At 44.7% G+C, this 70,984-nt stretch overlaps 6 protein-coding genes across 7 annotated transcripts in view; 4 read left to right on the top strand and 2 right to left on the bottom strand.

Annotated features, from left to right (window-relative positions):
• Window positions 1-8,734: 8,734 nt before the first annotated feature.
• LOC133899103 (uncharacterized) lies at window positions 8,735-11,694 on the bottom strand. 2 transcript variants are annotated; one of them, XR_009906316.1, is made up of 2 exons: window positions 11,033-11,694; window positions 8,735-9,324 (listed from the first exon to the last, which is right to left on the bottom strand). XR_009906316.1 is itself a non-coding variant. In XM_062340041.1 (1 exon), the coding sequence occupies exon 1, from the start codon at window positions 11,575-11,577 to the stop codon at window positions 11,086-11,088; it is 492 nt and encodes a 163-aa protein (XP_062196025.1). In that variant the 5' UTR covers window positions 11,578-11,694; the 3' UTR covers window positions 10,754-11,085. The 2 variants fall into 2 exon arrangements, 1 of the variants encoding a protein (XP_062196025.1); XM_062340041.1 differs by lacking the exon at window positions 8,735-9,324 and having other exon boundaries at window positions 10,754-11,694.
• Window positions 11,695-31,632: 19,938 nt separating this feature from the next.
• On the top strand, window positions 31,633-33,821 carry LOC133899620 (4-coumarate--CoA ligase 5-like). The gene is given in 8 exon segments (XM_062340632.1): window positions 31,633-32,101; window positions 32,103-32,601; window positions 32,604-32,621; window positions 32,717-32,915; window positions 33,012-33,025; window positions 33,027-33,205; window positions 33,312-33,414; window positions 33,512-33,821. Coding segments are annotated over 8 exon segments (1,566 nt in total). The 5' UTR covers window positions 31,633-31,679; the 3' UTR covers window positions 33,644-33,821.
• Window positions 33,822-34,144: 323 nt separating this feature from the next.
• Window positions 34,145-36,903, bottom strand: LOC133899391 (cyclase-associated protein 1-like). The gene is made up of 10 exons (XM_062340382.1): window positions 36,625-36,903; window positions 36,324-36,492; window positions 36,130-36,194; window positions 35,484-35,757; window positions 35,225-35,372; window positions 35,004-35,113; window positions 34,845-34,900; window positions 34,710-34,766; window positions 34,469-34,612; window positions 34,145-34,231 (listed from the first exon to the last, which is right to left on the bottom strand). The coding sequence occupies exons 1-10, from the start codon at window positions 36,901-36,903 to the stop codon at window positions 34,145-34,147; spliced, it is 1,389 nt and encodes a 462-aa protein (XP_062196366.1).
• A 6,523-nt stretch (window positions 36,904-43,426) lies between these two features.
• Window positions 43,427-48,401, top strand: LOC133898788 (uncharacterized). The gene is made up of 3 exons (XM_062339523.1): window positions 43,427-43,879; window positions 45,391-47,498; window positions 48,057-48,401. Exons 1-3 carry the CDS (start codon window positions 43,550-43,552, stop codon window positions 48,259-48,261), a joined length of 2,643 nt encoding a protein of 880 aa, XP_062195507.1. The 5' UTR covers window positions 43,427-43,549; the 3' UTR covers window positions 48,262-48,401.
• Window positions 48,402-53,773: 5,372 nt separating this feature from the next.
• LOC133898821 (uncharacterized) lies at window positions 53,774-60,980 on the top strand. The gene is made up of 11 exons (XM_062339577.1): window positions 53,774-54,385; window positions 54,493-54,560; window positions 57,704-57,774; window positions 58,045-58,287; window positions 58,635-58,798; window positions 58,952-59,007; window positions 59,103-59,155; window positions 59,247-59,355; window positions 59,778-59,875; window positions 60,608-60,673; window positions 60,776-60,980. Exons 1-11 carry the CDS (start codon window positions 54,027-54,029, stop codon window positions 60,800-60,802), a joined length of 1,314 nt encoding a protein of 437 aa, XP_062195561.1. The 5' UTR covers window positions 53,774-54,026; the 3' UTR covers window positions 60,803-60,980.
• A 6,681-nt stretch (window positions 60,981-67,661) lies between these two features.
• The window catches only part of LOC133899025 (protein ecdysoneless homolog), a 17,272-nt gene continuing 13,949 nt past the window's right edge, over window positions 67,662-70,984 (top strand). The window contains exons 1-3 of the mRNA XM_062339915.1: window positions 67,662-69,038; window positions 69,398-69,730; window positions 70,766-70,905. Coding sequence (XP_062195899.1) covers window positions 67,864-69,038; window positions 69,398-69,730; window positions 70,766-70,905 — 1,648 coding nt within the window. The 5' untranslated portion in view covers window positions 67,662-67,863. The remainder of the gene's footprint in view (window positions 69,039-69,397; window positions 69,731-70,765; window positions 70,906-70,984) is intronic.

Below are 70,984 nucleotides of genomic sequence, written 5' to 3'. Positions count from 1 at the left end.
ACTCGGACTCGAGGCTAAGCTCTAGACGTGGTTGTGGACGAAGTCGTGGTCGTGGTTGGGTCTAAGGACAACACGTCAGTAAAGCGAGCATAACTCTCGTATACGGAGTCCAATTGAGGCGTTCTTAAACTTGCTGGAAAGCTTACGATGAACCATTCCTAATGGATTTATGCTCGACCAAATATTCATTATAGTGTAGTCAAAGTCAAAAGAATAAGGTGTTGCGTCACCGTTTTAGATCCTGTTAGATCTTATAATCGTGTCGGGGTTAGAGTTCAAGTTGTGCATGTCTTTTTTCACGGGTGCACAACCCTAGGTCGACCTCCTCACGTCCCTCATATATATACGCAGTAACCGTTATAGTTTAGGCTTGAGTTTAGCTTAGATTATTCTGTTGTAGATATTTTCAACGTTTATCAGTTTGTTGAACCCCAACTCGAGTGCTTCATTGGTAATTAGTAATATCCAGATTGCATCTACTTGTTATTGCTTGTGTTGTCGATTCGTTTGTAGGAAAAACCTTTTTGGCGAGGTCAACCGCGTGTTGGTACGGTTGATAACCACGGAGTAGTGGTGTAGTGGTTGCGAGGGTTCTCAATCTGTTCTGATCGGAGACTTTGGATCATCAACGTCGAAATTATACCAATCGACTTATCATATTACCTTCGGAAGATCGAACAAACACGCATCACGCAGCAACACTGCGCTATGTCGGCTCGGCTCCCTGAGCTGGCTCGTCCATGTTAGCTGGTGGGATTGCTTTTTTATAAGGGTACATGCAGAAGTGCACTACCAACACACATCTCAGCTGGTGGGGTTGCTTGCAGCCGGTCCATGGGCTTAGGACGTGTTTGGTTTCTAAGCTAAGCTAAATTTTGATTTATTTTGAAAATTTAGCCGTTGTTTGCTTCAAAGCTAAAATTTAACCGGCTCATGAAAATTTGATTAGTGTCAGCTACAGTAAACAGCCGATGCGGGTGAGCAAACGGTTTTAGCTAAGCTGTCAACCATCTCATAGATGAGGTGTTAGTAACCCATTGCTTGCATGTAGTTTGAAAAAAAATATTATCAAACTTCAAATGCTAATATCTACTGAACCATTTATTTGATTTGCAATTTGTTTGCACCATACTATTCTTTATGATTTTATCTACAAAATAAGATTTCACATTTCTATGTTTTAATGAGGAAAAATTGATGATATGTAGACTCCACATATCATATTCCCAACACGCTTACATCACAGGCTCGATTATTGGGACCCCTTCCGGTGCACCATTACCGGTGATGGTTGTGGCCACCGCAATGCCGGCGACTCCGCTTTATCGGGCACCGCCGCATCTACAGTGTGGTGGAGCCTGATGCTGACGATCACTAGTGTTGCTGGGCAGGAATTCATATTTCGCCAAATTTTGCTAAAACTTTACGAATTTCGGGAATTTTGGATTTTTTTCACTAACACGTGGGATCCACGGAGAATAGGACATAAAATGATAGGAGTTTTAGTAAAATTTTATAAATTTCGGTCTTTTCGCCGGTGAAGAAAAAATATAAAACAAAATTGAAATACCTGCCGCTGGCCACCCCTGCTCCGCTGGTGGCCATTGATCCACCGACATCCCTGCCACGCAGAAGCAACCGGCTCGGTGAGAAGCACAAAGGCTGGCAAAAGGATACGCTGACCCGATCCAAGCGCTGTTTAGCGCAGCAGCTGAGGATCCCAACGCCGCCGGTGGTCCTGGCTGCGGTCACTCTCCAGATCTACGACGACACCTTCGCCAAGCCGTTGTCTCAGAAGCAGGTCATCGCTGTCACACGTCTATTTCTCCAAACGTGTGAATAGACGTGTGACTGCCATCAACGCCGCGCCGCGCGCAGACCCGCAGTCGGTCTCGGACTCTCGGTTGTTTAGCCACCTGATTAAGGTTGGCGTGTTCTTGACTGTTTTTTTTATGGCGGACAACGAATGTGTATGCTTCTGGAACGTGCGAAGCGATCGTCGTCGGATCACGCTCTTTTATCTGGAGGAGACAAAGTTGGAAACTAAATCAGATCGGATGATTATGGAAATGCTAGGTTCAGAGTTTGATTATTTCTGGTTGCCGGCTGATGAGATGAGAGGCGGTATTCTCATGGCTTGGCGTCGCGCGCGACATTTGGTCGGTTTCTGACCAGCGGATGGATGAATTCTCCATCACGACCAAGGTTTCCCTGATGACCGCGACCATGTCAGAGCCGTGGTGGCTCACTGTTGTTTATGGTCCTCAAGAGGATGCGGACAAATCCTGGTTTCTTCAAGAACTCAAAGATGTTCGCGCGCAGTCTCCTAGCGCTTGGGCAGTTACGGGTGACTTCAACCTTATTTACTAGGCTCAGAATAAGAATAATGCCGATCTCAACGAAAAATACAAAACTATATAGGTATATGCACATATAGTTTATCTCAACCGCCGTTCATCCCCACTTGATAATCATCTATCATTTGATTCTTATATATACTTATGATTTTTTCGTCTACTCCTCAAACACAAATCTTAACACAAATAAACAATCTGTTGATAATATGCGCAAAAATCTAATTCCAGATTTTATACAAAGGCATATTTCACGATCTATAACATTTGAACATACTTCTAACCCTAGCAGCAAGCAAAAGTACCAAAAATCCATCAGTTTCATCAAGAACTCACAGTCGGGTTGATGAAGGGATGAAGTTGACGATGTGTCGATTTGCTGCCGTGCAGATCGAAGATGAAGCAGTGCAGAGCGGTCGCGCAGGTGCGCTGCCCAGAAACCTTATTGCCGTCCCTCGTGCGGGCTTCACGACGGCAGAGGCTCGGAGATACCGCTCACCCTCCAACCTTGTGCACGGCAAGGAGAAGGGCCGGCGAGATTCGGCAGCACAGCACACATGACAGTGATCTGGATGGGTGGAGAAGAAAATATGGAGCAGAGAGATCTGTTCTCAAAAGCCTGGACGTCTCCAGTATTTATAGGGAAATGGCTGCCCTCTTAGAGCCGTTTTCTCTCATAAACTTTCCACAATTGTAGCCTCCATAACTGACCAATAACCCTCAGAGTTAAGGCATTGATCGCGATTAAAACAGCTAATTATGGCATTGATCACAATTAAAAAGGGAGAGCAGCAAAAGGACTTGCAATTTTGTGCTGCCACGGCCGCGCGTCGCAAGTCACAAGTCACGCGGATATTCACGCGAAAAATACGCAAATACACGCGCGCGCGTGCGTGTGAATATAGCAAAGTATACTCTCTCTCTTTCTCATTTTCTCTATTTCAAAGAGGCCAGAGAACTCAAGTATTTAAGTTGGTCTACATCTCCTTGTCTGGCAATACGGGACTAAACCTTCTTGCTTTGCATTCTCATGAATGGGCTTTAAATGGGCCACATTCCAACAATCCCCCACCAATGCCAAAACGAGAAAAAGAAGAAAAAAAAAGATCACTGTATTATAGTGCTGTTAATATACCAGTCTTTTAGTATAAGTCCCGTACGGGTTGAACTTACACCTAGAATATCAAGATTCAACTTTCCACAACTGATGAATGGACTATGCCTTGAATTCACAGTTTTGTGTGGGCAGATTTCACTTGAAATCGCAACTGATACTAGGCTGCTGAAACAACCTCGCCTCAACAGAGCGTTTATGGTCTGCTCTCATATCTTCTCATGAGCTTTTAAGAGAATGCCCTGTTCTCATGAACTGCGGCCAAACAGTTAGGCTCAAGTAGGTGTTTTTCTTCAAGATATCCTACAGGCTAATATCTTCTGCAACGAAAAACATTAAGGCTTTACGCCAACCTTCCATGCAGTCAAGAGTACTTTTATTTTGAACATGTGTAATGTACTCTTTGGTTACATCATCAATTTGTTTTTCCTATTACCTAATTCACGGGATCTCCGCTCAGAAGGATAGGTTACCATTGTGATGCACTAACTTAAATGGGCCTCATTCCCATGTCCTTGGACATCATTGAAATCGCATTTCGTGGTAATCCCTTTGTAAAAGGGTCTGCCAGATTTTTCTCAGTACGCACGTAGCTCACAGCTATTACTCCGGAGTTTCTCATTTTCCTGACAGATTTAAGTCTACGCTTCACATGTTTGGAGGACTTAGTATTATCCTTAGTACTCATAACCTTGGCTAGCACAGTTTGGTTATCGCAGTACATAAGGATTGGTGGTATTGGTTTCTCAACCAATGGTAAGTCCAATAGAAGCTCTTTTAGCCATTCAGCTTCAACAGTGGCTGTCTCTAGTGCAACAAGTTCTGCTTCCATGGTTGACCTCGTCAAAATGGTCTGTTTACAAGACCTCCATGAAACTGCACCACCTCCAAGTGTGAATACATAGCCACTGGTGGCTTTGATCTCATCTGCATCTGAGATCCAATTGGAATCACTATATCCTTCTAACACAGATGGATATCCTGTGTAGTGAATCCCAAATGCTGTTGTGCCTCTCAAAAAGCGCAACACTCGCTCAAGTGCCTTCCAATGATCATCTCCTGGATTTGACGAGAACCGACTTAATTTGCTCACAGCAAAGGAAATGTCAGGTCTCGTTGCACCAGCCAAATACATAAGGGATCCAATTATTTGTGAATATCTCAATTGATCTATTCCTTGTCCTTCGTTCTTTCGAAGTTTAACACTCGCATCATAAGGAGTCGGACAAACTTTACAGTCTTCAAAGCCAAATCGGCTAAGAATCTTCTCCGCATAGTGGGATTGATTTAAAGTGATCCCATCTTCACTCTTGATCAATTTAATATTCAAAATAACATCTGCCGGACCCAAATCTTTCATCTCAAAACAACGAGACAAGAAGGATTTGATTTCATCAATCACGGCAGTATTTGTTCCAAAAATTAGTATGTCATCAACATACAAGCACAAAATTACTCCTTGACCCCCACCAAAGCGATAGTATACACACTTGTTTGCCTCATTGACACTGAATCCAGCAGATGTTAATGTGTTATCAAATTTTTCGTGCCATTGTTTAGGTGCTTGTTTAAGACCATGCAGGGATTTTAACAATTTTCACACCTTATTTTCCTGCCCAGAAATCTGAAAACCATCTGGTTGCTCCATATAAATTTCTTCCTCCAACTCTCCATAAAGGAAAGCTGTTTTTTACATCCATTTGATGAACATGAAAACCATAGGAAGCTGCTAAAGCAAGAAGCACTCTGATGGTAGTAATTCTTGCGATAGGAGAATAAGTATCAAAGAAATCCTCTCCCTCTTTTTGGGTATAACCCTTGGCTACAAGCCTAGCCTTGTACTTTTCAACAGTACCATCGGGCCTTAATTTCTTTTTAAAGATCGACTTACACCCAACTGGTTTACACCCGCTTGGAATATCAGTAATCTCCCAAGTCCCATTAGACATGATAGAGTCCATCTCGCTATAGACCGCCTCTTTCCAATACTCTGCATCTGGAGATGCAAAAGCCTCTGAAAGAGTTTTTGGCACATCATCGACAAGATATACAATAAAATCATCACCAAAGGATTTTGCAATCCTTGGTCTTTTGCTCATCCTAGGGGCCTCATCAACTATATTGTCATCCTTGTCAGATATCTCATTATTTGATTCAGGTGGTATAACGGTTTCAGGAGTATCTACATGAGCTTCATTATACTCATTATAGTTAGAACTGCATGCTGCTCTCATGGGATAAATATTCTCAAAGAATGAAGCATCTCTAGACTCCATGATTGTATTAACACAAATTTCTGGAGTATCAGATCTCACTACTAAAAATCTATAGGCCGTGCTATTTTGAGCATAACCCAAAAACACACAATCAACTGTTTTGGGTCCCAGCTTTCTCTTTTTCGGCGTAGGTATATTGACTTTTGCCAAACACCCCCAAGAACGCAGAAAATTGACATTGGGTTTTCTTCCTTTCCATCCCTCATATGGAGTGACATCTCTATTCTTTGTCACAACTCTATTTAGGACAAAAGTGGCTGTTAAAATAGCTTCCCCCCACCATTCGTAAGGCATACCGGCACTCTCTAACATGGCATTCACCAAGTCTGTAAGTGTTCAGTTTTTCCTCTCAGCTATCCCATTCGACTGGGGTGAATATGGTGGTGTAACTTCATGGATAATTCCATGATCAGCACAAAATTGAGAGAATTCATTTGAGATATACTCTCCTCCGCGATCATCACGTAATCGCTTAATTTTCCTCTCAAGTTGGTTCTCAACCTCGGCCTTATAAATTTTAAAGTAGTTTAGAGCTTCGTCTTTTGTTTTTAGTAAATAAACATAGCAATAGCGTGTTGCATCATCTATTAAGGTCATGAAATATCTCTTGCCTCCTTTAGTCAACAATCCATTCATCTCACACAAATCAGAGTGGATAAGATCTAGAGGTGCCAAATTTCTCTTTTCCTCTAATCCTTTAAAAGGTTTTTGAGGTTGTTTAGCTTGAACACACGATTGGCACTTTGATCCTTTGACAAAATCAAATTTCGGAATTAACTCTAATCTGGACATTCGAGCAATGGTGTCAAAACCAATATGACAAAAACGAGAGTGCCAAGAGCTGGTCTCGCAAATATTATTTATGGATCCAACATTTAAATTATAATTAGACTCAATAGTACTTAGGCAGAACAAGCCTCCGCTCTCATAGCCTTACCAACAAAGTTCCCGAATTTAGACATGACAACTTTATTGGACTCGAACACTAACTTATAACCATCCCGACAAAGCAAAGAACCACTAATAAGGTTCCTGTTTATTGTTGGAGCATGCTGCACGTTCTTCAAATGGACAATCTTCCCTGAAGTGAGCTTCAATTCGACCGTACCAACACCAAGAACAGAAGCAGCAGCTCCGTTTCCCATCAGGATGGAGGAAGACCGCGCTCCCTGGTAAGAAGAAAATAAGGAAATATCAGAACACACATGTATATTGGCACCAGTATCAACCCACCAATCTGTTGATTGTAATACTGAAAATACAACTGGTAGATTACCATACCCAGAAGATCCGGCCTCATTGCCGTTGTTGCCAATAGTAACATTCACAACCTTCTTGTTTGGCTGTCCATCTTCTCTAGTTTTGCGGTAGCGACAGTTCTTTGCAAAGTGCCCATCTTTGCCACACACAAAACATGCTTTGTCCTTCAATTTCTTCTCAATGTTCTTCTTTTTGAAGTTAGTGGTTTTCTTTGGCTTTCCACCATCCTGCATCTTGCCCTTGTTCTTGTTGTACAATTTTTTCTCTATGATGTTTGCATTAGCACCATTTTCCGCTGCCCCGGATGTAATCGGCATGTCCTTTGCTCTTGCCTTTTCCTCCACATCAAGGGCTATAATAAGATCCTCGGTGGAGATCTCTTCCCTCTTGTGTTTCAGGCTAGTGGCAAAATCCCTCCATGATGCAGGAAGTTTGGCAATAATACCCGCTGCCACAAACCTATCAGGCAGGACACAACCCAAACTTGTGATCTCCCCAACTAGAAGCTGTAACTCATGCGCCTGTGCAACTATCGACTTCGCAGCATCCATGCTGTAGTCATAGAATTGCTCACAGGTATAAAGCAAGCGACCAGATTCGGAGACCGCAAATTTGCGCTCAAGTGCTTCCCACAACCCTGTGGGGTTTGTGTAATTCATATACACATCGTACAACTGATCTGATAACAAGGTCAAGATGCAACCGAGTGCAGGGTCTCTTGCACTCCCAAAGTTGGTATTCTGATCAACTGTGAGTGGCATCTGTGGATGGATTACCCACCACAGTCCCAACGACATGAGCCAAAACTTGACTCTAGTCTGCCATCTACGGAAGTTCATGCCACCAGCAAACCTCTCAGGTTTCATTGCATCCGAAGCACCAGCCATTGCTGAATAAGAATTAGCGCGATAAGGTTTCTGGAATGTTGATAATATGCGCAAAAATCTAATTCCAGATTTTATACAAAGGCATATTTCACGATCTATAACATTTGAACATACTTCTAACCCTAGCAGCAAGCAAAAGTACCAAAAATCCATCAGTTTCATCAAGAACTCACAGTCGGGTTGATGAAGGGATGAAGTTGACGATGTGTCGATTTGCTGCCGTGCAGATCGAAGATGAAGCAGTGCAGAGCGGTCGCGCAGGTGCGCTGCCCAGAAACCTTATTGCCGTCCCTCGTGCGGGCTTCACGACGGTAGAGGCTCGGAGATATCGCTCACCCTCCAACCTTGTGCACGGCAAGGAGAAGGGCCGGCGAGATTCTGCAGCACAGCACACAGGACAGTGATCTGGTTGGGTGGAGAAGAAAATGTGGAGCAGAGAGATCTGTTCCCAAAAGCCTGGACGTCTCCAGTATTTATAGGGAAATGGCTGCCCTCTTGGAGCCGTTTTCTCTCATAAAGTTCCCACAATTGCAGCCTCCATAACTGATCAATAACCCTCAGAGTTAAGGCATTGATCGCGATTAAAACAGCTAATTATGGCATTGATCACGCGAAAAATACACGAATACGCGCGCGCGTGCGTGTGAATATAGCAAAGTATACTCTCTCTTTCTCATTTTCTCTATTTCAAAGAGGCCAGAGAACTTAAGTATTTAAGTTGGTCTACATCCTCTTGCCTGGCAATACGGGACTAAACCTTCTTGTTTTGCATTCTCATGAATGGGCTTTAAATGGGTCACATTGCAACACAATCTTGATAAACCAATCGTGTGCATACACATGTAAGAATTTCCCTTCCTCGACCAATCTTGACAGGAGTTGATGCGTCGGTTCAAACGTTTCCTTGATGATTTGGGATTGAGGGAGTTGAACCTTCGTGGTCGCCGGTACACCTGAGTAATGCGCGTGAAAACCTGACACTGGGTAGGCTCGATTGCTTCTTTTGCTTGGTGGATTGGGAGAGCCTATTCCCTGATTCCATTCTCGCGGCAGCCTCATCGGCGTGTTCTGATCACTGTGCGTTGCTGCTCCACACCGCCATATCTTCTCCCCGGGCCTCCCTTCCGATTCCATTTTGAATCCTTCTGGACTTCGTTTGATGACTTCCTAGAAGTAGTTGCTCAGGCGTAGCAAGCACCCGAAGGCTTGAACCGGCTCAAGCGGCTAAATCTGTTGTTCCACAACACGGTGAAACCTTTGCAGCGTCGGAACCAGACTCACATTGGGAGTGTCAAGCTCCAACTGCTGGTAGCCAAGGAGGTTATCCTTCAGCTCGATACTGCCCAAGAATCCGGAGCTCTCTCACCGCTGGAAACTTGGCTGCATCGTGACTTGAAGTGCAAATGTGTGGGCCTGGCGTCCCTTGAGTGAACCTGTTAGAAAATTGGACGAGAGAGGCACGAATTTACGTGAAAAAAATCATCTAATACGGAGCTAAAAAATCAGGTAAGATAAATCTTTGTTATTATGGCTCAGTATTACTAGTATAAAGATGATATATATTTATAGACGCTTGAGTCCAAATGCCTTCATGCAAGCCTCCAATGGCCGTGGAATTCACTAGATAAATGTGTATAGGCGCATATTATTTCTAACAGAATGCACATTTAAAATCAGCGCTAATCATTGAACTGCGGGTTTGCCTGCTCGATCTTGGAACAATTAAGGAGTCGTCGCTTCCTTTCCTTTATAATATTGTGACAAGCCGATTTCATGGAAAACAACCATTATACCAAAAGCTCTTGGAATATATTTTTCCCCCTTCAAATCTAGCGCGTGAGGGAGGAGCTAGCCACTTTGATCTCATGGTGCCACAATAGCATTGCTCGAGCAGTCACTCGTATCGGGATAGGGATAGGTATGAAACGAACACGAATTTACTTTAGTTCAACTCAATCAACTAACTATTTATTTTGATTAGATTAATATAGCTAATTAGTTAATTAAATTATATTAAGATAGATTATAAATATCTATTGATACTTCACGCCTATCCTACATCGGGTTCCACGATCATCCGGTCGTGTTTTGCCAGATCCGTTGTTGTGAGGACCCAACCCAAATCCTTGCGGCCCCGCCATGTACGTTCCCTCCTGAGCTGCTGCACGACTGCACGAGGGCCGTCGCGTTGTCCCCTCCCAACCTGGAGCGCTAAGCTCCCCGCCAAGAAGCAGTCAGTTTGGCCACGTGCGACGTGAAGACTGAAGAGCGCTAGAAAGAGGAAGGATGATGTCTTGTGTCGATAAGAACGTAGGAATGAGTAGAATGGATTACGGCAAAGCAAATAGAGGGAAAAAAGTCCTCTTTGTATTTCATTTTTCAACTTTACTCAGCTAAAAACGTGGCCCGTTCTATCGAAGAGACAATTCTCTTTGATGGATGTACGTTCGGGAGGCATTTCTCACGAACAATTTATCTAATTGATTGTTGAATTTGTTCCGTAACACATTTGTCAGTCTAGATGAGAAAAATACAACTTAGAGATATAGTGATGTACATAACCCTATTACTGTTTTTAAAATCGGTAGATAGATTATGTCGGTTTCCATTTTTATAGCTGTCCTGACTCTGACTGCATCTTAACACATGAATAAAAGTGCAAAGGAACGCAGCGTTCTATCTTCGTCGGAACTCGCCGCCGGATATCAAGGTGCAAGGAACGCAGAGGCAAAAAAGAATTTAGGTTTCCCTTTAAATCACCAGATCAAAGTTCCAGGCCCAACATCTAGTATTCAGGATCTATTCGAACAGAAATGCTACAGTAGATAGTAATGCTCTATGTCTATTCTCTTCAGAGACATCTGAATGCCAATGTAGTACTCCATCAAAAAGTCTTCTCACAGATCGATTTGTTTGCTCTCACAAACCGTGTGCCTCTCTGTCCTCACATAAAAGTCAAACCTGAATATCTTAAACAGTACAGCCAACGCAATGCCAAATATTTTGCATTTACACTCTCAATCATCGTTCAAATTTCAAAACAAATCATAAACTGTACTATCCAAAACTAAAGATGTCCTATAAAAAACTAAAAAGTGTGCAGAAATGATGGAACAGAAAAATACCCATCAGGCTTTCTACCTCGCGATCTTGTCTTTGCTATGCAGCTACAGGTCATGCCCCGGAGGGACCAGCTAGGGAGACGACTCCCGGCTGTTCCCCCTGATGTACCGCAGCTGCAGCGACACCTGCCGCTCCATCTGCAGCTGCCTGTGGAAGTTGGCAATGAACTGCTCCGCGCGGCGGTCGATGTCGTCGTCCCCCGCCGGCGACCCGCCGCTCGACGTCCTCGCCAGGAGGCCCGGGGACGCCGCGCTGCTCGTCCGCGACACGCTCCTCGTCGTCGCCGTCCCCATGCTCGCCGACCTTGACGTTGCCCTGGACGAGGCTGGCGACGGCGGCATGATGCTGCCGTCGACGTCGAGCAGGCTCGGTCGCGGCGAGCTGAAGCTGATGCCGCGGCGGGGCGTGCCGGCGCGGCGGGAGATGGAGGAGAGCAGCATCCACCGCGTGGCGCTGAAGGAGAGAAGGAACCGGACCTTCTTGATCGCCGTCCGGAGGCTCCCGAGGATGGACGACCGCTTCTTGGGCGACTCCATCGACGGAGAGGCCTCAGGGACGGCCATGGATGGTTTGCGTGCGCGTCTGCAAAGACGCGGCTTGTTTCTTAACCTTGCGAGAGGTCCTGGAGTCGTAGCGAAGCAAGTAGTTCGAGCCAGACGCAAGGAGTTTGTCTGTGCCGATGTTTGAAGCAGGAGGCCTCTTGTGCGTGCCTCGCGAGTATATATGGCTGCAGACGTGGAAAGGTCACTGATGCACGTTGGTCAAATGGTCAGTGCAGGACGCTACTCCGTTTCAACAAACTGCAGGGAATATATCCGGTGCCTACAGCCAGGGGCAGATCCAAGACCAAAAATTTTACTTTTTCTTCTTTCTTCTTTCTCTTTTTTTCTCTTCTTCCTCTTCTTCTTCTCTTCTTCATCTTCTTCTCTTCTTCCTTTTTCATATCCAAAAATTGTAGAAAGACTTAGATAGCTTTCAAGTGCACCGGAAGGTAGGGGCTCAGGCCCCTCCCCACGGTGAATCCGTCCATGCCTATAGCTATACCAGCATAACGTCGAGACGTGACTAAAATTTGTGCATGTGAGTTGTGACCAGATCAACACTGCAATCATGGCTTAAATCAGAAGGAATCGCGGGAACCGCACTTGACAAAGACTAAATTATCTAGTTCAGGTCAAGGGACAGCCGATACACATGAACATTAACCGGCGACGAGTCTCTGAAACATGCTTGAAGGCAGCACGAGCCAACATGCAGTCGGCGATCGGGGGCGCATATGTGCTGGCCACGTCGATGAATTTTTTTAGTTTATTTAATACTAATATTTTAATAAAAATATGTGAGGATCTAAATTTCTAGTAACTAGCCTCTTTTATCACGCCGAGAGCTTTGGTGTGACTCAATACTTAGTCACGCCAAGCAGCCTGGCGTGACCGAGGTGCCATGCTGGCGCTCGTCCGGCCCCGTGCCACGCAGCGTGCCGACGTGGCAGACATGTGTCGCGCCAGCCGGTTTGGCGTGACAGAGCGCCATATAGGGGCCACCCTGGCCCTTCTCTCCCCACCGAACCTTCTTCCTCCTCACCCGAGCGCGAGCAGCAGAGACTCCAAACACCCCGCCGGCGCCCCCTCCATCCATTCCCACCGATTTCGGGCCCGATTTGAAGAGGATTTGAGGGGAAAGTGTCCTAGGAAGGTAGCTCCTCTAATCCCTCTAAGTATTTTTGGTTATTTCGGTTTGCATTGCTAGTTCTTGGGTAGTTAGGGTTTAGACTTTGATTTTGTTGATCTACGAAATTTGTACGTTTCAGGCTAGATCGGAGGTCATGTATCGTGCTATGTATGTATAGTAATGCATATGTATCGTGTGAAATTTGTTGTATGCAATTGTTTGAGCGTAGGAAATTGAACTACATATAGCTATACTTAATGTATATGAGCAATGCATGTTTTTGTGCGTATACAAACGGTTTTGCATTGTAGAGATGAATTTTAGTCATATTGAAATGTATAATATGTAGGTTTTGTATTCGTGCAGTTTTTCAGTATGACTTCGAATTTATGGCGTAAGCAAAAGTGGGTACATATCAGCAAGAAGTATGCCGATGTCAGTTGCAAAGATGTCCCTGTTCCCCCCGCCCTCCCCGTCCCAACTTGTGACTGTGGTAAGCCAGCCGTGATTCTTTAGTCATTACACGAAGATACTGCTGGTCGTGCTTACTACCTGTGCTCGGACTATCGTGTGAGTGTATTTTTGTTATGGATTAGGGTAGAAGCATATGGCATTACTTTTGCTGACGTGACGTTTTAATAATTTGCAGGAGTGGGAGATGTGCTACTTCTTCCAATGGATTGATAGGTCCAAGATGTATGACCAGAGGATTCTGAAAATGAAACAGTATCCGAAGCCATATGACAAGTTTGTTCGTTGGGTTCCTCCTCCACCAAATCCGCCAAAATTGACGAATAAAGAGAAGTGACAATTGAGGAGTACACGTGTTGCGGATCCTCCGTTGTGTAACTGTGAAAAGCGAAGCATACTTTGTGAACCTTCTGGGGGGTCCCCTTACTTCCGCTGCGAAGGGATGACAAGGGTAAGAATTGGGCATGGTTGCTTGTTTACAATTTGAATGAGGAAGAGTTATATGTCATATAACATGTATCATGAATTGTAATGCAGCGCCATGGTGTTACTTGTGGCTTTCGGGATCCATTATATGGTCCTGATGGTCAATGGATAGATGAGAAAAAAGATAAAGTGAAGGGGAAAAGGGTGATAGAACCATGTCCTCCAAGAAAGTGCCCTTGTGATGTGAATGCACAACTCGGGATAGTGCCATCCGAACTTGGTGTGGGGTACTACTGCGGGCATATGGTTGGCAAGGATATGGTTAGGTTTATACGTGGTATCTATATTTTCTGTTTCGCTATCGTATTGTTAATTGTTGTGTATATGTATTTTTTAATAGAGTACGTGGAGATGTTCATGGGAGGAGTACCTCGATAAAGGTGTGGTTGATCATGAGATTGCATGGCGGAGTAAGCGTCATCCAAATGTGCTGTCAAGCTATTTGGAGCATCGTAAGAAGGAAACTTGTGATTACTACCGTACTTCGTACCCCCAACTGAAAAGGACCACCATGGAGGGTCAAGATGTTGCGGCTATGACAGTGCAAATAGAGACAATGAAGACGCTAGTTGCTAATCGGTGGAGAATGGAGTGGAGGAGGGCGTCGGCGGCGTTGGAGAGGCTCCTGCTCGCGGCTGGCTGAGGAAGAAAGAGCTCAGTGTGGGAGAGAAGGGCTAGTGTGCGGCCTGTATGTACCTACGTCACGCCAAAAGGGGTGGTGTGACTCCGGTCGCGCCAGCTCCCTTGGCGCGACATAGGTGGGGACAGATGGCCCCGAGCACCCATCTGTATGGCGCTCTGTCACGCTAAACCAGGTGGCACGACTGGAGTCGCGCCCGACACATGTCTGCCACGTCGGCACGCCGCGTGGCACAGGACTGACCGACCGCCAGCGGGGCACCTCGGTCACGTCAGTCTGCTTGGCGTGACTAAGTAGTGAGTCACGCTAAAACTCTTGATGTGATAAAAAGAGTTAGTTTCTAAAAATTTACATCCCACATGTTTTTATTAAAATATTAGTATTAAATAGGTTAAAAAAATTCCCACGGCGATGCGGAGCACACGTTGGGTGCGGCGGCGCCAGGTCAAACATTGCCGCTCAGACGCTCACGCCACCACCTGCACCGGCTGGCCCACCCCGACCAGGTCGAGACGAGTGCTTCGGCGCCAAGCTTAGCTGCAGCAGCAGGGGTGCTCCGCTCGGCGACGGTACGGCTGCGCACGAGGAAATCCGCTCGTGCGGTCCGATCTGACGGGTGTAGCTTTGGAGGCTTCCGCCGCGCCATCGTCGCCAGTTGGTCGCGTGTGCCGTGCCCCAGAGGTTGCTCTGACGTAACTGCACGGGCCCGGTGACGTCGCCGCTCACACCGCCAAGCAGGTCGACGTATGCAGTTGCGAAGAGCGTCGATTAGTCCACAGTCAAAACATCACGTTTGTTTGTGCCTTTTGCCTGCTTCAACAGCTCCTTGTTCGCTTGTGAAACCAGCTAACGCCAGTTTATTCTCGGCGAGGTGATTTACAGATAGCACGCGGAGTACAAGACGCCGGCTGCCGGCATCGGCAGCAATCTTGATATTTTGGGGCAAGCGAATGGAAGAAGAGTCAGAGCTCGGAACATGCTGGATCTCGTGTGTTTCTCGAAAAAGAAATACTAATCTGTACTTAGAAGTTTAAGCTGGACTATGACGAACCGACGAGTGTTGCATGCTTCAAATATGCTCTTGAGACCAATAAAAGGGGAAGTTGCTTGGAAGTGCTGACGGCCAAAAAAAAAAAAAGGCATATTTTTCCTTAACGGAAAATTATGGCATCTAGAGATAATAAGATGAAACGACGTGTTAACCGAAGGGTGATGAAACCTCTCATTTTGCTTTTTGAAGTATATACACACACTCTATCTACATAACGGAAAAAATCCCCTCACGCACACCCGCGTCCGTTCAAAGACTTCTAACGCGGGCGGGCTGGGAGCTGCACCTTGCTCCCAACCAACCGAGGTAGTCTCGGTTAGCAAAACCTCTCATTTTGTAAATTTCTAATCGCCTTCTCTCTCTATCGATCTCGATCTCCATCGATCGGAGAGGAATGTAAATTTACTTTAGAGAAGAGAGGAATGTAAATGTTAATGAAAGTATAATACTCCATCTGTAATCACGCAAATCCTCCGCATTGACTGTACTCCGTTTTTTAGCTAATAAAATCTCACCTCAGTTCGCAAAAAAGAAAAAGAAAAACTCAGCATAATACTCCGGGCCTTCTGCTTCACAGGCCCACGCTAATTTGCTTTCTAGCTGACAATAGGCCCACATTGTTCTGGGCTTCGGCTCACCAGCCCATGCGTCGACCCAACTTCTGCTAGCTACCAAAGCTCATTTAATTCTAGCTCAAATTCTAGGGAAGCTCTGGCCCTAATCGAAAGACAATTCAGAATATAGGAAAGTCAGGATTTTTTTTTTAATATTTTCAAAATACATGTCCATTTAAAAAATAGTAGGTATAAGCTACTGCAGTCTGTTCAATAGATGAGAATAAGATCTCGCATATTGACCGAACAAGAACTTGTAGGCCCTAGCGGTCAATGCATTTAATGATCGGTTATAGCACCATCTTCGTTCGTTCATTGGACCAGAAGTTGATCTCGTCCGATGAATGAGCGAGAGCTTCATCTCGCCCAGTGAACATGTGAGATCTTCGTGTGCTGTGACACAGGGTGAGCCCAACCAAAAGGTCTCGCCTGTTCAGTGGCGAGATCTTTTGGATATATAATTCAGCCACATCGGTCCTGCCGACATCAGCTGGCCATTTCAATCCAGCTGAGTCGAGAGGGAGGGAGGAGAGGAGGAGAGGGAGGGGAGGGGAAATTTTGCGACAAAGCCCTATCAGAGAAATGATGTATATTTTTTCTCTCATAGTCACTAGTGCTAGGTTTTAACATATGTTAGATGTTAGATGTTAGATGTAGGATCTTTTACAAACTTGGTAAGATAGTCACTAGAAGTAGGTTAGAATGTAGATCTAGTTTTAGAATCAGGGTTAGATATAGTTTAGCAATTAGATCATGTTTTTACGTATATTTTAGCAATTAGATATAATATTTAGACATATATTAGGTATAGATGCAGGATTTAGATGTAGTGTAGTCATAATTGATGTGATAGATGTAGGATTTAGATGTGTTTGATGAAGCGACTCCGGAACATTTTGTTGCATATATATTACATGTCGGGCTATGCGTGTAATGAATTTTCCATTGTAGATGTAGTTTTATATAATTTTTCTATTTTTTCACAATAATATTATGGTTTTTGTCGATGGTTGCTAGGTATGTCAGATATGTGACAATTTAAGTTTTTTTATGGGGACAGTGAAATAGTATATGGTCTGGAAAGGATAGTACTATCCTTATTATAGTCAATGGACAAAGGTATCTCCAGACCTATGCACAAAAGTGTCAGGCACTTGTACGCCTGGTTGATGCGGGGTTTTAAAATAGATCCCGAGGTTCAAGAGCTTATCATTAGCATTGTGAGTAACCAAGTGAGAGATAGTATCTACTAGGAGGTATACCCGCTCAGGGAAGATAAAGTGTGAAAGAGGTACATGAAGGATGTTGTGCAGAGAGGTTGGCTTCCTATGTTTCTTGTGCAATGGAAAAATAAGGAGGCAGTTGGGGAGATGCAAGATGAGGTACGTGGAGGAGGAGGGTGATGAAGAAGAGTATGATGAGAATGTCGATTCGGATGATGCACATTCATCGGATTATCTAACTGAACCGACTGGTGAAGCAGATGATGGGGAACAAATCCCTTCTCTAATTGAACAGATGGAGTGGGATGGTCTTGAGGTTGATCAATCTCCTAAGTATGACATCTCAGATGATGAGGATGATACTGTTGTTCTCGTGGACTAGAACAATCCTAACTTTAACAATCTTATGTTCAATGAGGGGAATCAGATGACCTGAGAGTATACACAGAATGAGGTGACCCAAGGTGCTAGGTATCCTACCAGTCAAGCCATGAAGGATGATATGACTCAACGGACAACATCGCTTTGACAATATTTTTTATGTTGTCAAGTCAAGCAAGAAGGAATATGATATCAAGTGCATGAAGGAGGGTTGCCTGTGGCGGGTGCACGACTTTAAGGGGAAGTGGATTGAATATTGAGAGATGTCGATTGTGGTCGACCACACTTGCATGATGGACGAACTTGAGCCCAACCACATGAACATCAACTCAGCCCTTGTCACCAATGTGATGTACGCACCAATTGTGAACAACCTGAACTACGAAGCAGAGTCCATAATCAAACAAATTGAGGAGGAGTACAAGCATACTATCAGCTACAACAAGGCTTGGAGGGCAAAGAGAAAGCAATTGAGATGAGGTTCAGGACTTAGGAAGCGTCATATGACAATCTTCCACATTTGCTATAGACCATTGCTTGAAGGAACCTAGGGGCGTATTACGATATTGACAAGTACGCATTGTTGTCCAAACCTGATAAGTATGTCCTGAAGCAATGCTTCTTGACATTAGGAGCATGTATCGAAGCTTTCAAGCATTGTTGGCTTATCCTGTGTATCGATGATACTTTCCTTATCGGCAAGTACATGGGACAAATCCTGACTACTATTGGAGTTGATGGGAACAACAAAGTTCTACTGTAGGCCTTTGCATTTGTAAAGAGTGAGAAGACCACTAGCTGGTATTAGTTCCTGTATCGTATTAGGATGATAATTGTTGGTGCTTGACCAAATGAGAGCTTATACATGACTGGCATGCTGGGATGCTCGCGGTAATTCTAGATCTAAAAAATGAAACAACCGATGGCTTGATTGGACATGTGTAGCTAGATTTGCAGAATAGGTGGTGTATGAGGCATTTGGTGCAAACTTCTTCCTCTAATTCAAGAACAAGAACCTAATGAACATGTTTAAGAGGCTATATGGTCTAAACCAGCAGTGGGAGTTTGATGCTCTTTGGAAGACACTGGATGAGCTGACGAAGAAGAAAACACAAGAGCATGCATGGAGGCCCATGAGGGGATCAGAGGATGAACAGTACCTCTTGAGTCTCTGCTAAAGGACAATGAAGCTTGCATCACGCGGAGGAATGAGTTATCTACCAGGTCATTTAGCGAGTGGATTGAGAATGAGCCGAAGGAGAAGTAGGCTCTTCTCTATGACACAAATGGGGCTAGGTACACTATTATGAATACAAATTTAGTAGAGGTTTACAACTGGGTGATGAAAGGTGAAGGGGTTGTCGCTGGTAAGGATTGTAGAGTTCATACTTCAAAGGACCTGTAAGTATTTCAGGGACCACTATGCAGTGGTGCACATGATGATAAATGATGCTCGTTTGATTTATGGGATGAAGATGACCAAGTGCATAGAAGAGAAGACGGAGAAGGCAAAGATGCACCGGGTGAAGATCATGGGAACTACACAGCACAGATACAAAATTCTATATAGGGACAAATGAAGGAGAGAGGACAAATGTGGGAGAGTTATCCAAGAGTGCATCATCTTTGTTGATAGTTGCGTTTGCACCTGCTACAAGCCTATGCTACTACAGAAGTCATGCTCCCATGTGATTGCTGCGTGTGCTGTGATAGGGATGAGGACCCGGAGGTACGTCTCCCATTACTTCAAAAAGGAAGTTCTATTCGACACTTGGAACCATGAGGTCTATGGTTTCTTGATTTATTATTTTTATGAAGGAGCCTAGACCTGATTGTTTGTTTATCCCTGATCCTAACAAGATAAAGCAAAAGAAGGGATGACGCATGACTACGAGGCTCCATAATGACATGGATGAAGTAGAAGCTGGGCGTCGCGTGAAATGGTACAACAAGTGTAACAGAACATGACACACTTACAAGAAATGCACCGTTGTTGTCCCAAATGTGAACGCCATGGAAGCATATCCTTCTGGGTCTGGTGCAGATGGCAAACATCCTCGTTGTCGTCGATCGTCGGCTTCGATGGCTCATTGAGATTGATTAATGTTTTAATTCATGGTGTGATGGATGTTCATGTGCACAACATTGTAATTTATTATTTTAGTACTGAGACTGTTACTATATGCGAGGTTGTAACATATTTGGTTGTGATTTGTTCACATATTTATGTACGATTTGAACAACCTATTATGTCATGTTATATGTTAGACGATTACTTGTTCAGTTCCAACAAATAGGGACCAGTTTAGACTAGGTCTAGACTGGTCGACACTTCTTACTATGTTTTTTTTCCATATAAGAATGTAAATAATGTGTGAACGTGAAGGTGTGGTGCAATTGGATTTGCTTGACCCGCAGCTCGACGTAAAACACCGTTCGTACCGCATTGTGGTGCAAGGTGAGGAGCTCCCGATACTACGACCTCGTGTGCTAGATGAGCTCATGAGGATTGACGAGAGCTTGATCCCGAGATTGTCCAATTTGAATTTAACGTCTCATATGGATTTTTATCGGTATTTGTTGCTAAATGTATTATATTTGTAGGTTACGTGCTGCTGGCTTACTTTCATCGTGTCTGCTAGTGGAGGTGGACATGTTGGTGGGTGCCTCAAAGGTGGTGACACGGTTCAGGTATGACAGGGCCCTCCTCGTGGCCCAGGTCAATAGGTGGTGGCTCGAGGTGCACACGTTCCACCTCATGTGTGGCGAGATGACGCCTATGCTCGAGGATATCTTGCTCCTAATGGGCCTGCCTTGTGCGGGTGCCACTGTTGGGGCTAGGGACATGGGCATGGATTGGCACGACAAGATGCTGCCCTACTTCTCTATCGTTGAACGGAGGAATGACGTAGCCCTGTTCAGGGCTTTTCCAAGAATCGAGAAGCATGACCTAACGAAGACCTTTCTCGTTCAGTTTGTGGTATGTATGTCTTGTACTATTTTTCTCATCTCCTTTAAGTTATAACATATGAAGATAATTATACTTATTCCTTTTTTGATAGGCGGACAGCATCCACCCACTCGCAGACGATGAGGACGTCACCCGCCACCTGGAGGCGTACCTCATGTGGTTGTTCGGGTGGGTCATGTTCACTGAGACCCACAAAAACACTGTCTTGAGGAGCATGATCCCCTATGCCAGAGAGATTGCCGATGTTGACCTGGGGGAGGTCTCGTAGTACAGCTAGGTTGGCTACGATGTACCGTAGCCTATGCGACGCCTGCACGAAGACTAATAATAATGCGATCCTCATCGGGTGTCCCATACTGCTTCAAATGTGGTCGTATGAGTGCATCGTCATAGGCAGGCCCGCTATTGACCATAGCGTGTACCAGCTCCCTGCGAACGGCGTCGATGGCCCAACCATGGGGTTGTTGTGGTGCAGACGTAGGGTAAGTGCTTTGATATTTGTGTATGTATATGTTCACTACTTCCTTTTTAGTTTCTCTAACTCAGTTTGGTTGCACAACTGAGTTGGTCCAACGTGTAGACACACCATGCATACCTGAACTTCATTCACAAACTCGATAAGCTGACAGTTAACTGTGTCCACTGGAGGCCGTACACGGAGGATGAGATATTTTGACGCGCTCCGCTTGGACTTTTGGTGCTCTGCTTATGCAATCGGGAGTACTGGCTCATGAATTACACCCTCGTCTTCGACATCTACGTCAAGGAGTACTCACCGCATAGCGTGATGCTGCAATTCGAGAAGTTCCAAGCGTTCCCCCTATAGCTGACTAGGACGGTGCCTATCAACATACATAGGTACGTAATGTTGTAATTGCATTTTCATATGACCCACGTATACACTTGTTTTCACATACATATGTTTTTGCATGTTGATGCAGAGGGGGGCTCATTCCACAAGCGTGTTTGCGTCGCACGTGCAAAGGTAGGTTGACGCATGGGACCAAACTGTGGAGCACATCATGGACGAGGATTAGCTACACTCTGAGGAGGCGTACGCGGAGTACCTCTAGTGGTTTGTGGCTCGGACGCAGATCTGGGTCACATACACATCGACCAAGATTTCACGGCACGTGGCAAACATGCACGACACGTACCCGATGCACAAGGACCAAACGCGGTTGTTTGAGGTACCAATAAGACTAAGCGAGTCCTCATTTACTACATTTGTTGGTAAAAAATTACATAATCAAATGAAACTTTCCTTTGCAGAGGGACATACTACACCAGATTGATGTTGAGGCACGTGTGACGAAACTGCAGCTTGATAGTGGCCTCGAGGTCCCTAGGGGCGAGATGAACGTGGTGCTTGGCTGGATTATCTGGATTGTGGCGAAGGTCTTTCAATTGATGTTCTGCAGTTCCTCCTCAGACGTTACGACGGGAACATGAGCATTGTCTCATCTCTCGGCACGCCCATCCTCCACATTCACCGAGTTGCCGCACCAACCGGTATGCCTGACCTTCGTCACTGAGCCCTTGAGGATGTTTTCGACCCCGACTTCCTCTTCGACCCCTACTACAGTGAGGCAATCCTTCACCAAGGCTGGTGACCCGCACTACAGTGGCATGTGGCCTCGGTTTTCGTTCTCCGATGTTGGTGATCCCCACTACAGCGTCACAGTGTCTAGGCCAGCCTTCACCAGTGCCGGTGATCACTTCTACGCAGCCAACGGGGTGACACACCCTTCCTTCGTGAACCCATGTCCTTCGAGTTCTCGCGTCCCCACCTCAGGTACAACACTCGCTTCATGCATACCAAATTGTTACATATGTCATGGTTTATTGGTGCTAACATATTTCCTTTGTTGTTTAATGTGCAGAGATCAATGATCTCTAGGACGTAGGGGAGCAAGGTAGCTACATGGCGCAGCTTAGCAGGGACATTACTCAGGTCCCTGGGTACGACTTCATCTTAGGACAAAGTGATGAGCTCAATGCATCACAACTACATGGTGCATCACTCCTAGGGACACGGCCCTCCCAGGACGAGTACGCCACTCCACCACCCGCTAGACGGCCTGAGCAGCTGATCGTTCCACTAGACCCCTGACGTACTCAGCTAACCAAATGAGAGTGAGGAGCCGCAGGGTCTTGAGGTCAGATGCGACCAGGGGCCTTGTCCCTAAGAGGGGACGTAACCTGTAGGCTCCTATGTCATTGTTAGTTATATGGTGTTACGTAATTATCATTCTTCATGTTATTGTTATTGTCATAATATCTTTCATCTACCATGTATTTATTTTATGATTGTATTCGGACCATTAACTCATACAACGACCATTTCGTAACAATCATAATAAACGTGTCGACCGAACACACAATGACATATACGATACCCCTAATGATGAATCGAAGTTTCGCCTAACATGCCTTAGGGAATGAAAAATAGTACAAGTCAAATACGAAATCAAATCTTCTGCTGACCACTAGAACACATTGATATTACTCCCAGTTGTTCCTCCAACCCACCATGCGAGGTGGGATATAGCGTCTACGCGTACCAACGACAGCACAGGAGGCCACGGTGGTGGAAGAGACGACACACAATGGAGCTACGTAGCAGGAGGAACACGAAGGCGCGGTGGGGCACTACTGTGCGCACGACGCAGAGGAGGACCGGAGGAAACGAGAGTGGGGGTGCTCATCATGGCTGACGGCGCGTGTGACGTTAGCAGGAGGCAATGCGGCGTGGTGGAGTTACGACGATGACTCTGCGGCGGCACGATGACATGGACGGCGCAGCGTAGTGCGATGGCGGCAGCTTGGCTTGGGGTCGGGCGGCGGCACGGCACAACATAGTGGTTGATTGCGGCTGAGCGGCCGAGAAGGCGCACGACGCGCATGGAGCGCGGGAGTGCTTCACAGGGCGCACGGCGTGGCGTGGTGCGGTGACACAGAAGGATGGCGCGCAGGCAGCGCGGCCGAGCAACGACGCGGCGGCAGGGCGAACGGTGCACACGTGGGCAACGACGGGCCAGTGGGCAAGAGTTGGTGGCGGCCAGTGCTGTTGCGTGCTGCTGCTGTGTTGTGCTCGTGTGATGTATGCTTGTGTTCTCCATGTCTGTGGATGCCTAGGTGTATATATAGTTCATGTGTGTTGTGGCTTGCAGGTGAAGACAAGGGAGGAGAAGGAGAAGACCCAGTTGATTTTGCCCTCCTCGGTGAAAGATTAGAGGGAGAGGAGAGAGAGCATGTGTTGTGTATGCTTGTGTGTGTGTGTGTGTGTGCAAGGGCGCTAGCATGCATGGCTGGCATGTGAGAGTGATGAGCTGGGATAGAGCGTGTGATGACTTTTGGGGGTGGATAAATAGTAGCCGGGAGAGAAAGATCAAGGAGAGGGAGTGGGAAGAAAGATCTGAGAGTAAGGGAAAGAAAGAGAGAGTGAACGATTTGAATGTTGATTCAACTGCATGTAATTGAATTGAATGAATTTGTAAACTGGATTTAGTAATTCAAATTGAAATAGAATTCGAATTGAATTGCGGAGCGATTGAACTGGAAATGAAATGAATATATCTCGTATGATTCAAATTGCATTCGAATACGAGTTCAATGTGATTTGATCGAATTTGGATTTGAGATATTTAGGATTAAATTCAATATACGAGTATTTGAATTTAGATCTAAATTTGGATTTGGCATTAATCCAAATAAGAGTACTTGAATTTAGGATTTGAAATTGATTCAAAAGAATATTTGAAGTTGGATTGGAAAATCGATTTTCACGGATGGATTTGGATTAGGAAATTGCTAAAAAGAACTTAAACAGATTCGAATTTGAGAGGCATTCAACATCGAATCACCACACAAAAAACCATAAGAACCATTAAACCAAAAATGTATATACTCAATTTATTACAACGATTAATTTAGAAATTAACCTAGTGATCTTTGGAATGCTTAACCAAAATAATATATTTGAATATACAATATGAGTATATATACATTAAATATATATTTTCTTGATTTTATATTAGTTTAATAATTACAAAAGTTTTAATTTAATATGAATTTTACTATTTTTTAAAAATACTAATACTCAGAGTGTTATAAGTTCCCACTATAGAATAAGAGATGGTGTCCACACCGGATACCCACTTTGCAGTGTGCGTAGTGTGAAACGCATTGTTGATGTTGCTCAGCTTTGTGGACTAATCTACACAATCTATTTCTCAGCACAGCAAGCCTGTGCTCGCTCGCTAAACCTGGTCCAGTCATCTGCTCGTAGAACACTACAATTTCCGGCTCGATCCCCACCAAACCCACTGCCTATATCAGCTCAGCCTTGGATCTCCTTCCACTCCTCAGGACCTGGTACAGTGGTACTTGCCACACTTCCATTCCGTAGCAGCACTGTTCCAGCGCCCCCAACACGGCAGAGAATTTTTTTAGCCTATTTAATATTAATATTTTAATAACAGCATGTGGGGATCTAAAATTTCAGAAAGTAGCCTATTTTATCACGCTAAGAGCTTTGGCGTGACTCCCGACTCAGTCACGTCAAGTTTCCTGGCGTGACCGAGCTGCCACGCTGACGGTCGCCCGATGCCATGCCACGCGGCGTGCTAACGTGGCAGACTTGTGTCGCGTCAGGTGGGCTAGCGCGACTCCGGTCACGCCAGGCGGGCTAGCGCGACTCCGGTCATGCCACCCGTTTTGGCGTGACACAGCTGCATACAGGGGGCGCCGTGGCCCTTCTCTCCGCACCTGTGTTGCACCAAGAGGGCTAGCGCGACTCCTGTCACGCCACCCCCTTTGGCGTGACACAGCTGCATATAGGGGGCGCCCTGGCCCTTCTCTCCCCACCGGCCTTCTTCTTCCTCACCCATCCGTAAGCAGCAGAGGCGCCCACGCGCCGCCGACGCCCTCCTCCCTCCATTCTCCACCGATTTTGGGCCTGATTCGAAGGGGATTTGAGGGGGAAGTGTCCTAGGAAGGTAGCTCCTCTAATCCCTCCAAGTATTTTTTGTTGTTTTTGATTTACATTGTTAGTTCTTGTTAGTTAGGGTTTAGACTATGATTTTGTTGATCTATAAAATTTGTACGTTTCGGTTTAGATCGTTGCTCATATATCGTGCTATGTATGTATAGTGACGCATATGTATCGTGTGAAATTTGTTGTATGCAATTGTTTGAGCGTATGAAATTGAAATACATATAATTACACTTAATGTATGTGAGCAATGCTTGTTCTTGTGTGAATACAAGTATTTTTGAATTGTTGAGATGAATTTGAATCATATTGAAATGTATAATGTGTAGGATTTGCATGTGTTATAGCGATGATATTTATGTACATGTGTAATATTTGGATGGTTTGTGTAGATGGAACGGATTGTTCGTATGTTTTGTGGTGGCACGGTTAATACAAATGGGGAGTTTGATAAGATGAGGGAGGAAGTATTGAAATTTGGGAACCCTCCTTGTTTTTGATGAAATTGTTGCTCGGGTTATGGCAGTTATGAATGTTGATGTGGATGTAAGTAATGTAACCGTACATGGAAGGTTTGATGCCGGCAGGGGTGGTAGGGCTCACTATGTTGTTATGGACTTGGCGTCAGAAATTGATTGGATGCTGTACAAGGAATGTGTGAATGGTTCTCAAGTGTGTTGCGCGGAGTTGGTAGTTGATGTGGGTGTCGGAGGAAGCTCGATGCCATCGGTTCAGGATGTGCCGGGCAGTAGTAGCCAGGAAGTGGAGCCTGTTGAGCATTTGACTCAGGAAACTCCGTGTATTGTCGCAGAGGTTGCCGGTGCCTCCGAACTCGCGGATGTTACAGTTCCGGAGGTAACTCGTGCATCTGTTCAGGAGGTACATGCCGGTGGTTCCAATAACTTTGATCTGGCTGTTATATGTAATGACTCCAACGATGGTTATTTTGAGGATGAGGAGGCTCAGGGAAATGTTGAGGAGACACCAGTCTTTTCGTCGGACAGTGAGTATGAAGATGAAGATGATGAGGCAGAAGAAGTGGAACATGTGTCTGGTGTTGAGCAATGACACAGGGGTGTTGAGGTGGGAGGAGTAGCAGGAGAGGATGAGGAGGCAACTTGGTGGGATGGAATTTACACGGAGCACGAGATACGAACACTCAAGACTGTACATGTGGATGCGCCCGAGGTGCCGGGCTACGAGGACATTTCATTGACGAAGAATGCTCTTTGTGATAATGGCTTAATGTCAACGAAAGATGAATGAGATAGTGAAAAGGAGTTGATTAAGAAGGGGATGCTATTTGATAGTCTTGATGAAGTGAAGTTCTGGTTCAGGGACTACTCAGTTCGGCACCACAGGCCGTACGACGTGGTTCATTCTTATGCAAAGGAGAGGTACACTTTGAAATGCCAGAAAGGTTGTGGATGGGGTGTATGGGTCTGTCATATCCCAAGTGACGACCGATGATGGAAGGTCACAAATGTGAAACAACCTCACACTTGCGGGTCTGCGAGGCCGGAACAAGTGCACTCCTAGTGCACGGCGAGGTACCTTGGTCGGCGCATCGCCCCCATCGTTTGGGCGGACCCGAACACGACTATGGCCTCTCTAATTGAGTCTATAGTTGGGTTTACAAATTACCATGTGTTGTATGGCAAGGCATGGAGAGTGAAGCAACATACCATGGCATTACTATGGGGAGATTAGAAGGAGGCATACGCGAGGGTCCCTAGGATCTTGGATGCAATTTCACATTTCAACCCCGGGATGAAGTGGTTCATTTCAACTGGTGGCATGATGGGCAGCGATGGTGGTGTCATTAAGCCGGTCATGCAGCGTGTGTTTAGGTACTTTCCTTAATGCGTGGAGGCCTTCAAGCATTGTCGGCCCGTGGTTAGTGTCGACGCCACTTTCTTGACAGGAAAGTACAACGGTGCACTGATGATTGCTGTTGGCATCGATGCAGAGGATCAGTTGATCCCCCTAGCATTTGCACTGACAGAGGGAGAGAGGAATAGTAGTTGGTCTTGGTTCTTGTTCCTGGTTCGCCGTCACGTAATTGGCGCGGGGCGCCAAGTCTATATGATATCGGATCGGCACCAGGGTCTCCTTAATGCAGCTAGAGAACAAATGGATGGTTACCCTCCTCTCGTGCACTGATGGTGCATGCGTCATTTTGCTGCAAACATTTGGAGAAGACAGAAGAGCAAGGAGGTACTAAAAAAATTGAAGATATTTTACAAAGTTAAAGAGGAGAGACAGTTCGACAAGAAGCTTGTAGAATTGGAGAAGATGTTGAACGAGCCTGCGACAGAGTGGTTGAAGAGCAAAATGCCTAATAAGTCCAAATGGGCGCTAGAGTATGATGCAGGTGGCTGTAGGTATGGAACCATGACCACAAATATCTCGGAGGTATTCAACAATGTCCTTAAAGGCATCTGTGCAATGCCGGCATCTGCCATCGTTGAGTACACCTTTCACAAATGTAACTACTATTTTGTCGATCGGTGGAAGAAAGCACATTCAGGACTTGATGCTGGTGAGGTGTGGGGAAAAGCTATCGCTAAGCACCTCACGAAGTAGTGGGAAATATCTGCTACACAGGAGGCTCAGCTCTTTGATCCAAGGAGCTATGTTTACAGCATTAGATCCGCATTTTGTACCTGCGTGGGGGTGAGGGCTCCGGCGGCAGAATCTATAGAGTAGACTTAACTACAGTTCAGTGCACGTGCAGGACCCCACAATTGTTGCATATCCCATGCTCTCATGTTATCATAACATGCCGGATGAGAAGAGTGGACCACACATGTCTTGACTACTTGACCCCAGTGTACTCTAAAAGGATGGCTCTAAAGACTTGGGAGTCCACCTTCGAGCCTTTACTTGATGCTTCACAATGGCCTGATTACAATGGCGACGAATATGTGCCAGATTGTGGTCTACTGAAACAAAAGGCAGGGAGGAGGAAGAGAATACGTCTCCGGAATGAGATGGATGATAGCAGTAATGGTTATGGTGAAGACATGTATGGAGCTGGCAACTTTGATTTTAGCACCCTCTGCTTGCTGAGAAATTTCTAATTTCACAATGTGTTTGCCTAACCTTTCAATTATTTAATTGATGCTGGATAAGGATCTTGAGCTCAAGCGTTAGTATATGCTTGTTAAGGGCCCATGCATGCATCAATGGAAAAGGTGTGCTATAAAGCAACATTAGACGATATCTATATTCCCATCATTTTTGAATTTTGAGGAAGAGAGAAGAATAGCAGCTAGTTGTTTTGAACTCTTAATTCCAAGGTAATTGGTAGTCAACTAGGATACTCCTCATGTGTATTTTTCCCTTGGTTTTTGATTTTGTATGTCTATAAATTTTATTGCTTCTTATGCTTATCCTTTCTAACATGAAACTGGTGGGGTTTACTCATATAGCCGCCATACAAACATTCAAAATCGAAGTGGCTAAAAGATTTAGAATGAACATCAGGGATCCTAAAGGGATCGCGTTGCACAAGAGAAATTAAACTGGCTTGATTTACCTAATTGACTCCCCATTGATTTTTTTTCTAGCTTCGTCCCTGACTTGAATGGTAGGAGTCACTTTCAGGAAGGTATTTGTTTAGTTTTTTTTAAGCTGTAAAGCATCATCTCTCGCAACATTATGGCATATTTCAGGCAGGGTAAAGAACCTCACAAATAACCACTACAATAATTTGGTGGGTTCTTATTCTTCCGACAACAACGTCGAAACCTTGTCTGGTTTTGTAGTATGAATAGACAAACTTACCGGTTTAAATTTTGTGTTTATGTGCATTATCAACATATGTTTTACTACCTAAATAAATCTTTAATAATTATGCTACAAAATCCATTGAAAGATATGACCCTAAGAGGAGCAAATTTGTTGGCATATTCCAATTTGGTCGAAATACCAAATATTTCATGCTTCACAATAGGTGAACTGTGAATGGTTCGATAGAATGGAAATTAGGGTGTGCCAATACCATACATAGTACAATCAACGATGATTACACATCATGTTTAGAAATAGTTCACATAGTACAATTTATTCATCTACCTATATACCCCCTCGTACTAGTTGTCAGGTCCATCATAGAGCACCTCGTCGTCGTCATCGTCCGGGATAACCACAGGCAAATTAGCAACAAGAGCATTTATTGTCTCTATTTGGACCGTCGTAGCCGCAGCATCTTGACCCTCCATGGTTCTCCTTTTGAGTTGGGGATACAAAGCACAGTAGAAATCACGAGTTTCCTTTTTACGATGCTCCAGATAGCTTGACAGCACCTTCGGATGACGCTTACTCCGCCATGCAATCTCATGATCCACCACACCTTTATCAAGGTACTCCTCCCATGAACATCTCCGCGTACTCTATTAAAAAAAATTCATATGCACACCAATTAACAATACGATAGCGAAACAGAAAATATAGATAATACGCATAAAACTAACCATATCCTTGCCAAACACATGTCCGCAGTAGTACCTCACACCAAGTTCGGAGGGCACTATCCCATGTTGAGCATTCACACCATAAGGACACTTCCTTGGAGGACATGGTTCTATCACCATTTTCCCCTTCACTTAATCCTTTTTCTCATCTATTCATTGACCATCAGGACCGTACAATGGATCCCGAAAGCCACAAATAGCACCATAGCGCATCATTAAATTCATGATATATGTTACATGACATATAACTCTTCCTCATTCAAATTGTAAACAAGCAACCATGTCCAGTTTTTACCCTCATCATCCCTTCGCAGCGGAAGGGGATCCCCCAGAAGGTTCACAAAGTACGCTTCGCTTTCCGCAGTTGCACAACGGAGGATCCGCAACACGTGTATTCCTCAATTCCCACTTCTCTTTATCCGTCAATCTTGGCGGATTTGGTGGAGGAGGAACCCAACGAACAAACTTATCATATGGCTTCGGATACTGACTAAACCGTTTCACCTTCAGAATCCTCAGGTCATACATCTCGAACCCATCAATCCATTGGAAGAAGTATCACATCTCCCACTCCTGTAAATTATTAAAATGTCAAGTCAGCAAAAGTAATGTCATATGTTTCTACCCTAACCTATAACAAATATACACTCACACGATAATCCGTGCACAGGTAGTAAGCACGACCAGCAGTATCTTCATGTAGCGACTGAAGAACTACGACAGGCTTACCACAGTCACACGTCGGGACGGGAAGGGTGGGTGGAACGGGGGCATCTTTGCAACTGACATCGGGATACTTCTTACCGATATGTGCCCACTTTTTCTTAGGCCATAAATTGGAAGTCATACCGTAAAACTGCACGAATACAAATTCTGCACATTATACATTTCAATATGATTCAAATTCATTTCAACAATTCAAAAATACTTGTATACACACAAGAACATGCATTGCTCATATACATTAAGTGTAACTATATGTATTTCAATCTCCTATGCTTAAATAACTGCATGCAACAAATTTCACACGATACATATATATCACTATACATATATAGCACGATATATGAGCTCCGATCTAGAACGAAACATACAAATTTCATAGATCAACAAAATCATAGTTTAAACCCTAAATACCCAAGAACTAACAATGTAAACCAAAAACAACAAAAAATACTTGGAGGGATTAGAGGAGCTACCTTCCTAGGACACTTTCCCCTCAAATCCTTTTCGAATCGGGCCCAAAATCGGTGCAGATCGGAGGGAGGGGGCGTCGGCGGCGCGTTTGACGTTTGTGTTGATCGCGCTCGGGTGAGGAGGAAGAAGGGCCGACGGGGAGAGAAGGGCCACAACACCCCCTTGTATGCAGCTGTGTCACGCCAAAACATGTGGCGTGACCGGAGTCGTGGAGCGACACAAGTCTGCCATGTCAGCACGCCATGTGGCACGGCGTCAGGCGACCACTAGCGTGTCACCTCGGTCACGCTAGGCTACTTAACGTAACTAAGTCGGGAGTCACACCAAAGCTCTTGGCGTGACAAAAGAATCTACTTCCTAAAATTTTAGATCATCTTATGCTGTTATTAAAATATTAGTATTAAATATGCTAAAAAAATTCCCCGGCAGAGAGCGAAGGCACGCAGCAGCAAACCTCTTGCACCACCACACATCCTCCAGAAGAAGATGGGGTCGCTGGCGGAGCCGCAGGCCGAGACGGTCTTCCGCTCGACGCTCCCGGACATCGCCATCCCGGACCACCTCCCGCTCCACGACTACGTCTTCGAGCGCCTGGCCGACCGCCGCGACCGCGCCTGCCTCATCGACGGGGCCACGGGCGAGACGCTCTCGTTCGGCGACGTGGACCGCCTGTCTCGCCGCGTGGCGGCCGGGCTGCACGCCTCCCTCGGAGTCCGCCGCGGCGACGCGGTGATGCTGCTGCTCCCCAACTCCCTCGAGTTCGCGCTGGCGTTCCTCGCGTGCTCCCGCCTCGGCGCCGCCGCCACCACGGCCAACCCGCTCCACACCCCGCCCGAGATCGCCAAGCAGGTGGCGGCCTCCGGCGCCACGGTCGTCGTCACCGAGCCGGCGTTCGTCGACAAGGCACGGGTCGTTCGCTGACCTCGCTGCCGCCAACGACTCGGCTCTGCCGGAGGCCGCCATCGACGTGGCGAACGACGTGGTCGCGCTTCCGTACTCGTCCGGCACGACGGGGCTGCCCAAGGGGGCCATGCTGTCGCACCGTGGGCTGGTGACCAGCGTGTCCCAGCTCGTCGACGGCGACAACCCGAACCTCCACTTCCGGGAGGACGACGTCGTCCTCTGCGTGCTGCCCATGTTCCACGTGTACTCGCTGCACTCCATCCTGCTGTGCGGGATGCGCGCTGGCGCGGCCCTCGTGCTCATGAAGCGGTTCGACACCATCCGGATGCTCGAGCTGGTAGAGCGGCACGGCATCACGATCGTGCCGCTGGTGCCGCCCATGGTGGTGGAGATGGCCAAGAGCGACGCCGTCGACCGCCACGACCTGTCCTCGGTGCGCATGGTCATCTCCGGCGCTGCGCCCATGGGCAAGGAGCTGCAGGACATAGTCCGCGCTAAGCTCCCTCTCGAGCCGTGCTCGGACAGGTATCTATTGTGCTCGTGACTATATGACGACTAGCGCATGTTAATCCATATACTAAGTGAGGTAACTAACGACCGAAACAAAATTGTTTGAACAGGGTTACGGGATGGCCGCGGCAGGGCCGGTGCTCTCAATGTGCATGGCATTCGCCAAGGAACCGTCTCCGGTGAAGTCCGGCTCCTGCGGCACGGTGGTGAGGAACGCCGAGCTCAAGATCGTCGACCCGGAGACCGGTCTGTCCCTCCCGCGCAACCAGCCCGGGGAGATTTGCATCAGGGGCAAGCAGATAATGAAAGGTGCCTAACTTTCCTAACACAAACCAACGACGATTCTGTCTGATCCAAGAAATGGCTTGAAGATGACAAACACATTGCCAGTCTTGGTACGTGCAGGGTACCTCAACAACCCCTGGGGCTACGTCGAAGACCATCGACAAGAACGGGTGGCTACACACCGGCGACATTGGCTACGTCGACCGGCTCAAGGAGTTCATCAAGGACAAGGGATTCCAGTTCCAGGTCGCGCCCGCGGAGCTGGAGGCCATGCTCATCGCGCACCCCGGGATTACCGACGCCGCCGTCGTCCCATAAGTAGCTCGCGCGAGGCTCGCCGTGCTTCCGGCCGGCAAGAACTTTCCTACGCGTTCTCAAGTCGCACGAGTTCTGAACGACGTTCGCCTACAATCGATGCAGGATGAAGGATGACACCTGCGGCGAGATCCCCGTGGCGTTCGTCGTCACGTCCGACGGCTCTGAGATCACCGAGGACGAGATCAAGCAGTATGTGGCAAAACAGGTGAGATAGTTTACCAATTCTTGCTACGGATGTTCTCAAAAATCTTATCATCGAGGGGAACTTACATGTTAAATTTTATTTTTAAAACTTCATTTAGGTAGTGTTCTACAAGAGGTTGCACAAGATCTTCTTCGTAGGGGCTATCCCGAAGGCGCCATCTGGCAAGATTTTGAGGAAGGACCTGAGGGCAAAGTTGGCGTCCGGATTTTTCAATGGATCAGCCTGCTGATGACTGTTGATCCTGAGCTGTTTGTGTGCGAAAGCGAGACCCAGTTTTAGTAATTTTTTTCTTTTTGTTCCGATCATGCTAAAAGAACATACCAAAAAAGGTGTAAGCAAGAAGCAGTCAACCATGTACAAGACATATGTCTGGATATATGAAAGCTAAAGATGTGATTTCACTGGTACATTACATCTTTGTCGTTCAGCTCTTGCACTTGCACCTCAGTTGAAACATTTAATCCATTGAAAGTACCAGACGATTCACAAGAGGCTGTTCCGAAGTTACATATAACGCTGCCTGATATCTGATACGGCATTATCCCTAGTTAGGACTGAAAAAGGATACATTAGGGGAAGACGAAAGCCTCAATATGTGAGTCAAATGATGAGAATTGACTTGTTCTAATCTCTAATTACCGTTCTCTCTACAAAGTACAAACCGAGATAAGTTAGCCGATGTAAACAAACAAAAACAGCAAAAGACAGCAATCGCGCAGCTGGCCATTGGTCAGGCGCCAGAGTGAGATACTGGTGATGTTGTAAATTGTCCATCTCTGAAAGCGTGAATAAACTGCTGGGGCAAGGAATGCTCGACCTGCAATTGTTCAGCAAGATGAGAGAGAAGTCAGGATCAGCATATATTTTGTCATAAGCAAAACAAATTTGGATTCTCTTGCAATTTGACTGTTCCATGTTTCCAAGCAATACAAACTGACTGGTAGCTTCAAGCAACTTTGTTCACTACTCCACTGTCATATATTTGTGGTCTATAAAAAATGAAACATAAAAGAGGTTTGGAAGCTAAATGAAAGAAGTTTAGGAAAGTACTCACCCAATCACCGTCACTGTTTGCATCTGGAACAAGAGCATTAATTTCACTTGATTTAGCGGTTGTTACAGATGTCTCTAAAGATTCCTTGCTTAGGTAAAGTTGACAGCCAGAGGTGTTATCGATTGATATAGTTGGTACTGAGCCCTGTAGTATCATTTGAAAACATTAAGATGTTTGCATGAATTGATGCAAATTTGATGTTTCAATGGCAGAGAGCTATTATGTTTAGAAAAAGATCTACCTCACATTGGACCTCTACACTGTTGCAGTTCACAATTTCACAAGCCGCTACAACACCCTGATTACAATACATGACGTTGACGAGTTAATGAAGAATCGATGTTCACTGGAAGTGCTCGCTTCTCGAAAAATGTACCTTGAATAATACTCCCACTTTGGTGCACTTATCAATCGTTATGTTGTTCACTTTCCCTGCACAGCGATGTGCATATAGACACTTAGCTGGTTATTGTTTGTTCTTACAAAAAGGATGCATCATTCATGGGTTATTAGTAGCATTTTTGGTGGGAAGTACCTTTGACTTGCAGCACACAATCCTTGCATCCATATACATAAACTGACTGTTTGGTATCACAATCTTCAATAATTAAGCTCCTGTTCCCAATATGGTGCTCAACCACCCATCTGATAGACACAATGGTACGCATTATCAATTATGTGATATTACTTATTTCTCATAGATGTCATTTTGAGAGTTCATTTGCATTTCTTTATAGAAAGGAAAATGGTAATTACTTGCGACCCATTTGGAGCTCCAATTTAGCAGGACCTTTGGTTGAGCTAAAGGAAGGTGCACTACGAGTTTCTTTTCCTTCAGCGGTTACAACACCACTTCTGTCTGTTCTATTCTTGCTCTTCATGCCATCAGTCACCTTCCTAAGTCCTGTATAACAAGAGGATGAAGCACTAATCGTCACATAGTGTCAGTAGATGAACTGGGCAGGTGTACAATCTGACCAAATAAAACTCAAATGAAAATTCACATTAAGGTGACCTTGTGTCGTTGATTTTCCCGAGCTGATTTCAGCAAAGACAGCTGACATTCCTGATTTTGGTTGCGACGATGAGGCTGATGAGATGGAAAGCGATGCAGAAGGAGGGGATGGAGCTGAAGGTGCTTTGTTAGTTGCACTTCTTGGTGGTTGCCACACGGGGCCCAATGGGTAAAAGTTCTTTACGTAGTCACGCAAATTGGGCACGTACAGCTCTTTCAGGGCTTTAGCCCACTCCACATGATCAAGATCCTTATTTTTGTATTCCACAAGCATCTGATGATAGTTATCTAATACTAGTAAGATTGAGCCAATACAAAGCTTAACAAATCAACTCTACTATAGTTCATCTCTGAATAAAGTTCAGTTGGGGGTCATGTAGCAATGAATGTCATGGTGTTATGCTAAGTAAGCTGTTTTTATCTCTAGAATATTAATGTTCTGAACAAAGGATAAATTCGAACCTTGAGTTTTTACTGTACTGTTTGCAAATTTTGTCCTAGAACTTTATCCCCGATATGGTTGATTCATCTCCTGCTTAAAATTACTAATATTCTTCTTTACATCACGTGCAAGGCCCCATACTGGAACCATGTCTGTAACTATTATACTTGACGAGTTCTCAACTGGAGTAAGTGAGTAACATACCTTATTGCTGTAGAACTCTGCCATTTGACAACTCTCTTCAATATGAGCAATTGGAAGAGGCATACCTGAAGAGAGACCCACACACACCAATTAGTCTCCCACTGCTTTAACGTGCATGAGCAACTTAACCTGTATTGGCAGGTGTTGCAGCCCTACCACATTAACCTATCAAAAGGTTGGAACTTGATACTAACCGCAACCTTTGCCGGTGTAACCAATCCAGGCCAAAGCAGCCAGGCTACCGGCTGCTGCCTTCAGATGGTTGGCATGGTTCGATCTCGTCCCCTCCGCCAATGCATTGGCCTCCAAGATCGTTTCGTTCAGAGGCCCCATGAACGATAACATAGACTCCATTGTTGGTTTCTACCAAATCGATCAAACACACATAAGCGCTGCGCAATTGATCAGATCGATGATAAACATACCCACAATGGTATTTGCTGTCATTTCGCTGTGGATTCGCAATGGGAACGATGAGACGAACAAGCACCGCACCTGAGTTAGCTTGGTCTTGACAAGAAGGTCCTTCGCAACCAAGAACGCCTTCTCCACCAATTCCGTCACCTCGGCGACCTCCGCCCCGATCTTGCCGGCGGCCGCGGAAACCCTCCCGAGGGCGCCGGTGACCAGATCGTCGAATGCCAAGATCGCCGGGTCCTGCGCGGTCGCAGTGTCGACCAGGCCGCGCGGCGCGACTGATGGGTGAGCCCCGGCGTTGAGTGCCTCCAGCCGGGACACCGCGGCCTCTAACCTGCCTATCAGGGCTTCCTCCATGGCGTTTGCATGAGGGGGGTTGGATCGCTAGGAACGGAGGAGCTGGGGAACGGGCATTGGAGAACGAGGTGAGCGAGGAAGAATGGAGGAGCGACGTCATCGCGGCAGTCCTTCGGAAAGGGAGCGAGGAAATGGCGGAAGGCGGAAGCCGCGGTGCCGAGAGGGCGTGCTGGTCGACATCTGTACGTAGGTAGAGCCAGTGAAAAGCTGCTGACCCGGCAATTTTGGGCATGATCCTAGAGAAAGAATTTGGATCTAAATTCGTTTTTATTCGAAAAGGGGATCTAAATTCTTAATTCAAATTTGAAATCTCTTGGAATAGTTGAGTATAAGGTCTTCAATCCTTTGGAATTTTCTTCCTAGGAATTCTTTCAGTCACTAATTTACAGGCATCTGTTGTGAATGTATACTCGAAGAAGGATTCTTATGTATTACTTATTATGCAATCATCTATTGCATAGTTTCATCTTTCTTCATAAGCATATGCCATGTTTTGGTATCAGCGCGAATTCTAAAGGAGGCAACTGTTGCCAGAGCATCTTATGGGAGTCAAATCATCAAATGTTCTCACACAACATTACATAACAATGTTTGCAAATAAAGTAATCAATAAGCACAAAAATTAAAGGGGGTGATTTGTAAGGATCAATGATGCTTTAAGAGGGGTAAATTAGAATCAGTTAAAACTAAAGTTCAAAACCATACGATAAACCTATTTTAACTTCTATCTAAATATATTATACATTTATCTAGTATTTCTATTCTATTAAAATAAAATTTTACACCATATAAACCAATCCTACTAGCTACACATGTCAATTCTAAAATGGGTAAATACAAAATAGTAAGTGTAAAAAATAATTGCGGAATGTAAAGGGTAGAGAATGCAAGCACTTAGCACGGCAGCTTTTTCATGTGGTATATCGATGGATTGTCGTCCACCCCTCGCCCACGTTGGAGTCTCTTGTAAGGGTCAAACTCCTCAATCGGATAACTCCGTGGACCGTTGATAGAGTTCTCCACTCGCAAATGGGTCTCCTAATAGGTTCTTTTGGATACTTATCATCGTCTTCAGTATGATAGTGCTTCGCCACTCTGGTACGGGTCACTCCTCCCGCTCACAAAGCTTGTGGACGCTCCATAACCTTCTTAAAGTGTCTCACAAGACAAAAATGCTGCTAAGCTATCTAGGTGCTGACAAGCACCAAAAGTAACAAGTGTGGATCACTCACTTGATCCAACACTAGGTTAATCACATAGCTAGATACATATTATGCCTAAACTAGCACTAATTAAACTCTTAATCTAAAATTGAATTGCATTGACCTTCAAAGTCCTTAATTTTGGTGGCAAGAACTCCTCTCAAGTGTATGTGTATGCTTCTGAGCTCTAGAACCATCAAATAGCCAAGTGGGAGGGGTACTATTTATATCTTGAACTCTCAAAACTAGTTGTTGCCTCTTGGGCTCAGAAAGATGTGAACACTGGATGATTCGGTGAGCATATTTTCCTTAGCATCAGAACATCTAGTGAGTGCAACAGAAACTAGCTCTTGGAACTCATTAACACGTCATCGGATGATTTTTCAATCTTCTGGTGCACACACCAAAACATCCTGTGAGTGTATCTTTCCAACTCCAAGCCGAGTAGACCTTCCCTGTAAATTTCTTCTGATGAACCTTCTAGTGATCATTGGATTATCTGGTGAAGCTTCCAGTGAAGCACGATAGATCATCCAATGTGAACACTGGATCATCCGGTACATGTATCCTTTGTGACTTCTTTATTTCATCCCCCTTTGGAAATTAGCTTCGATGTAACCTTCTAGTTCATTGGATAATCCGATGAAGCTTCTGATGTTCACATCGGATTATCTAGTGAATACATTTTAATAATGACTTGTCCAATTTAGCCTTCTTCCTCAATGATTTGGGTCTTCAACAGATATATTAGAACTAGCCAATTCTAGGATGTATTACCTATGCACTTCACATAACATCGTAAGACTAACCTTTAGATACTTGAAAACTTAGCTAGTCATATTAACTATATTGACAATAATCACCAAAATACACTAACTCTATGCAAGGGTAATTGATCTTTCATGATTTCAAGAAAAAATCGAGAAGAAGCTAGTCTCTCCATGAGAATCGATAAACTTCAATATTTTTATCCAACATAAGGACATTGTGTTTCAAAACTTTTCAAAAACTCCAAGAACAACTATTATCAACAATAGTGTAACATTCCGAACAAACACGTACTTAACCCCACCCCACATGCACACACACAATAAGTTGAAATAAGATATCGCTACTACATAACACCCCTGTACTGCAGGTTCCAAACTGGCTTTCACTATCGATTTTGGAACTAGCCAATTCTAGAAGCCAAAAAAAGTAACCGAGCTGGCTCGAAATCAAAAAAGAAAATTGGCTGCTGCCACCACCGTTGCCACCACCGCCGTGTTTTCAAGCCTTCGTGCTTCCACCGTGCGAGCTCTGACGCTGTTGCGGCCACTCGAAAAAGAAAAATCAACACCTTGAACAGATGAACCCATTTCCCCCATTTGTTCACATCGAACACAAAAATCATGCATTATCTATACATATACAAAAGGCAACAAGCAAACATGAACAATACACAATTTCTCTAAAAAATCTCGAGTGTTGCAGCATCAACATGATCCTGGATGTTCTCGGTGAGCCTCAGCCGACGCTACTTCTCCTTCTTCTCGACGACCTTGGTCAGCCCGCCATAGAAGCCGCCACCTAGCACCCGGCTTTGCTTCCTGCCACCGGTGACTCGTGGTGCCCCTTCAGCCAGCCCCATGACCACATGTCCAGATCCGATGGTGACCGGCTCTGGACGAATCGGCGACAGCGAACCTCCTTCGTGCGACGTAGGGCCGCACCTCCCTCCGGCAATGGCGGCTCCCTCCCAAGGCGACAAGTCGAGGCAGCCCAGACGGTGGCGGCGCCCGGCCAGCCCCGATGGCCAGTGGCAACACAGAAATCCAGCAGTGGCCGGAGGCCCCCAGATCCGACCAGGCCGCTACCCTCTACATGGCCGGCGATGGCTAGCCCAACTAGCAATGACCACCTGCGCTTCTCCGAGGCGAGGCTCCGCCCAACCTACGACGGTGCACTGAGCAGGTGCTGGTGGCGACCCGCCCTTCTCCCCACTCTGGCAGCACATACCTCCAGTGGCCGTCACCTGTCTGTGCGGTAGCGGCGGCGGCGGCCAACCGCACGCCAGCAGAGGAAGCGGCGGGAGCTGCGGGCGACAGGAGCCAGCGGTGGGGAGGAGGCCGGTGGGGGAGATAAGGTGGGGAGAGAGAGCCAGATGTGGATGGATAATGCAAAGAAAGAGCCGGACGTGAAGATAAGGCAGAGACAGAGCCGAACATGAAGCTTTGCGAGCCAAAAGTCGAGTGGAATAAAATTTCAGGTACAGGCACTTTTACACTGCCGATTGATATTACAAACCGGTAGTGAAGAGTATCACTGCTGGCTCAATTTATTAGCCGACAGTGATTCCCCTTGTCACTGTTGGTTCGTAAACCATATTGGTTGATTTTTCTCGCGAGGCGTATGGACCGACAGTAAAGCACCTAATGAGCCGGCAGTGATGGACCGACATTTATGATCGGTTTTATAGTAATGTATTATACAAAGTTTCAAAACATATATTGCAGCAATCAAAGCTAACAACAACACTGACTGTGAGAACGAACAAATGAAATGTGTTTCAACAATTGTTGGGACAACATTAAAAAATAATTCTCACATTGATTAATTAGGCAATGCAACGTCATAAAATAACTTCCACTTGTAGCTTAGACGTCGTCATCCTCTTTTTTGGACCTCCATCTCCACCTTCTCCTTCACACCTCTTCCCTTCTCGCATTCTATTATTCCTCTTTATTTCATATATCTGCTTCAACTTTGTTACAAGCTCCGGATGAAATAAAAAGATACCATTGAGAAATGCTAAGAGGCTTAATCAATGAAGTCACAATACAACAGAGTACGGTAGCAAACTCTATAGCAGTGGATAGGACAGTAACAATGCAGAGCTACTAGGAGCTACTAGGGTTTACGGTTATGAATATGAAAAGATGTGTGAAGGAATAATCATAAGGGGGAAGGGAAAAAGTTGTGAGAACACATGCCTTGGATGCTACCGTGGGTGAATCTGATGAGGCTAATCTAGAACTGGGATTTGGGTCGAGCCGTGCCAGGATGGCATGACAACCTGTGTATGCCGTGCCAGGCTGGCACGACGAGCCTCCGGCGAGGCCCATGCACGGAACAACGACACGACGGGCCTGACACCGTTCTTGTTGAGGCGAGGTGGATGCTGGCAAGCGCGACGACAACGAGGCACAGCAATCCAAAGTTTCATTTCCATTGCAACAAGAAATTTACAAACGTAGTTCATTCCATCACATGAGCCCATGACAAAAAACATTGTCTTTTACTCAGCAACCTGCGAATCTTTGCCGGCCACTAGGATACCAAACTAGATGCTCCTATACAATGTTTACAATTTACACACGAACCTAACACAACAAAGAAACTGTACCTTTCTATGTACCTTGTGTAGAAGAAACCAAAGAACCAAAGAACGTACACTGCTCAACCGAGCAAAGCAGTGCAAAGCTACAAACCGGCTTAGAATCTCTATGCCTCAGAGACCAACTCCTTGTACCTGACAGCCACCGTCTCCGGCATGGCATTGCCGGCAATCTTGGGCCACCAGTACTGCTGCAGCCGCTCGACATGAGCAACTGCCAGACGATCTCCGGTTGCTTCCGACGCCGTGGCGACACCCTGGCGAGCGCGGGTCACGCCCAACAGCTTCCCTTCGCGGGCGAGATTCCCGTCGTGAAGGGATTCTCATTCCCTTCAGCGCTCCAACGGTTCCCCTTCACGGTTCCCTTCATGACAGGATTCCCAGGGTCATTCCCTTCAGGACGGGATTCTCTCTCCTTTCCCTTCGCGATTCCCCTCGAAGGGAAGCTGTTGGAGATGAGAGAAAATAAAGGGAATAGGAATGGGGAAGGGAATCGGGAAGGAAACGAAATGAAGAGAAGTCGATGAGGAGGAGCCAGCTCAAATGGATGAGGATGAGGAGATAGGAGTGGAGGGCAGTGTACAGAGGAGGAGGAGGAGGAGTGGATGTGATCCGGATCACTTGAAATCGACGTTACGGTGAGTTCGTTGCTAACACGTAGATCCAACCTTACACATTAGCGACGGCGTCCGGATGGATGAGACCAGCTGAAATGGTCAAACAGATAAGGATGGGGGAGGAGGCATGAGTGGAGGACAGCTGTGAGCAGTCGATTGTTTAGTGCACATGCTTGCTCTACATGTAGCAGGTGAGAGAGAGGCAAAAGTCAGCGGTCGAGCCATTTTTTGTGCGGGGCCAGCCAAGTACGGCCCATTTGTCGGTTCGAGCCGAGGTGCGTATCGTATCTTATATCAAAACTCGATCCGACTTATGAATCGTGCCGTGTCGACTCAACTCATGTGTGATCATGCGAGACCATGTTTAGACCGGCCCAAAAAAGCATGGCCTCACTCCTAGCTCTAGGCTAATCAAATTCACCAATCCGCGTGATGCAAATTAGTGGATTACGTAAATGTAAATGGATTTGCATGCATGTTCTACTCCTTTTGTTCCCATCCTATGCATAGACAGAGCATTCTAAGAATGAGACCGTACTTTAGAGCTCATCATATTTTTGTGTTCTTTGGCAGTAATAGTCCAATTACCTGGAGAAAAAGTTACACTTAAATTATGAATTGTTGTTATTTATAGTTTACCACGAAAACAAAATGACATACTAGAGCTACAGCTTCCAACTCCACATCAGATTTTACGATATAGGCTATAATAAAGTGGTTTAATTTACTATGTTTGGTTTAAAATAAAAATAAGATAGCTCACCCAAATATCTTTAAGGTATATTTTGATATAGCTCTAGCTCTATTTTTTTTTAAAGTTAGGTATTTCTCACTCAAAAATTTGTAAAACTGCAGCTATGGATATACTAAAATTATTTGGGTGAGTAATTTTATTTCTATTTTTAACTAAAAGTAGTAACTTAAGCTATCTTATTGTAGCCTACGAAAAAGTTAGGTATTTCTAACTCCAGTAATTTGTGGAACTGCAGCTCTTGATATACTAAAATTATTTGGGTAAGCAATTTTATTTCTATTTTTAACTAAAAATAGTAACGTAAGTTACCTTATCGTAGCGAGGACAACAAAATCTAACGCGGAGCTCAAAATTAAAGTTCTACCAAATAAAATCTTTATACATCCATAATTACAGCTTTACAAATTTCTAAAACTATAAATATCTAACTTCATGAATTCAAAGTTAGAACTATACTAAACCAGCACTTTTGGCCAGTGTAACAAGTAGCAGGCGTTTGGAAGCTGCAAGTGCAAAGCCACGCGTCAGGTCGGTAAACTTGTCACGTTCCCACGGGAGGAGAGACGAGGGCAGCGAAGCAGTGAAGGCCGTGAAGCACCAACCGCAAGTCCGCAACAGCCCAACACAGACGGGGGACCTGGAGAGATCTGAATTCCGCAGTTCCGCACACACTGGCCTCCCCCGCCTCTCCCCACCGATGGAGATCCCCACCGCCGTCATCCACCGCCTCCAGTCCTCGCTCCGGGAGGCCGCCGCCGCCGCCGCCCTCGACGCCACGCCCGCCCCTCCCGTCCCCTCCGTCGCGGACGCCGTCTCAGCCTTCGACTCGGGCGCCTCCGCCCCCGTCCCGGCGGAGCTCCGGTGCGGGCGCTGCGGCGCCGCGGGAGGATTCCTCCGCGGCGCGCAGTCCACCCTCTGCGCCTACTGCGGGTCCCCCAGGCGCGGGGAGGGCGAAGGCGGCGGCATCGCATTCCGCGACGGAGCGGCCTACCGGTGGCTGCTCGGCTCGCTCGGGCTCGACGGATCCGTGAGCTCTTCTTCTTACCTCACGTTTACGCAAAAAAAAGCTTGTAGATTTGGGCCTCAATGCTTAGGATTTGGGTACGTAGTAGCCGGAAAATGGGATGCTTTCTAATGGTGCTTAGCCAAGGGCGTTGCTCTAAAATTGTGTTCCGAATTGTTTCTGAGGAAGTAGCAGCAAGTTAGAGAGATGTGCCACCGCAAACGGGTCTGTGTTAATAGTGGAGGACCTGGCTTAAATTTTTGTAAATTTAGAGTGATCAATATTCAAGAATCATGAAAGACATGCTCGGCTAGGATTTCGAGTTTGGACTTTGTAGGCTTTTAACTGCCTTAGTACGAATTGACTTTTGCAGTTATCAGCTTGCCAGTAGTGAAAACATTGAAGCAATTTGGTCAATTTATTTCCCTTTGTAGAGGTTGCTAATGTGAAAAAAAACTTTGGAAATAAAATCCGCATTATAGTATCATAGGAGACATATTACTAGAACTCACTTTCCAGTCTCCTTTCCAATGCAACCATTTATTTAATATCATTGACTTTTGTACATGGTTCTCCCATTAAATAATCCACTTTGTAGAATAATTTGCTTATCGACAATTATTTAGCAATTGAATCCAATTCTATCAACAATCCTCAACCCCTCCCCCCCCCCCCTCCCTCTCAGTTGATTTGTGACTTTGAGTGAGAGCCGAGAGCCCTCCCAAGTCGAATGCACTGTAGAGAAATAATACCCTTTCTGTACAACCTTCCTTACTTACCTGGGATGTAATTGTAATCTTTTGACTATTAATCCAGTCATGCTTTATTATGTTTTAGTGGAGAGTTGTTCAACAAGCTTGGCCAAGATGAACCTTACCGTACTTATTTTCTAATCTTGAAGTTAAAACTCGCTAGGCATATATCCATATCGGATCCAAGTGTGTAGTGCTGGTGCCACAATTATCTCTGATAGTTAAATATAAACGTCTGATAAGATTTAACACACAGAGGACGCAAATTTTTCATGAATATGCTCAGTTTGATGTGATGAGTTATGAACAATGTCGGATGTGGCACTAAAAATGGCTAGAGAAGATGCATTGGATTCTGTTGTAGAACATTCCTCAAATTGTTGGATATGCGAAGTAAGTATGCATGTGTAGTTGTTTGTTGTTTATATTTGACTACTACATCATAATACCATGTAGCTATCTGCTTGCTTACTTGCTCACTCACCATATGATTACTAATGTGTTAAACCCATGCAGTATAAAGAGCATGGATCTTGCATAGCATTGTAATTCTGGTTTAATTTCTGTAAGCTTGAATCTTTCAACAGACTTAATTGATCTTTGGACCAATGGTAGTTGAGGCACAATTTAGTCTTAACTTCTTCATGATTTGTATTACAGTCACACTTTTCTCTTTAAATTCAATGTATGCTGGAAATATAGTTTCATATCTAAAACTTAATCCTGGTTCTATGCTTCTATTGATAACTGATGAAGGTTTTTCCCTTTCCCTTTTTCATTCAGGAACCTGTAGAATTTGAGAATGAAACTAGGAGTTCAAATAAAAGCAACGAAGCACCAAAGAGTGGGATGATCCTATCTGATCTGCTGGATTTGAAACTGACTTACCTCCCTGAGATTAAGGAAACACCTGCAAGTTTCATAAGCAAGGAACAGCCATCTGCCGCGTATACGCCAGATTTTTCTGGTGCTAACCTAGACTCATTTTTCATTGAAAGGAAAGAGGAGACAACTGCTGCTTCTGCTGCTCTTCCTCAAACTCACACTGTGGTACAGGAAAACCAAACAACAGATAGCAAAAGGCTTGAATCTTCTAGATCAGAAATGCTTGTTACATCTACAGGCTTAATGAGTTCTCAAAGAACAAACCAGATAGAAGCCACTCCAGCATTCGCAAATTGGGATGCTGAATTTCAATCTACTAGCTCGGTAAGTGCTGCCGGAGACTCCAAGCAACTTGATTTATTTCAGAGCACTCCAGCTGCTGCATCCTTTAGTTTTCCTGCCGCTGGGACTGCCATCAACTCGGCAGTAGGTACTGGAAATAAAACAAACGTGAAAAGCACCATCCTAGAACATTCAGAAGATTTGGCTTCAGCAGATGGCACAATAGTTAAAGATAACCTTTCTAATCAAAAGGTTGTCCAGCCTATCTTGGAGAGCAACAGCGGAATCGTTCCTGAAAACAGTGTTCCTGACTTTGCTGAATCCGCTCTTAACATGAATTCTCTTAAGAGCAATCAATTGCTTGAAAGGGAGGATACTGGAGTCAACGATGGTGAAGCTTTTGACGACTGGCAAGAATTTACAGGAGGTGGTAATCAGGGCAGCTCATCAAGTGAAGGAGAACATAAAGAGGTGCCTTTAAAGGGAGATTCCTCCGAAATAAAAACAGTAGATCTCTGGGCATTAGGAAGTGTGGAATCACCCAATAATGTTAATGGTGACTCATCCGATGATTGGCAAGCCTTTGCCTCTAGTTCCGGTCAAGGGGGAGAAGATTTGGTGACACCGGCGGAGGGATCAACAAGTGGTCAAGGAGGAGGTTTGGTGAGACTGGTTGGAGAAACAAGTAGCACCTCATTTGAAAATCCTTCTATATCTGTTGATTTATGGCCTGTGGGCAATGCTGGCAAACGCAGCACTTCAGAAATGGTGAAGGAAACAAATGATACTTTTGATGATTGGCAAGATTTTGCTACTTCTGGTCAAGTGCATATCGCTTCATTCAATCAAGCTAGAGACATGATGGAAGATTCAACAGTCAGTCACAAAGAAATAGATTTGGACTCCTGGTTCATGGGAGATAGTAGGGAAGCAAGAAATGCTAATTTAGCGAATGGAAATAATGCCATGTTGAACGATTGTCAAGGTTTCACTAGTTCAGACCAATCACAGACAAATTCATCAAATATAGGTGGGGATATGATGAATCTTTCATTTGAGCAGCATGAAGCTACTGATTCTGTGCAGTCGTGGGTAAATGGCAGCAACAAGGAAGCTACAAACATAACCTCAACATATATAGAAAGCGATGCTTTTGATATTTGGCAAGATTTTGCCAAATCAGGTCATCAGCAGGAAAATATGTCTAATATTGAGAGAGAAGCGGCTAGTGTCTCACCTGAGCCAGCTAAAGAAATTGATGCCATGGGTTTGTGGCTAACCAGCAACTTCAAGGAATCTAACAACAATGAAGGTGTTAGGAGAATTGATGACTCATCTGACGGATGGCAGGATTTGGCTAGTTTTGGTCCAGCACAAAGAAGTACTAAACTTCCTGGGGAAGGACACCTTGTGAAAGATCCGCCAGGAACCGAAACTCTGGACTTGTGGGCCTCAAGTCATGCAAAGGAAAAGAACGTTGAACAGATAAATGAAAATAATGATCCATGTGATGACTGGCAAGATTTCAAAAACTCTGGGGAGACAAGTTTACAGGTTTTTTCAGATGCTTTGTCACTTGATAGACCCTCAGCATCAAGGCCTGATGCTCTAGTAGGGCTGGAGTTAGGGAGCTTTTCGCAATTAGCTTCATCCCAAAACCAAAAAGATGGAAAGGAGAGTTCTAATGTAGCACAAGCAATTCCATTTGATGAACACTTAAAAAGGTTAGTGATTTATGATGTGTCAACCCTTTTTATGATGATATATTTTTGTTGATATGGTTTGGGAAGAACCGGATAATCAATTAATTATGCTTCCAATCAATGCCCAAATGTTCAAGCTTTGTGGATTTTAACATGAGGACCAAGCTAGAGAATTCAAAGTTTCTGTATGCTGCCTAAGTAAAGGGTTTCTTTTTTTACTCATAAGTTGTGGAATCTTTTAAAAAAAAAAAAAAACTAGCATTTTTATGATAAAGCCTAAGGCTTACCTGTGATAGCCAAAAACTGGTAAAAATTGTCCTAACCAATTTTGTCCCTGTTCCTGTTTACCCCACTCAAAACTGCATTTTCTGATCACGGATCACCCAGTGACAAGTCTTTTCTCTCTTGACCTTGATTTTCTTAGAATCTTAGTCATTCAATTCATGCTTACATGTGCCAGAATTTTTAAACTAGGTGATGATTGTTTGTTAGATACCTTGAGGCTCATGTCATATGATGTAATTCCATTGTTAGCTCAAGATATCTTATTTATGCATGACACGCTTCCATTATGTGCAGCACGAACATAATGCAGCAGATGGGCAATGTTGATTCACTATCTGCAATATGGCCAACTAAAGGTCGTGACAATGATGCTATTTTGAAACCAGAGTCTGTTGATGCAAATGTAGAAAAGGTGCTCTCTCAGATGCATGATCTGTCCTTTATGCTGAAAGATGAACTCTCAGTCCCTGATAAACCTGTGGATCATTCGAAGTCCTGAAGTTCACAGCAGCAACTGTACTTTGCTACTGTCTCCTAAGGCAGTTTAATATTGGAATTCCAGCCTTTTGCTTGCTGAAATAAACACACCAAATATCACCGAGTGCAAAATGCAAGTCGCGAAAAACCTTGTTTTTCTAACAGTGTGACCTTTGTCAGCACATTGATCAGCAGAGGATTGCATTATTTTTCTCTGTTGCATCATTGCATTATAACCTCAATCAAGTTAGTTCCTTGATTACCGCTGAGTTGAGGCGAGAGAATCATGTTTTTTTTTTATCTCTACTATGTAAAGTATCAGTTTCATCGTACCACCTCCCATCTGCTATCTAATCTAATAAAAAACCAGATAAAAATCAGAAAAACCACGAAATAAAAAACCGTTGTAAACCACGCCCCCACCTCTTGAGGAAACCATCGCCCCCCTCCCCAAACTGAACTGCCCACCACGACGCTGTTTCCTCCGCTCTGCCGGCCCATCGCTTCTCCGCTCTGCCATCCCTTTGCCGCCGGTCAGTAGCAGGAGCAGCCGCTGCTGGGTCCCTGCTCCGCCTCTACCACCACCAAGCCGACCCAGGACTCACCGCCTAGCAGCTCGCTCTGCCTCCACCAGCGGCAGCGGCGCCGGTGGGGACGCATGTTGGAGAAGGACGACGCTGTCGATTGGGACGTCGGCACATGCAGGTTGCTTTCTCTCTCACATTGAATTGAGTTTGTTCAGATAGAGTGGTTCCTGCCTGCACAATTTGACTTGTCAGTTAATTTAAGTACGTAATGATTACTCAATGCAAAGTGGTAAACCTTTGGAGATCCATGTACAATCCAAGGTTGACAGGCTCGTCGTCGGGCCATCGTGTGTGCCGTTGAGGATGACGTGCTTGCTACCGTAGCCATCGCATCTGCCACTAGCACTAACGCCAATGACAAGGACTCGGACGCCGGCGGGGTAACCTAAATAGTATGTAAAAATTATGATTGGTTCTGTGAAAACTCTGGATTTCATCATGGTAATTTGAGGGCCAAACATGCTGGAGAAATTCTGTAATCTCAGCCTCGTAGTTTAACTGAGCCGTTTGCTGCTGACATGCTTCGGGATTTATGTGTGGCCTCTTTGATCACTCTAATCATCTGAAAATAGAATTTTACAGTGCACTCTCAAGGAACTCATGTGGTTTTCATAAATATTTGAAGCCTAAACACCTTCTAGCTAATACGGCATAAATATTTTAAGTCAGCTCTACCGATCTGTTTTTACGCAGCTTGTACTGACGAGCGGTACTAATTTTCTGAGGGCCTTCCTGTAGCTTGTTTTGCATAATTCTACAGGACACATCTGGTGATGTCTTCTGCATCTCACAAAATCTGCAATGCTTAACACTTTCTAGGCCACACGCGATGATTTTCTGAAGCCGGCCGGGTTAGTTTTGCATTGTTCTGAACTCAGAAACAGCTACACGAAGTATTTGAAGTGTCTCCATGGCTTTCTTTTTCTGAATTTTTTATGTAGCACTGCTGGAGTAATCTATTATGCCTCTAAAGCATCTGCACTTCACGGGATGGTCTTCTGTTTGTTCACCTGCTGAATATGGGCATGTTAGCCTTGTTGCTTGCCTCCAACCTAAGCTACCTGCTGACTGTTCTTCTTCTCTGTTGCTGCACATCAGTTCTTCTTTTTCTTTGCTGGGTAAAACAGAAGTCCATCTTCTTCATTTGTTGCTGCACATTAGTTCTTGTTGCACATCGGGCCTACACTACACTATTGCAGACCTCCTTCTGTCTTTGCTTGGAATTTGTCGTTGTTTGGTTTGGATGTTAATTGTATTTTTCCATAAGAATTTCATAGTTGGAGTTATGTTTTGTACACCTGATTGCAGATTCATCAAGGAAAGTACTAGCAGAAAATTCATGTTGAACATTATTTGCAGACAAACATATCATCTGATTAAATAGGACGCCTTTCATCAACCCCATGTGTTCATAATAAGAACACCAAAAGTTCTAATGCTCGAGTCTTTTTTTAAAGTCAAATATCCTCTTCTTTTTTTAGGTTGTGCTTTTCTTAATTTTTTTTTTCAGACTGGGCTCTTGAACTTTCTTTCTTTGGGTTTCAGTTGAATATGGAGATTGAACATTGCTGCTGCAGAGTTCTTGTCCTTAATATTTAGGCACTCTATGGCACATCTTTTGCATGCAAACAACAATTAGGCAACATATGCGAGCGACATATTATATTAGATGCTTCAATATCTATCCGGTGCTTCTATTTCCAATTTTATATTTTTTCTCATATTTGTATGATTTAAAGTTCCTTAATGCCATAGCAGTTCTTCTCAGACATGTCAATGTGGACAGGAGCTTATTTGCAATGTTTCTGCTGCATTACTACTAACTGGGTCTCATGTCCAGGGTTGCCACAAGCCAGGAATTAGTAGGTAAAATAGCTAAGAAATTAGGATGTAAAATGAAATGCTGTTCATTGGCCAGCATCTAATGTTGTAGCTTGACCGACTATCTCTAGCTCTTTTTTTAGTAATTCTTTCACTGTGCAGCGCTTGCCTTTGATTTTATAGATAAAATATTTGCATCAATAATTGCATGGAGAACATGGTTTTTGCCTAAGTTTTTTTAGATGAATAGATGAATGCATTTTTATCTATACCTGTAATTTTCAACAATTGGTCCAACGCATAGATGTTCCTAGCACCTGTCATAAATCTTTTTCAACAATTGCATGCAACTACTGATGCCAATTGGGCCTTTAGATAGGTGCTCAACTACCAGCTTCTCTATTTTTTAGACTCTCCACTATCTTGGATGAGATAAAAGCAAATTTCTTTTTCCTTTTAAGTTCCTTTCGTGTCTTGCTCCATCCAACCTTACGAGTTGTGTGTGCTGGCTCAGCCTAGCCACGATTAATTGAGAGAATAGATCAAGTTGCACTGAAATTCTAATTTGTGTCTGTTTGATTGAATCGAACTTTATAAGTCAATTTTACTTTGATTGTTTCTATTTAGAACAAATTATTGAAATTAGTTCATTCTCATGCATGAATCTTAATCGGTTTTTCAACTAAAATATACTAATTAATATGAATGTTTAAGACCCAATATCTAGTTGCGCAATTGCATGGACCACCTTGTTGTAATATAAAAAGCACGAGTTAAGCAGATCCAATCCGAAAGATCTCAACCATTCATCACTTAAATCAAATGGCTCATATTGATAGTTAAACCAAATCGCTAACATATATATACACTGTTACTTGTTAATATGCTAAGGGAATGAATCTGGCAAATTAAAGTTTGATCTACTATGAGAAATAAAATAAATAATATTAAATATATTTTGAAACCGTTGCAACGCACGGACACTTACTAGTCCCTGATAAACCTGTGGATCATTCGAAGTCCTGAAGTTCACAGCAGCAACTGTACTTTGCTACTGTCTCCTAAGGCAGTTTAATATTGGAATTCCAGCCTTTTGCTTGCTGAAATAAACACACCAAATATCACCGAGTGCAAAATGCAAGTCGCGAAAAACCTTGTTTTTCTAACAGTGTGACCTTTGTCAGCACATTGATCAGCAGAGGATTGCATTATTTTTCTCTGTTGCATCATTGCATTATAACCTCAATCAAGTTAGTTCCTTGATTACCGCTGAGTTGAGGCGAGAGAATCATGTTTTTTTTTATATATCTGCATGTGTATGTACCATTTTACTGGCTGTATAAATTGAACACAATGTACGAAAAGAGCTTGCCAATCAATTTGTTCTTTTTTTGAAAAAAATATGTTAAGATTTTTGCTGCTGTACTACCCCAGAATATCTTACAATATCAGGTGGTATGCAGCTTGATGATATCTTGTGGGCTGTCTGTGCCCCCATTGATCAAATGTGAAGTCTTATCTGGTTGAATTAGTGTCCAATGAGTCCTATTACTATGGCTCAACAGGATGTATGCAAAAGACGTCCAATCCCAAAGATTTGGGCGCGTTAGAGAGGATGCAAACATGGAGGAAGAATATATAACAGGATCGGACAAGACATCAGAGTCCAGGAAGCAGGACCAGATTGGGGACCAAGAGCATGAGCAAGGGGAGCCACAAGAGTCAATAGGAGCAGCTGCAAAATGGCCGACTGAAGGAACCAGAAACTGCATCCTAATGCTATCTACAACCATTTTTCTTTCATTTCGTTCCTTTCTGATTTCTTTTTCATTCATATTTTTTTTTATTTTTTTATCTCCAACAACTTCTTTTTGAATAAATTCACGAAAGAAAAAGAAAAAAGAATCTCTTTGGAAAAGAATAAAAAGAAAAATTGTTAGAGTACTGAATAAGATGAGATTTTTTTTTATGAAGGGAAATTGAAGATGGTTTAAAGTGTCGATTGGGACATCCTTATCTAGTTTGAACGCACGCTTTATCAGCCAAAGTCAAAGTCAATGGCTAAATGTCCGATTAATTGCATAACCTCTGTGTGACCTGAAAAAGATGGCACTAGCTAAAAAGATGGCATCATTTGAACTACTCTCTGTCCAGCAGGAATGAGCTGAAACCAAAGAGTGGGGCTTGGAATGAACACGACCATACAAACGTAGCAAAAAGCGGAATGAACCTGACCAGAAAAAGCCGATGGACACGAAACAGACTCGTCTCCTGTCCAAGTCACCATGGGAAGTCCCTGCTCTTAGCTTCTCGCATTTTACGCCTATTAAAATATTTCCTACAAAATCCTACTGAAAATGTACGCGTTTCAAATAGGCCATGCTCACCAGGTCAAGATTTCATTACAATTTTCCCAAGAAAAAACCATTTCGTTACAGTTTGTTTGAAAATGCTGCACATTTTATGCGAAACAATTTGATTTGCCGACAAAATCTCCGTGTTCTGGATGAAAAGCCCTTGAAACAATATCCGGCGAGGATCCAACGCTGCAACTTGTGTGTGGTGGCTGCTCGTCTCTCTCGTCAGCATTATCAGGCTGCGGCTGCAGAGCAGGACGAGAGTGCGTTTGGTTGGTCTTGCTCGAACGGGCTATATAAGCGGTCTGAGGTCAGCAGACTCATGAAAGTTATATTTAAAAAAAAATCTAGTTATTTATATCTATTCGAATAGACCATGTTAATTTTTTAACTTTTGTTTAGCCGACCGAATTTGAGATCATATAAGCAGATATTAGAATTGAGTTGTGATTTATTATTTATATAAAGATATTTTTATGATAATGCTAGTAAGTTCACCAGCATGAGTAGACGTAGAAATATATATTTATCGGATCAGGTTACAGAGTAAAGCTCAAATCTAGTTTTACTCCTAAACTAAAGTGATATCGCAACCGTCAGACCAAATTAGAATAGTAAATACAAACAACTAAATGAATCACTTTTCAAGATTATATATACTTATCAGACTAGAAAATAAATTTAGACAACCAAATATATATTTATGTAGTTATATTTTATGATATTTGATAGAGCTCTTACTACTTAAATTCTATAAATTCTATAGAGGAATCGATTATCTGAGGCCATGAACTAAACGGAAGGCATTTCGGCTTTCTTTTTGGTTTTTTCGTTTCGTCACCCCCGCCGCACAGTACAATCGTCGTCATCTTCCCCTGCTCGCCCGAAGCTTCTCTCCCTCCTCTCCTCAGCGCCGCGTTCTCTCGGCCCCCACCTTCCCCGCGAAGTAACCACCACTAGGCACTAGTCCACCACCGCATCTAGGTCGGCACCGCCCTCCCCCTCCTCCGTCTCCCCGCCGGATGATCGCCGCCGGCGCCACCTCGATGGGCTGCGCCGCGACTCCAGCACCCGTGGCCCGGTCCTCCCGGTGGCCGCGCGCCGTCGCGCAGCTCCGCCTGGCGCTCCGCTCCCCTTCTGCGGCGGAGAGGAGTGCTGGCGGCGGTAGCGGGAGATGGATGGGCTGCTTCCGGCCGGTGCCGTCGCCGGCTGCCGCGGCGTCGGCGGTGAAGGAGGCGAAGGGGAAGCGGCCGGAGGTGGAGGAGGAGCCGGCGCGCGGCGGTGGGGAGGACGTGTGGAGCGCCGAGGCCGAGGCGGAGGTGGCTCACGGCGGGGGGTTCCCCGAGCACCTCGTCGTCATGGTCAATGGTCTCGTCGGGAGGTGGATCCGTCTGCCCTGTTGTTTAGTCGCAGCTGCACTTCAGTTGGTTGTTCTGCTTGGGCGTATTAGTAGGCCGTGGCTGAACTCTGCCAATTTTCGTTGTGCAGTGCCGATGATTGGAAGTTCGCGGCGGAGCAGTTCGTGAGGCGGATGCCAGACAAGGTGATCGTGCATCGTGAGTATCCTCTATGCCATTTCATGCTGGATTGTTATATGTAGTTGCTCAGCTGAATCATTGCGTCCTGGATTTTAGCGCTAAGTTTGAAGGCATCTTCATTTGTGCATGTGCACGTTCTATGGTTTTTGGGAGATTATGGGGTACTGGCCATTTTTTCCCACTTTTTGAAAGAAAATCAATTTAGATAGATGACTGTCCATGTCAACTTGCAAATAGTTGTCTAGTTGACGAGAAAGTGGGTCATTAGGCACTTTTGGATTTCTCATCCTATTTATTACACAAGTTTGAGTGCCCGTGCAACTTGCAAATAGTTATATAGTTGACGATAAGACGATAAAGTGGGAGATTAGGCACTTCTCAATTTCTCATCCTGTTTATTACACAAGTTACTGTTTGAAAGAGAAACATGAGATATTGTTTGGATGACATGGTTTATAGATCCACCACACAGTGCGACCAAGTGCTTGTGACAAATCTATTGGGAGACAGTGACTCACATGGGCAATATTATGGAATGAAGATAAAGCATGTACGACCGAGAGTGACGATTAGAAGGAGTGAATAGACGTTTTAACAAATTTCTTTCGAAATCGATAGCCTTCTCCTATTATTAAACCCAACACATCTCAAAAACCACATGCGAAAGTAAGAGAGGCAAGAACAAATTGCAAGACGTCCAAAACCAACACTACTCTTCGATGGATGAGAACTCTATGTTTCATTTAAGGCCATATCATGAGTCATAGCGCATGAAAGCAATCAACTTGAAAAAAAAAACTCCTAATCACAAGAGAACTAGCCACCGGGAGAAGGGATTCTTCAAGTTGATGGATCCAGAGGGTTGAGATAGTTCAAGACTAACTTATATGAGAAGATTAACCCTTTAGCAACAAGAAGAATACCTCTTACAAGACTCAAAAGGAGCAGCTCTCAAGAAAATCAAAAATCAACGAGAAAACAACAAAAACTAACACCAAAACAAGAGAGCCAAAAGCAGGAGACTAGAAAGAGATGAACTCAAGCATATGCAAAAACACTCTCTTCATTAAGCTCAGATGAACGCCCCCTTTTAGCATATTACAAAGTTTTTTCTCACAAAAGCTCTCACCTAAACATAGGATAAACACTCTTCTCTCCCTCTGCACACAACACAAGTGGAAGGCTCTCAAAACTCTCCAAAAACTTTCAAAGGCTCTTATGTTTTTACCAATCATACCCTTCTATTTATAGGCCTAGGGGGCTTACTTAACCTTTAAACAATCATATCTCTAAACTGTCCTTCACTTATAATGCATTCCCACCTACTGAATTTTTCTCTGTCTATCGAATGGCCGTGACGTCTTCATGACTTAGTCTCGCCTCGATGCAAGCTTTGCGATGATGCCATGTGTACTTCACCCTCCTGTGGTTTTGCGGCCAACCAGGAAACCGCCTTACACGCTTCTTAAAGTGTGACTCACAATCACTTGCTTACATCTTAAGCAAGTCTTTCGATGTCGACGCGTGTCTTTCGTCTTGCGATCTTGACTGCCGTCAAGTCCCAATCCCTCGGACCGTTTTGCCACTTGTATCGGCATCCATTTTACTTGATTTTGTCAACACGCCATCTTCATCGTCTATCTCATGCTTTGCTTGACATCCATGTTTACAGCTAGTATCACACTTGACTTCTCCTAACTCTCTCGATCGTCCGGCACCAAGCTCCCCGCTTAGCCCCGATCTTCTCGCTGTCAACCGCTAAGTTGCATCTATCACCTACACACTATAAGACAAGCAAATATTGTACATACAACACCATTTAACTCCATCACGAGTTGGTCGAAATCAAAATCCCTGCAAAAATGACACATCTGAAAAATCGTGAACGCTGGATGATCTGGTGTTCACTCCTCCTGAGTGCCAAACCATTTGGTGTGTTCAACTTAGCATTCCAGACTGCCTGAAATCTTCTCTGCAAGAAATAGTTCGGTGTGTATGCCCACCGTCGGATCATCCTGCGTATTCATTCTTGCGGGAACCTGTTTTGCACTGTCTCTGGAAAACTTACTTCGACAAAGCATCTGGCGTATACATTTCCCAGTGCCAGACTATCTGACGTATATAAGTCCGTCAGAGTTAGTTTGCAACCTCTCTGCAAGAAAAGCTCCGACATTCACTGTGCCCAACATCGGACCATCCGGCGTGAACTTCAATTTTTGCTTCTTCGTTGAAGTGCTCCGGCGTGTACTGTATATGAACACCGGATGATCCGGCGAGTTCATTTTCTTCAGCGCCGGATAATCCAGCGTGTACAATTTTTCTGGACTCAATCATAAACACGCTAACTCTATTTTCTCTACAACTTTGGTTAGTTATGATCATAATTACAATACATAAATTAACACCATTGTCAATCACTCATTACAAATAAATCAATGTATATTTCAACTTGGTTTCTCAAAGCAACTGTGTCCTCCTAAGATCACTTAGCAAAGATTGATATGAGAAAGGCTGTATTAGCCATTGCTACTTCCTGACATTCTTTCCTCATATGCAGTCTTAAGATTCATTTGTAGCAGTTGCATGTCAAATCTTGTGTGATATTCTTTTGTACCCTGTCTTATTCAGAATATGGTTCTCCTGGTTCTGGAATTCTTTTATAGGTCTAAGTTCAAAGGGACTCTGCAAGCACATACATCTTCTTTTATGACTTATCTTTTTGGATCGTGCATATTCGGAAGCTAGCCAGATTTTGGAAATAATAAATTTCACAAAACTACACTTGTAAGAACTAGTTTCAGAAATGCACTATTTGTTGCTCAAAGTTTACAAAATCTGATATAGCATTTTGAGATATTACCAAGTCATGCCTTGTGGCGCAAGTCCATGTCAACCTAACAGTGTTAGGATGAACTGTCTCAATTCCAGGTGGATGACACTTGTCAGTACCTTTGGAGCCCTTAAAAGTGTAGTTCTTTTTTAAAATGTGCTTCCTTGAAACAAGTTTTTTAAAGTGCAATTTTTTTAAAAAAAAAGTTTTGGGAAGAACAATTGTATTTTCGTGAAATCTCTTTTCGAATCGATGGATGCAGCATTGATATCTTCATTCTGTGATTCTCGCTTTTCCTGTGAATAGATTTAGACATAACCTTTCTGTGCAGGAAGTCAATGCAACTCTGCCACCCAGACATTTGACGGAGTTGACTTGATGGGTGAAAGGTTATCGAATGAGGTATATCTTTTGTTCTTACTAATTATTGTCGTCATAGATAGAAGTTACCAGCATGTTCATGGTTGGCCAATCCATTTAATTTGTCTTTTTTTGTAAAATTAACAGCATTCATCCATGGTGTATTTGTTATTGATACAAGCCTTGTTGAAGTTGAAATGTTGATTATGTTAGTTTGCATCCAGCTGACCGCATCTGGGCTTCTATTCATATTTGAAAGACTATGTTTTCAACCTTATTGTCTCATATTGGAACCTAACTGAACTGTTATAGGTTATATCAGTTGTAGAGCAAAGAAGAGGTGTCAAGAAGATCTCGTTTGTGGCACACTCTCTTGGTGGTCTTGTTGCCAGATATGCTATAGGAAAACTTTATAAACCTAGAAGCAGAACTAAGTCTTCTGTTGGAAAGAGCAGTGATGATGTTGAGCACTTGGATGGTCTCATTGCTGGCTTAGAACCTATGAATTTTATAACATTTGCATCACCACATCTGGGTTCAAGTGGAAACAAACAGGTAAGACTGGTCTCTTTCACTATTTTATAAACTAGAGTTAAATCAGTTAATTATGATTTCAGTTAACTTCATGTGGCTAATCTACTGTTATTTAATGTGGTATGAAAGTTTTTGATCTAAGGTTCCAACTAAATTTATGTCAACTAACTATTAGTCATGCGACTTCATAGAATTTTAGTTTGTTACTTTCTTTTAATTTTATGGAGTGTTACTCATATTATTTCTATTTACTTTAGCTTGCCTATAAAGTATGTATAAAGATGAAGTGCCTTGATTTCACTTGAAGTAGAGCAAGAACATTCAAATTCTTCAGTAATGTAAGTCTCATGTTCAGATTCTTCCACCAGCTACCTTTTTTATGTGGCCTGCCTTTCCTTGAGCGAAGAGCATCAGAAACTGCACATTTGATTGTTGGGAGAACCGGAAAGCATTTGTTCCTTACAGACAATGATGACGGCAGACGGCCGCTTCTCCTTCGAATGGTTGATGACTGTGATGATTTAAAATTCAGGTTATTTTATGGATACTTTTCCTTCTACTTTAAATGGCTGATAAATGTGGTAATACATAAATCAGTTTATTTTATGCTTGCCTTCAACTGTCCAAAGTAATTCAAGTATGTTCGGCGGCATCAAGTCTAAGTACAATATGTTTTGTTATGCAGATCAGCGTTGCGCTCTTTCAAACGGCGTGTAGCATATGCTAATGCTAATTTTGACCGTATCCTTTAAGTTCCTAAATTTCTTGTCTTTGTACTCATTATGTCGAGTTACTGTTCTTAGTTCTACAAGATATCCACTTAACTAAATGAAAAGATATGGTCGGGTGGAGAACATCATCAATCCGTCGTCAACATGAGTTACCGAAAGTATGCGTTAGCGATATTTTCATGTTTGTAAAGAAATATACTGATTCATTTATATTTGTTATTGAATCAGTTTATCTTTGTTCAACTCTAGCATCGACTTCTTGTTCGTGATGAGAAGTATCCACATATTGTCCATGTTGATAAGGGAATTACAAACAATAATGAAACCGAAGTCCCTGTCGATCTTTGTGACCCAGAAGGTATGCTGATTTTCGACTGCCAACTTCTCATTAAATCTGTTTTTGATGAGACATGCCATCATGGCTGTGCTGTAACTTTTGTTTTGCGTCATCTGGTGGCCTAGATTTTAATCATGCATGTCTTTCAGTAGTGCTGCATTATGAACCTTTACTTTTACAATTCTCTATGTTCTGATAGTAATGAGGGATTTATTTTGCAACACGGAATTTAGATTGGATAAATTGTGATTCATCCAACAGTTTTAGTTTAAATTTGCTTCATGGAATGATCTCTAAGATAATCCATTAGTGTATTTCCCAATTTCCTGCATAACCTATCTCAACTAAACTGTATGCTTTCTGCAGACTAAGCTGTTAGTTTGTTCCAACCTTGCAAAGCTGATTGTTTAACTACAGCTGACGACAAACTCTATTATGTGCAGAGGAAATGATAAGAGGCCTTACACAAGTACTGTGGGAACGTGTCGATGTAAGCTTCCAGAAAAGCAGTCAAAGATTGGTTGCGCACAACACCATTCAGGTGTGGTTTTTCTCCTTTCCAAACTGTAGTGTGTCTCTCAAGCTCACATAATTGATTGGATGACTTTTGAAAATTGAAGTTCGCTCTTCATTTTTGCCATCTGAACTCCTTAGGAAGCTGAGGTGTAGACTGTACTCCATAGAAGGCTAACTGGTCTGAATGCTGTGTGAGTTGCGTCTAGTGAACATTTCCAGAAGACTGCCAAAAAGAGCTTGCATGTAACTTGGCTATTGCACTAACCAAGTGCCAAAATCCTTTTTACCCTTCAATCTTAAAAGCAACACTGTTATATCTGCGACATAAGAATAACCTAGTTGTAAATTCAATACATACCAAAGAAGAAGAAATGTGATCAAGTGTATCCTTACCTCTTGCTTGCAGAGATGCCTTTAAGTACCTTATAGTTGTGAGCATTGTATTGTGTTACACACTAAACTTACAAGCCTAGTAGATTACTTCAGTAAAATATTTTCAAGATTTCCGTCACTAGCATTATTAAAGCCACCTTGAATCCTGGGAAGCTACTGTTGTTAGTGTTTGTTCCGTGAAGGTTGAAGCTGTCGTAGCTTGTACTAACTGAAGCATGAAAAGATGATGGGTTTTCTCTGCAATTTCTATCCTCTCAACCTTGGGAATGCCCAGTCAATTGTTGCATTACAGAATAAAGCCATAGGCCAAATGGAACATCCGTTACTTATATCTTCGTATGTTTCTGCACTCTACAAATTTCAGGTGAAAAGCTATTGGCTAAACTCGGACGGAGAAGACGTGATCAACCACATGATGGATTATTTCCTCGTCTAGTCCCTGAGCTCGACAACCTACATTGTTGCAAATATTTGTGTCGAAGTTTGTTGAGCAGTGATGATTCAATTTTGCTTAGCCAATTTTTTCTTGTAGGTTACCATTCCCATCCAGATAATGTGATTGATTCTTTAGGCCCGTGTGCTCCAGACGCAGAGCAGAGCCCAGATGTTTCTGATCCTCCCCATCAACAAAGTTAGCTCGTCCAACTGTATCATAATCTGTCCTGCCTTGTATTGCACAACTGAGCTAAACAAAGGTTGACTGAAATAGATTTCTCATGTCTGATTCTGTTGTCTTCTGCCAACTGCTTAACCATACTCGAGTGATTTAGGCTCTGTTTGATATTGAGGTGTATACATGTAATCTCGTTTGATGCAACTGCTTTCAGAAATTTTTGTGTTAGGCTAGCTATTCTTCTTTTAATCCAAGGTTTTGTATAAGTGCTCGAAAAACAAGCAGGAAACTGCAAGTCTGCAGCTGACTCCAGGACTGGGACGCATTTGCATTTTTCCGGGACGTTCCTGACTCGCGGCCCAAGCGGCTTGGGCACAGTCCATCTGGCATGCACGACGAACCCGATTTTTTTATATTTTTATTTTTTAATATTTGTAAAAATATATCTAGACCCGTTGATAACAGTAATCTTAAAAAATAAAAAAATATTGTGTTTTATTACTCATAAAATTTAAAATATTATCGAAATAGTCATAAAACATTCTTGAAAAAAAATATGTTATAAAGAATACTATGATCTAACTCAAAAAAATAATTCAAACAAATATAATTTGTACAATAAGAAAAAAAAGACAAAATTATTGTACACAATCTGAAATTTATCTTTTTTTTTTCTCATTGTAAAGTAATTATTTGAGTTGGAATTTTTTGGAGATAGATTATAGCATCTAGGGATGGCAATTCTACGCACGGGTTCGGTTACTCGTGGGTACCGCGCCCGATGGGTACGGGTATAGGTATGTTTTTCTGCCTACAGGCATGTCGGGTCGAGTACCCTCGAGAGAACGGGTCGAGCACGGGTCTATACCTTTGCCCGCGAGTACCCATGGGCAGACCTAAAATGCCTCACTCCACTGGAAGTATGTGCCCATAGATCCTTCGATTCCACCCCACGTATGGGTCCAGTTGTCCAACCTTATCTTCTCCCATCGTCCTTCTCCATCCCTATCTTTCTCTCCCACTATTTATCACTTCGCTTAGATCTGCACGGGAGAAACCGTCGCTGTAGCACAGCCGCTCCCCGCCTCCAGCCGATAGTGCCCCTCGCCTCGCCCCCAGCCGGCCGCCGCAACAGCACAGCCGCGCCCCCCTCCAGCTAGCAGCACGCCCCACCTCGCCCCCGGTCGGCCACCGCAGCAGCACGGTCACGCGCCCCTTCTAGCTGGCAGCCCCCCCCGACTCGCTCCTGACCAGCCATCGCCGTAGCACGGTCGTGCCCCCTCCAACTGGCAGCCCCCCTCCCCCGCCTAGCCCCCGACTGTCGGAGGATTAACTCCTGTTGCAGAGATCCTGAGGGATCCCTTTTTAGAGATTCGGCTGGGGGGATGATCCTGAATATGTTCACCGGAGAAATAAATGGGTATGAATGCGATGGCCGGTGGGGTGGAATGATCTAATACGGAACGGAGTAAATGCGCTGGTGTTTAGACAAGTTCGGGCCGCACGGAGGCGTAACACCCTACTCCTGTATGGATACTATAAATACCTTAAGAATGTCCATCAAGGATGTTGCTGGTTACAAGAATGTCTAACTATCTTAGAGCCTGGGGCTCCTTGCTCTTCGGTTTGTCTTCACTCTTCTCAGAGACTCTTTGTTCGTGTGAGAGAGCGAGAGTTAGTTCGTCTCAGTCGTCCCTTTCTCTGTTTGTGCCGCCGGCTGCTTTAAATACCCGCCGGCAGTAGCGTGCCCCGAATGGGAGGGCACGAGTTCCAAAGCATCATACATGGAAAAGGGCGTCATCATAGCCTCTGTGTGAAGTGATCGGGGGTGGAAAATACGTCCCACGCCCGGTCATCCGTCACCATAAATGCACCGGCAACGGACGCCGTGGAGAGGGCCCACCGGGCAGCCACGGAGCGGCCCGGCGTGCCCGTCTTGTCTTGTTCTCCTGCCACAGCAGCGCGGCAGACGGAACGCCTCGGCCCTTACGATGTTATCCCGAGACGGGCCGGATGGCACGGAATGGGACCCGTGCATTCAATGAACCCATGCCCTCCTGCCAGAGTGTGGCAGGAACTGACACTAAGCGTGGCGGGAGCAGTTGGAGGTGACAGGCCACGCACGCTCTTTGAATGCAGCCTTGGGCCTTTGACTGGCTGACACCTCATCAGTGGGCCCTTCGGGGGCCACTATCAAGAGGCTCTCTGAGTCGTCGGGGAACCGAGTGCTCGGGGGTCACTGTTCACCTTCCCGAGCATTCCCTCCCGAGAGTGCCCTTTCTTGGTCCTCGGGGAACCGAGTGCTCGGGGGTACTGTTCACCTCCCCGAGCACTCCCTCTCAGGTACACTTGTACGGATCCTCGGGGGACCGAGTGCTCAGGGGCTGCTGCACGCAGCCCCAAGCACTCTCTCCCGGAACTTCCTTCAGTGGGTCCTCGGGATACTTGGGTGCCCATGGGGGCCACCGCTCGCGGCCCCGGACATGTTTCTCCCGGTACTTAGCTTTCCTGACCGTCGGAGGACTCGGGTGCTCGGGGGCCACCGTATACCTCCCTGAGCACTTTCTTCCCGGCACTTAGACTTCGTAGATCATCGGGAAACTTGGGTATTCGGGGACCACCGACTGTAGCCCCGAGCGCCCTCTCCCGGGACTTAATTTTTTTTACCTCGCGGAGGAGACTCCGCGGGATGGTGCCACGTGGCGGATTGCTTGCCTGGCCTCGGGATTCAGGGACCCCCCGGTTCCTGATTCACCGACACCGACCGACTGTCGTTGCAGCATGGCCGCACCCCCTCCAGCCGGCAGCGCCCCTCGCCTCACCCCCAGCTTGCCGCCGTCGTAGCATGGTTGATCTGTTGCAAGGGGGCGTAGAGCTGCAGAGGAGAAGGGGTGCGGAGCCCCTGGTGCCAGGTGATTTGTCGTCGGTTGAGTTGTTACATGTGTGCCTCCGGCCATCGAGCCGTCGAGATGCGCTCTGCCAGCCATCGTGTCGTTGCGTTGAGGTGTTTTGTCCACCGACCTTCGTGTCATATCTTTGAGGTGTTTGAGTTATCACTGGCAGGATGTCAGGGCCAATGAGTGCGCCATTGGCTGGGTGAGCTGTGCCATCGCCATCGGTTGGGTGAGCTATGCTGTCGGTGTGGGCGTTGTGGCCTTGTGGTGTGGTCATTGTCATCCTCCTTAGCGTGTGAGCTCTGCCCTAATTTGGTCATGTCACCGTTGAGCCCGTGTGAGCTTCGCCACCACCCCCAGCCTTTTGCCGCCTCCACCCTCGTAGGGCCTGCAGCGTTGCTGCTGCCAAAAACCCATGGGCGACCAGCGGGTTTTGGGTACCCAATGGGCACATGCACGACAATGTTTTCTACCTGTCACTCTTCATGGGCGCGAGTCAACTTGATTCGGGTCACGGGTTGTGTACGGATTTCCTTCGCCCGCACTCGACCCGACCCGTTGCCATCCCTAATAGCATCTTCTACAACATACTTTTTTTCTGAATTTTTCATGACTATTTTGATAATGTTTTGAATTTTGAGAGCAATGAAACGTAGTGTTTTTATTTATTATAAATCTCGTCCGTTGGAATGGCGACATCTTTATCTTTATCTTTTTCTTAAAAGGGCTACCTGTCGTTCCAATGGACGACGATAGTTTAGATGTGCAATATTTTAAAATGGGTATGTATTTATGCAAATATTGAAAATAAAAAAATTCCGACGAACCCAACAAGTCATCACCAAATCGAGCACCTTCTCGCACTGTCGTGGCGACGTCTCTACTAAGAGCAACTCCAGCAGCTTCCCTCCCTGAAATCCATTCCCTATGTCCCCCATATAAGTAATGTCCCAAAAAGATTTTAGCCCTATATCTCTTCAGTCTTCAACAGTTTCTCTAAAACTCATCTCTTATATCTCAAAATCCTCTATTTTATTTATATCCAACAGCTATAATTCAAACGACAAAATTCAAACGACTATTAATCAAACGGCTATAATTCAAACAACTATTTTTTCAACGACTACATTTCAAACGGTTATATCTCTAACGGTTATATTTTTAACTTCTATATATTGGCTGTTCTTGGTGCCTCTCCTTCACCACACCATAATGAGTCGTTGTAGCTTCCTCATGCAACAGGCCTTGGAGTCGTCGTCATCTGATGATGACGATGAACTCATTTTTGCTACCTCACACACATCACACAATCAATATAAGCTTTTGAATGCTCCACACCATGGTGGTTTTATGCTTGGCTGTCAAGAAGTTCATCGCAACAGGGACGCATGGTATTCGAGACTACACAATGACTACTTTTCAGATGCTTCCACCTACGGTCCAACTATCTTTAGGAGCATGTTTACAATTATGTCATATTTTTTCTTCACCTTTGTTGATGATATCTTGTTTGCAAATCATTCTTCTTTTCCGCTCAGGTTTAAAATGTCGCATTCTCTATTTTTGTGTATAGTAAATGCTGTAGAAGCCCATGATAACTATTTTGGTAAAAAAAGAAATGCTTCTCGACATCTTGTGCTATCTTCTATGTAGAAGATTACCGTAACATTTAGAATGATAGCTTATGGAGTACCAGCAGATGTTACTGATGATTATGTTCGCATTGGAGAAAACACAAACATAGAGAGTCTCTGAAGGTTTGTGAAAGCTATTGTTAAAGTTTTGGAGATGAATATTTGAGGCAAAAAAATGAGAATGATATTGCTAGGTTTCTTACCTCAATTGCAACATTCTCTTTATCAAGTTCATAAGCTCTCCCCTCAATTGTCAACTTCTCTTGTTTTAGCACATATGCTCGTTCATAGTGCTTTTCTTTTTTCTTCTCTTTCACAACCTTTGCCTCTACCTTTTTTGTCCACAGATTATCTAGAGCTTCATTGTACAAGTTATCACCGCTTCGTCGTAATTTTTCTTTCTCCGCTTTCTTGCCAGTTGATCTTCTCATAATCATAATCTCATTCTCAAAATCTAGTGCATCATGATGGGCTTCATAACTATTTGAGTTGGTACTAAGAGAAGATGTACCAAGAGATAACTTGAAATTTGTCTTTTGTTTCTTTTCATTCATCTCAGATGCCATATTAATCCATTTTTCATGTGCTTCAACAATTTCCAACAATGTAGCATTTGGGAGGACCTATGTTGTTTGTCTTTTTCCCTGTACAAAGCACATGCCTGGACAATCTGTGTGTCAGTGTATTGAGTAAAGAGATACCCTGGCTAACGCGTCCCGCCGAGGACTTAACGACTAGAGGTGTATATTTTTCAAAAACTAGTCGATCGTGCGACCACAATATGGCTCCAGCGAGCAGTATAACGCCTACACGACCAGTCTTCCTACGCCATCGCATAAACCCACGACCAACCCTATTGGTTGTAGGGTCAGATTTGACACAACCTGTCCAAAGCACATTTATTGACATCCACTCAAGTATTTTCATTTCCCAGGCGCCAGCTCCAGTGGACGAAGTTATGGACATAGTAGAAGGGCATTGTCCCATCCCATAGCATTAAATGTTGCAGACCGGCACGGTGACGCACGACGAATGAGACATCATCAGCAGGCTGACCAGGAAAGTGGACGGGACGACGCAAAATGGCATTGTCCTGTCTCGTAGCATTGAATGCTGTGGAGTGGGACTTTGCAAGCTAGCACGACAGCGCACAACGATAGGATATACGGAGCCTTCATAGCAAATGGGCATGTCTTGTCCTCGGTAATGATGGTTTGGGTTAGATATTAGGATGAACAGAGATTTTTTGTTTGGACTTACATGTAAGTTCTCCTACTCGCTACTATATAAAGGGATGATGACCCCGTTTATATGAGAGAGAGATCAAGTCTGGTAACCAGCTAGAACATCATCTGTAATCAATTGAGATCCTCCATAACACACATGACGTAGAGCTATTATCCCCCGGGAGGTCCGAACCTGTATAACTCTCTGTGTCTCCAAATTCACCGTCTACACACACATTCAGTTTCTAAAACACCGTTCACGCACCCACTATCTAGCATACCCCGAAATTATTATTAGGGATTAACCCTCTACACTGTGCAAATTAATATATTTTATTAAACATATTACCAACATATATATTTACAAGCAAAATATAGAGGTATGGACTAACCTTATCTTGTAATACTATCCCGCTTTGTCTCCTAAGTTCAATTTGCTCATAGCATCTGATAAACTTGTTAACACATTTTTGAATGGTAGACCAACGATGGATGAGAGAACTTACATTACAGTCAGACTCACAGTACTTGTACTCATGAAAGTAAGCATTGATTCTCTTCCAATAAGTTGCACAAGATGGGGAGATGCATCTTTAATCGGGAACTTTTTCTCCCTAATTAGACTACACAGTTCAAGGTCATCAACATTATTACTCTCATTCATCAAGTTCACAAAATAATTCTCCCTATTTTCTATTATTCACAAGCTATAAATTTACTACATTCAGTAATCGAAGAATTTTAGTGTAAAATTAGGTGACGAATTGTATGGGGCAAATGAACTCATGCACCAGACATCTCACCGACGAGTGTGCTACTGTGAACGAGCACTTTCCTCTTGCCACCGCCCCTTCTTGCCCGTTGAGCCGCGCCACCTGTCCGCCTGCTCCCCGAGCTGCCCCGCTTGCTAGCACACCGAGCCGCCTCGCCTCCTAGCCGCTTGCCGTGTTCTGGCGTCATGCGCCTGAGATGAGGGATGCAGGGGAGGTAACACGATGTGTGGGAGCTGGAGGAGGGAAGATAGAGGATGAGAATGGTCTGCTACCTTTGGGAAATGGAAGGAGGATGATAAGAAAGAGGATGGAATAAGGAAACTGATAGAGAAGCTATGGTAGTTTTTATGTTATATTTCTATTTTTAGCTATAGGAAGGCAAATGAGCAAACTGTTAGAGTTGCTCTAACCCCCCAACCTACTAGCTAAACTCCGCACCGCTCCTGCGTCCGGTCTCACTCTCACCTCTCGCCTCTTCTCATGGCGGCCACCGCCTCCACCTCCGCGTCGGCCGCCTCCAATCCTTTCCCGTTTCCCTCGCGCCGCCCACCGGACGACACCCTCTTCTACGGCGTCTACCCGCTGCCGCCCCCCGCCGACCTGCCCCCGCCCGCGCTCCTAGCCTCGCTCCGGTCCCTCCACCTCTCCCTCGTCGACCACCTCGCCCCCTTCCTCTCCTCCCACCTCTTCCACCGCGACCCCTTCACCCTCTCCATCCCGCCCGACCCGACCTCCCCCTGCGCGCTCTGCGCCTCGCCACCCGTGCCCCACCTCCACGGCGCGCTCCGCTTCGGGGACTCCCTCCCCGACGAGTGGTTCGCCGTCTCCCTCCTCTTCGCGCTCACCCGCGCCTTCCCAGACCTCGCGGCCCGCGCCTGGGACTCCGACGGGGAGTTCCTCCTCATCGAGGCCGCCTTCGCGCTCCCGCGGTGGCTCGACCCCGACACCGCCCCCAACCGTGTGTTCATCTTCCGCGGCGAGCTCCACATCCTGCCGCCCTCCCTCTTCCCCGAGACGCCCTCACTGGACGCCGCGCTAGCCGCCGTCTACAACAACTCCGTCGACACCCGCGCCCCCGACGCCGTCCAGGCGGCGATACAGCGCCGCATCGCTGGGCTGCCCGAGAGGGCGGCGGAGAACCTCCACACGGCGCGCGTCATCGTCCCGGCGCCCGTGGCGAAGGTGCTCAAGGAAGAGCCCTGCCTGATCGCACGTGCCGTCGAGGGGTTCTTCGACCGGGACATAGACACCATGAAGCATGCGGCGAGGATGGAGAAGTTCCTTAAGGGGCCCGGCGGGGAAGGGGTTGAGATGGTGAGGACCTGGGTGCGGATGACGCGGGCAATGTACGCACAGCTCATGCAGCAGAACTTCCAGGCGCCCAGGGGGTACCCGATGCCACGGAGGGAGGAGGGGCCAGAGAAGTGGATGGAGGCTGAGCTGGGGATGAAGATTGCGTGTGGGTTCGAGATGATGTACCAGGAGAGACGACGCCAAGGGGAAGAAGGTAAAGGGAGCACGTGGGAGGTTTACTGGAAGAGCTTGGAGGCGACTGGGTGCTTCGAGGGTCTGCTTCCTGGATCAAAGGAGTATAAGAGGGTCATGGAGGATGCAATGCAATATTACAAGAGCTCCACTTTGTACTCACGAATGAGGTACTTCTAGTTGCTCTTTCTAGCCTTGTGGATTTAACTATCTATTTAATTGCTATGCTAGATAATGTGATTGCAACCATCCCAAACATAACCTGTTCAGTTTCTACCCTTGAAAAAATCTATCTGGCTGGATGATCATTATTTGTTTATTTTTTGAAGTACAATAGTAGCCATTTTCTGTATCAAAATGAAAACAAAGTAGTGAATTACACTCCAGACAATTCTTGGGGCTACCTGGTTTGCTTTACCATACTGTATTGTGAACAGCTTATTGACCAACTGATAAATTCTTTTGAACTCAAATGCCATGGACAATGCACATTCCCTCAATGCTATAACACTCTTGCGGTGTGTCACAGGGAGATACTAAGTGAACCAGTGCGTCGAATTGATGGAATCCTATCAGTGCCATACTCAGCCGACGAATTTAAAGGCTTTGATCTTCCTCCCGGTGATGATGACTCCTGGTTGTACGGTGGGGAGGATGAGTTGAATGCAGAACTCCGTGAAAGGCAGAAGGAAATGGAAGAGTATGAGGCTGCGAAGAAGCACATAAAAAGTCAAAAGAAAGGTGTCTCTAGCACTTCTAAGTCCCAGACAGACGAGTTTAAGCTTGGAGAGATTACAGAGTCCATGCAAGAATTTGTTCGCAAAATGTCCAGCTTTGAGGGAGCCGAAGTTCCTGCAAACAGGTTTTCCTCTAGACTTGTTTATCCTTTTTATCGCATAGTTTTCTTTTTCAATTAACGGCATCACTGATTCAGCTTGTCAGTCATTCATGTTCTTCAATAATTTAGTTTTGCTTCTTTGATTGTTGCTGCCATCTGTCTTCTGTAAGGTTGAGACAATTCATGTCCAAATCATCTACTGAAAAAGGAGAAGTGGGGGATGGAATGTACTTGTTTCATGCATTTGTAGCATAGTGATTCCTTTGTCAACAAACATGGATCAGTATGCACTAAAATGGAATCTCATGTTCCTATACAATCACTGAAATGTCTAGGACATCTTGAAACACTGAAAAAGATTGTTAGTTGAACATCAGTCTCAGTCATGGAACTCTAAAAAACTTATAATCTGACTGGAGATCAAGTTACTACTAGTAACCCCAACAGACATTTTATGCAACTTTGTAAGTCGTAAGTTCTGTCGTCTGTGTGCATTGTGCTGTTACTATGTCATGTGAATTTGTTCCCCCAGTAGGTACCTCCTTTACGTTTGTGATTTTATGTCTATGTTGGATACACTTCTTGTAGTCCATCTTTTCGTAGCATGTACCTACACTCTTTTAAGAAGACAGCAATGAGAATTAAGCAATGACCTTGTCACATGAGGGTAACTTATTGTCTGTCTTGATCTAACAGTTATCCACATAAAATGTTATTAAATTTTCAGAGTAGTGTTAAGTCTAGGTTTATGCCTTTTGCCCTAAATCTGGAGCGGCTTTTATTCTCAAGTTACAACAATTGTAGCATTACTAGTTCGAACAGTTTAGGATATTCACAGGACTCATACTTAGCATTTTGTAAAAGAGAAAAGGTAGAAACAAAAACAGTTGTTACATTATTTCCCGTGTGCATCCGAGTTCTAGTTTGCTTATTTTGCTAGCGCTTGTGCTATCTAAAAAATTCCATATAATTGGACTTTCTTTTTATATCTATGTAACAGAACACCTATGCTACTGGATAGGTCCTTTTGATATTCATCAACTCATTTTGTTCATGTAGAAGAGATATGGAATCAGTGGATCTAGATGTCAACCAGTTCTTCAAGGCCATGGAATCGGTTTTAGGTGGAGGTTCACAAGAGGAAGCTGGCAGTGTTGCTGAAATGGATAGAAAATCCTCATCATCTGACATGGACTTCGGTATATCTTTCCTTCATGTCATGCAAGAGCTATTTCTTTCTCCTGCTTTCTTTTACCTACGGCACATGGTCTGTTATTC

The sequence above is a fragment of the Phragmites australis genome, chromosome 18 (genome assembly GCF_958298935.1).
Source record: "Phragmites australis chromosome 18, lpPhrAust1.1, whole genome shotgun sequence".
Classification (NCBI taxonomy): Eukaryota; Viridiplantae; Streptophyta; class Magnoliopsida; order Poales; family Poaceae; genus Phragmites; species Phragmites australis.
The sequence above is the reverse complement of the archived record's forward strand: the minus strand, read 5'-3'. Positions and strand labels throughout refer to the sequence as shown.

Bases quoted from the DNA above. Each gene is read 5' to 3' on its own strand.
- LOC133898788 (XM_062339523.1), top strand. From the start codon at position 43,550: ATGGAGATCCCCACCGCCGTCATCCACCGCCTCCAGTCCTCGCTCCGG. The intron at 43,880-45,390 runs GTGAGCTCTTCT...TTTTTCATTCAG, and splicing joins CGCTCGGGCTCGACGGATCC to GAACCTGTAGAATTTGAGAA. The intron at 47,499-48,056 runs GTTAGTGATTTA...CATTATGTGCAG, and splicing joins TTTGATGAACACTTAAAAAG to CACGAACATAATGCAGCAGA.
- LOC133898821 (XM_062339577.1), top strand. From the start codon at position 54,027: ATGATCGCCGCCGGCGCCACCTCGATGGGCTGCGCCGCGACTCCAGCA. The intron at 57,775-58,044 runs GTATATCTTTTG...GAACTGTTATAG, and splicing joins GTGAAAGGTTATCGAATGAG to GTTATATCAGTTGTAGAGCA. The intron at 59,356-59,777 runs GTATGCTGATTT...TATTATGTGCAG, and splicing joins CGATCTTTGTGACCCAGAAG to AGGAAATGATAAGAGGCCTT.
- LOC133899103 (XM_062340041.1), bottom strand. From the start codon at position 11,577: ATGGCCGTCCCTGAGGCCTCTCCGTCGATGGAGTCGCCCAAGAAGCGG.
- LOC133899391 (XM_062340382.1), bottom strand. From the start codon at position 36,903: ATGGAGGAAGCCCTGATAGGCAGGTTAGAGGCCGCGGTGTCCCGGCTG. The intron at 35,758-36,129 runs GTATGTTACTCA...AACTATCATCAG, and splicing joins CAGAGTTCTACAGCAATAAG to ATGCTTGTGGAATACAAAAA. The intron at 35,373-35,483 runs GTCACCTTAATG...CTTGTTATACAG, and splicing joins GGGAAAATCAACGACACAAG to GACTTAGGAAGGTGACTGAT.